A 72,089-nucleotide genomic window follows, 5' to 3' on the forward strand; every position below is an offset into this window, starting at 1 on the left:
GAATGAACAAATGAAAGAAAGAAAGAAAGAAAGAAAGAAAGAAAAGAAAGAAAGAAAAGAAAGAAAGAAAGAAAGAAGAGAAAAGAGAGAGAGAAGGAAGGAAGAAAGAAGAAAGAGAAAGAAAGAAAGAGAGAGAAAGGAAGGAAGGAAGAGAAAGAAAGAAGGGAAAAGAGAGAGAGAAGGAAGGAAGAAAGAAGAAAGAGAAAGAAAGAGAGAGAGAGAGAAAGGAAGGAAGAGAAAGAAAGAAAGAGAGAGAAAGAAAGAAAGAGACAAGGAGGGAGGGAAGGAGGGAGGGAGGCAGGCAGGGAGGGAGGAAAGAAGGAAGGAAGGCAGGCAGGCAGGCAGGCAGGCGGAACCAAATGCTGCATGTTCTCACTTATAAGTTGGAGCTAAAGATTGAGTACATAAGGACACAAAGAAGGAAACAATAAATATTGAGCTGGAAGGAGGGTGGGAGGAGAGTGAGGATTGAAAAATGATCAGGTACTATGCTGGTTACCCGGAGGATAAAATAAGCTGTGCACCAAACCCCTGTAACATGCAATTTACCTATATAACAAATCTGCGTGTGTACCCCTGAACATAAAAGAAAAGTTATTTAAAAAGAAAGGAAGAAAGCTGGGCCTTGTTTTCCTATATTCTCAGCTCCTGGCTAGAGTTCTTGCCACAGAATAAATCCAGGACCTACAACCATGATGTTGTTGCTCGAATGAGTTTTATTACTCCCTGGCTTTGGACTCCTACTTCCTATCAGATAAAACTAACTTGAGTATTAATGACAGCTGGAAACAAGCTTACTATACCTTTTGGACTTACCATATTAGACTGCTGACTAGTCTATAGGGACTCAGTGTGGTTAAAGTAAGGCCAAAAAAAAAAAAAAATAGACTTCAGCCTGGCAAATCCGCTAATCCTATTACCAGCTTCTTTTCCCTACCAGTCTCTGCCACTAAGGTCTCAGCATGCTTTTCAGTTACACTGCCTGAGTAATAACTAGAGCAGACAGGAAGCTTCAGGAAAGAAGTTATGGGCAGAATGTCAGTTTTTTGAGAAGGAATTGAGCAAAGTCGTAACGCTAGGACTGAGTAACTTGGCTTGTCACTAAGTTCATGACAGAAGAAACTACATCTGTCTTGTACACCAAATACTTCCAATGCCTAGAACAGATGTTAGCACCTATTAGGAGCCAATTTGTTCCTAATTTGCCTATTAGACAAATGAAGTACTAAGCAAGGATATGAGTACAAAAAAGACAGAAGCCTGGTTATGAAAACCAAGACTATGGATACACCAAATATTCCCTATCTGCCAACATCCTCTGATAAGAAAATCTGCCTATACCAATGAGTCTTGCCCCATATCAGCAGAATCAGGTCCATAATTTATGGGGCCCTGTGTAAAGTGAAAATGCAGCACCCCTTGTTCCAAAATTAAGAATTTCATTAGAGTGACAGCTGAACATTAAACTGAGTATGCAGATCTCTTCTGAGCCGAGGACCCTGGGCAACTGCACAGGTCACATGCCTGTGAAGCTGCCTGTCCAACAGCGCTGTTTACATAAGTAATCCCTGATCCCCAGACCCAGCTAACCCAAAAAATGTCAGTTTGATTCTCTGTGAAGAACTGGATCTAAGAGATAAAGAAACTTAGTTAGATAGGTGTGGGCACTGAGCTCTAAGCTGATGTGGCCTTAGGGCTGGTGGCCATTCTCAACCGTATACATGCAGTTTTATAAGCAGAAAAAGCCAATTATGAGAAAAGTTGGAGAATGTAGCAGCTTTGGGTGAGAAAATCAAGACCACAAGACCACAGAAGAATGAGAGGCAGAGAGAGAAGCTGTCTGATAAGTTCTTGGGAGACCCAATTGTGTAGACCATTTTCCCGTTCTCTTGAAGCCCAGCTGAACTTTTGGCAATCCTACTCATAATTTGATCTAATTGGAGTAGTGGTTATGGTGGGGGTTTTGCTGTTTTTGTTTTTGTTTATTTCTTTCAACCTAAAAATCCCCGAAAAAGCCAGGAAGACATAATAAGCCAACACTGTGGCATCCTAAAGATTTGGGTTGCAGTTTCTTAATCTCTTTTGCCTGTCTGCTGGTGGTAGAAACCTTAACAAGACTAGCAACAGAGGTAGCAGTCAAGGGGTCCAGGTAGAGGGAGGAAGAAGGCTATAGAGTCTCAGAGAAAAATGTTCAGTAGAAGCCCCTTAGCTGTTATGATATGGATTAATAGCTGGTCGAAATAGGGGATGAGGTAGGGAATCATAAAAACTAGGATATATGTTAAGTATTTTATAAATTTAAAACACTTAGTGGATATTTTCCCACCAAATTTTGTAATATAGGGCCAAAGCCTTATTTTACTAGTACATGAAATAGAGTTCAGAATAATTTTTCTTTCATCTTCCACCCATAACACAACATCGCTGACTTCCAGTTCTGATTTCTCTAAATTGTGTTAGGGATTTAAAGGTTCATGCAAATTTATTTTATGTGAGTGTAAATTTTTCCCAAATTTTTATATTTATTAATCTTTTATAATTGTCTAATTAGCAATTCATTTTGACAGCCACTTTTTAGTTACTTGTTGAGTCTTTTCAACCATGTAACTTACTTTTTAAAGAAATATTTTGTGTACAGTTAAAATTGTCAACTTTAAGTGGAAGACTCTATGAATGTTGACATATGCATACACCTATTTAACCACTATTCCAATCAAGGTGTAGAACATTTCCATCCCCCATCTAAATTTCTCTTGTACCCTTGCACAGTCAATCTCCTCTCCCATTACCCAGCCCTTGGAATCTACTGATTGGAACTAGTGCTTTCTATAACTCTAGTTTTGTCTTTTCTATAATTTTATATAAATAGAAGAATATCGAATATAGTCTTCTGGGTCCACTTTTTCACTTAGCGTAATGCTTTTGAGAGTATCTATGTTTTTGCATGTATCAGTAATTCATTCCTTTTTTATTAGAGTAATATTCTGGTGTATTAACTTAGAACAATTGTTTTATACACTCACTTGCTGATAGACGTTTAGATTGTTTTCAGTTTTTGGCTACTACAAACAAAGCTACTATGAACATTTATGGGTAAATCCTGGTATGGACTTCCATATTCTTAAAAGTAAAGTGACTAGGTTGTATGGTAGGTGTGCTTTTAACCTTTTAAGGAACTGCCAAAATCTTTTTCTAAGTTGGTTGTGCGATTTTGCATTCCCGCCAGCAATGAACCAGCGTTTCAGTTGCTCTACATCCTCATCAATTCTTGCCAATGATCCTTTCTATTTTAGCAATTCTAGTGAATGTGTGATGGTATCTCATGTGGTTTTAATCTGCAGTTCCTTGATGACTAATGTTATGTATCTGTTTATATATATCTTCTTTGACATCTGCATATACTCTTTGATCAAGTGTCCAAATCTTTTGACTTTTTTTGTTTGTTTTTGATGATGACAAGTTTAGTGTGTTATTAGAAAAATGGGTTTAAATGGAGAGTAGACCTCTGAGAAAGACCACTTTTCCTTACAAGAAAGATTATTTGATTTAGTGTCACAGTTCCAGCTGTGGTTCTGCCACATACAGACAAATTATGCAATCTCTTTCAGACACCATCTACAACATGGGGAAAATAATTATACTCTTCTCATTCAGTTATTTCAAGAATCAGACCAGACAGCTGATATACAACATCTAGCACTGACATTGAGGATGCATTCAGTAAACAATGGTGTTTGTAATTATGATTATATGGTATTAAGATTGCATATTGCTTTTTCTCTCTTTCTTCCCTTCCTCCCTATTTCTCTCTCCATTGTTGTTTTTGTTTATGTGTGTGCGTGTGTGTGTGTGTGCGCGTGTGTGTATATATATATATATATATTTTTTTTTTTTTTTGGAGAGATGGCATCTCTCTATGTTGCCCAGGCTGGTCTTGAACTCCCGGGCTCAAGCAAATCCTCCTCACCTCCATCTCCCAAAGTGCTGGGCTCAAAGGTGTGAGCCACCGTGCCCAGCCTCTGTTGTTTTGAATTGCAGAATACACAAGTCATACAAAACCTTGTCTCCAGACAGCTCTGACTAGTGGCCCCTGCTACTTTTCCTTAGCATATTGCAGCTGCAAACCCAAACTCCTACACAATTCTGTCTGGTGCAACTGGGATGAGAATTTCTCTCTCTGCCCTAGTCACAGACTAGCAAGTACAGCATGTGATTGGGTCAGAAGAGAAACCACGTGATAATTAGGCCCATTATCATTTTGAAGAATTTCTGGAAATTTTATAAGTTAAAATGGTGTTTGGAATATTTGCATTTGAAAGAACAATAGAATCTATACTTCATAGATTGTATTTACAAAAGCTAGTGACCCGTGACCTGAAAAAAAATTGCCAGCAGTTCAAAATTTTTTTCCTGGGGACCCAGCAAGGGCTGTAGGGTTAGGATCAAGGCTATACTTTTGGAGATTATTTCTATAGTTTCCTACTAGAGAACAAACCCTACCATATAGAGTATTGAATACTAGGAGGAGTCGTTTCTCTCCCTTTGCATGAGGTAAGAGGGAGGGAACAAAGTCTGAGTACTCTGTTTTAATTTTGGCTTCCAAAGCTGACTTTTCTTGAATAGTGTTCTCTTCTATATCTTACTCTATTTGTCAAATATTTTTCAGTGTTTTCCAGTGTTTGCCACTTTTTGGCTTTAAGGTAGTATATTGATTAAATGAGTAATTATATTTTTGGTTATGAGTTTGAAAAAATCAACTGTTTACTTTGGGATAATTTATACTTGTGCAAAAGTTGTAAGATGGTGCAGAGAGTACCCTTAGACCCTTCACCCAGTTTTAGTTTCCCTTACTGTTATACACTTACATTATGATAGTACATTTGTAAGAAATAGACCTAAGTATATTATGATTAACTAAGGTCAAGACATTATTTGAATGTCACCAGGTTTTCCATTAATTTGCCTTTTTTGTTCTAAAATCTCACCCAGGATACTTCATTGCATTTAGTTGTCATGGCTCCTTAGTCATCTCTGGTTTCTGACAGTTTCTTAGGCTTTAGTTGTTTTTCATAACCTTGAAAGTTCTAAGGACTACTAGTCAGGTATTTTGTATAATGTCCCTCAAATTGTGTTTGTCTGATGTTTTTATTTTGGTTGGGATGGGGTTATGGAGTTTTGAAATGAATAACACAGAGATGAAGTGCCTTTTTCATTGCATTATATTAGGGGGCATATGATATTCATGTGACATTACCCGTGATGTTAATCTTCATCACTTGGTTAAGGTAGTGTTTACAGGCTTTTCCATTGTAAAGTTACGTTTTCTCTTTCCATACTCTATTCCTTGGAGTGAATCACTAAGTCAAGCCCACACTCAGAAGGGAGGCAGGGGAAGAACTAAGCTACACCCCCTGGAGGAAGGGACCTACATATATTGTTTGTAATTCTGTAATAAAGATTTGTCTCTTTTCCTACATTATTTATTCAGTCATTGATTTATATCAGTATAGACACATGACTATTTATTTTATCCTTTGGGTTATATGCCTTTACTATATTTATTTTATTGGTCAAATTGTTCCAACTTTAGACATCACGTATTTCTTCAGTTTGACTCTTGTGTCCCTTATACAGGACCCTGCCCTTTTCTGGAGGGGTTAAGGAAGGAGCACTTCGCTACTTTCTGGCACTACAAGATGTTCCAAGCTCATCTTATATTTTCTGTGTCCCAGTACTAGAATCAGCCATTTCTCCAAGAAGCCCTGGTTCTTTGGAGAATAAGATTTAGAATCCAAGATTTGGGCACTGGGACTACTTAGTGTTACAGAAACATCATTACCTTTAAGACCTCTTAGCAAAGAGAGCTAGGTAATTATGTATACTAACTCACTGACCTTCAGAGATCTCTCATTATTTCTGTATCTATCCATTTGTATATATATTAAGCCAATACAGACTGATATCTCCAACAGTAATCCAGCACCACAGGGGTCATTCTAGCCTTCTCTTCTTTCTGATTTGTAACTTTCCTCTCCAATAGTGGGAAACCAGGTCTTACCATCTACCCTCCATTTACCAATTTGTTCAACGCTTTTGATTAATTTTTTAAAAATAGAGTTGTTTATCTCATTATTATTGTGTGTATGAGTTCTTTACTTATTCTCTATTATTGTGGATATTTCTTATATCAGGCATATATATTGCAGATATTTTCTCTCCGTTCATGTCTTGCCTTTTCATTTTCTTTTGAATATTAAAAGTTTTTCACATTGATGAAGTCCAATTTATTGGAGTTTTTTTCTTGTATAGTTCTGCTTTTTGTGTCCCATCTAAGAAATGTTAGCTTATCCCAAGGTCTCAAAGATTGTCTCCTACATTTTCATCTACATATTTTAGAGTTTTAGCTTTTACATTTAGTTCTGGTTAACTTTTGTCTACTAGATTTTCATAAAACAATAACACTTTTATTTTCATATGCTTTTGTTTATATAATATTCAAAGTACATTATTATAAGTACAACAACTTAAGGAAGCACAACTGAGTCTTAGTAAATACTAACTAGACTGGCACAGCAGACATGTAACATATACTAGAGAATAACCTCCCAGCCTTGGTCTTCAGCACTGTGGGCTTTATGGGTAAGTTTACCGAGGTAACGAAGAGTTTGGTTAATCTGATGTGTAGATGAACAGAAAGTGAGTTTTAAAAAAATCTACCAGATATAGAACAGTAAGCTGATAGATCAATTCTGTGCTTGCAAAACTAGCCCTAAATTATATCTTTCTTTTTGGCTGTCATAATTTCAGAGAAACTGATCAACTAGAAAAATGGTTTACAAACTGTTCTGCAGAGTTTTATGATTCCATTGCAGTTACCTGTAGGGCAATAATAACTCCCATAGGTTCTTAATTGGAACAGATCCCTGTTACAAAAGACAGATGAACAAGGAAAAGACAGAAGTTTATTAACATGCATATTTTATATATTTACATGGGAGACATCCAGAAAATAAGTAGTTCTCCTAGAGGTGGCTTTGACTTCCAGTTTAAATAGCATCTTCAAGAAAGGAAAGTAAATTTTTAGAGACATGGCAAGACAAAGGAAAAGGACTTTGAGTCTTTAGGTGCTAAAATTTGTGGAAAAGTAAAAAATTGACTGATAAATTCTAGTTAGTAAAACTGATAAATGTAGATTCCACTGGTACCTCTCTGGGATGACAAATTGTCTTCAGTGGTTAACAAAGTTTAAACCTTTGTTCTCTCTGGTAGAAGAGAGTTGGGGAAAGGATGGAGGGACTGGGGTGAGCCACAGGCCGAATATCTTTCTTTTGTCTTTGTAAATCTATGTCCTGCTTTTAGGCTTATAGAAGGAGGGCAGAGAGCTTTCCTGTATCCTCTTAATTGTCTTCAGCTCAACAATCCTTTATATTTTGGGGTGGCATATTCTGGTCTCCCATATTAGAATGCTCAAGTGAAATAAGTTGTTAGTTTTTTGTTTTGTTTTGTTTTCTATTTTGCATAGATTGCTTTTTCTTCAGAGGTTCTGTAGCTTATAAGAAAAGGAGTAAAGGTTAGAAATCATGATTGAACAGGTACTCATTCAGAGGAAATCAATCAGTTGTGGGTATGTTGGATAATATGTATGAAAGACAGTGTTTGTTGCCTAACCAGAAGCCATTTCCTCCTATTTCTTGCTAACCGTACCTTGATTTCATACCAGTAGCAATGTACTCAATACAGTAGAAACTAGCATAGCTGCTGCAGGTAGCCAGCTGCAGAGACCCAGTATTCAGCCCCCAACCTGCTTGATCCTACCTCAAGAAAATCTTCTGGTCTCAAGGCATTTCTCTAAGTTTTTACTTGTTGCTTCTTTGGCCTTTGTGGCAGCCAAGGAAGGTTGACAGGTAAATGAGTAAATAGTGACAAGGTATGTGACATTATAAGGAGGCTCTGATTCAATTTAGTTCCTTAAGACTGATTTATGAATAGCCTCACCAGGTTAACATTTAAACATTTCAAGGGAGAGCACTTTCTTCAGTTTCTTTAGAAGACAGTTCACTCGCCTTATCAGTTTTAAAGTCAAGATGTAGCATATTTGTTTTGTTCCCCTAAGCAAAATTCTTCTCTGTAAAGATGAGGTTAGAATGTGGTGTTATCTCACTTTCAAAATATTTTTAAGCTTGAGTGATGATGTGTTATTGAAGAAAAACCTTCTTATTTGATCTGGTTTAATTAAATCAGCAGTCTCATTCTATGGTTTAGATATGCATAATCTTAGCATATGATCATTTTGGCTTATTATTAATTTAGACTGTGTTGAGAACATCATTTTTGTTGTTAAAAGAACCTGCCTAATTTATTCCCTGAACTGATAAATTTAATTATCAGTTTCTTTAAATTTCCTTTGGAAGCATCCTTTCAAACATCAAATCATAAAAGCCAGTACTGGTATTCTGGCTAACCTAAAATGCAATGATCAGTAGGCACAAAATAAGAAACAGTTTAAAATGGTGTTCCAGATAAATTTGAGATATAAAAATGTAATAAAAAAAATGTAATCAAAGGAAATACCTGCCTCAGCTCCATCACTGGGAGGCATGGCTGGAAAAGGAATCACAATGACACCAAATAAGAAACATGAAAGTCATTTACTCCAAACCATAATTTCACAGAAGTGGAAATGGGCTCAGAAAGGCCGAGTGATTAACCTTAAATCACATGCCTTCTCTTTGGCAGGAGACTAAACTTAGGCATCCTAACTTCCAGTCCTATATTGTTTTTTCTTTAAATTACTTCTAGTGGAGCTGATAACATCTGTTATGGCCATCTTTATAATGAATGTCAATGACCAGCCTAATTGGTCAGTCATCATTATTAAGGTGAGGAAAATAATTATAGAGGTGAATACTTCCATCTCATTCACTTCTGATGAATGAACTTCAACCTTGTCACGACTGCTCTGGTTTTTAGGCTTGGTTGTGTTAGCGTAAGTCCATCAATCTTTCCAGTTTTCTCTTTCAATCCTAGGGGAAAAGAATTAATAGATATTAGCCTGGGCAACATGGCAAAATCCCGTCTTTAGAAAAAAAAATTAAAAATTAGCTGGGCGTTGTGGCATGCACCTGTAGTCCCAGCTACTTGGGAGGCTGAGGTGGAAGGACTGCTTGAGCCCAGGAGGTCAAGGTTGCAGTGAGTTGTGTTTGTGTTACTGCACTGCAGCCGGGGTGACAAAATGAGACTCTGTCTCAAAAAAAAAAAAAAAAGAATTAATAGATTTAATTTAACGGCCAGGCACGGGAGCTCACGCCTATAATCCCAGCACTTTGGGAGGCTGAGGCTGGTGGATCACAAGGTCAGGAGTTCGAGACCAGCCTGGCCAACATAGTGAAACCCCCTCTCTACTAAAAATACAAAAATTAGCCGGGCATACTGGCAGGTGCCTGTAATCCCAGCTACTTGGGAGGCTGAGGCAGGAAATCACTTGAATCCAGGAGGCAGAGGTTGCAATGAGCTGAGATCGTGCCATTGCACTCCAGCCTGGGCAGGAGAGTGAGACTCCATCTCAAAAAAAAAAAAAAAAGATTTAATTTTGTATGTAGAGTTGTGTAAATTTCAAGGGAAAATTTCTCTGTTACCCTCTGAAGGTTCACTGAAAATCAACTGACAAAAGGCAGATTAATAGGAGAAAAGGCATATAAAATTTTATTTTAACATGCATGGCATGGGGGATTCACAAGAAAATGATTATCCGATAACCCAATAGAGGACAGAAGGTTATTTACCCTTTTTCATAGAGGAGAGATCCATGGACCTGAGAGGCAGGAGGTGGAGCTGCACAGAAACAAAGTTTGTCTTATTATGCAAATAAAGTTATTCAAATAATCTCTTGGAGCTTCCTTTCAAAGAACAGATGAAAAGTCTTCAGCCAGGTGTGCTGGCAGTGAGCCCAGGAGTTTGAGCCTATAGAGTACTATGATGGTACTTATGAATAGTCACTGCACTCCAGACTAGGCGACATAGCAAGACCACTTCTCCAAAAAAAAAAAAAAAGTCTGTCTGGCGTGGAGACTCACAGTCTCTCTAGATGTTAATATTTCCTGGTTTTTTGATAAGATCCTTAAGGAGTCCGTTTAAGACGATTGCTTTTTTTTTTTTTTTTTTTTTTGGTGGAAAGAAGCTTTTTTGGTCTGATAAAGAAATTTCATAGAGAATCTCTCCATGCACAGGCAGAGGTGGGGCTGTGGGGGAACAAGACAAGGTTAGAGAGACCATGATTCCAACGCAGCTTCTAAGGTCTCTCAGTATGTCAAAGTGTCAGTCTTTGGGTGTATTGCTTTCTGAGTCCCAACATAAGTTAATCAAAGAATGAAGAAATCTCACATTTGTAAAGCACCTCGCAGATGATGAAGTACCTCAAATATATCACAACACTATGAGATATTATTCTTGCTTTGCAGATAAAAAAATTGTTAAACTGACTTGCAAAGCCAGACTAGAAACCAGTTCTCTGTCCAAATCTAGTGCTCTTTCCACATTTTACCTTTTGCAGATCACTTAAGAAATGATTACTCTTCCATTTGTGAATCCCGAATATGTGAGACAGGTCTCAGTTAATTTAGAAAGTTTATTTTGACAAGGTTGAGGACTCATGCCCATGACACAGCCTCAGGAGGTCTTGACGACATGTGCTCAAGGTGGTCAGAGAACAGTTTGATCTTACACATTTTAGGGAGACATGAGATATCAATCATGTAAGATGTAAGATATGTAAGATGAACATTGGTTAGGACAGGAAAGGCGGGACAACTCAAAGCAGAGGAAGGGGCATCCAGGTCATAGGTAGATAAGAAACAAATGGTTGCATTCTTCTGGCTTTCTGATTAGCCTCTCCAAAGGAGGCAATCAGATATGCATTTATCTCAGTGAGCAGAGAGGTGACGTTGAATAGGATGGGAGGCAGGTTTGCCCTAAGCAGTTCCCAAGTTGACTTTCCCCTTTAGCTCAATGATTTGGGGGCCCCAGTGTTTGTTTTCTTTTCACACACTATAATGGACATAATTAACTGATGTCCAGAAGGAAAGTGTGTGAAGGCCAAATGCTTTTCTCATCTACTGTTGTTCCAATACTTGAAAAAAAAAACAAAAACCTAAGCTAGGAAGGTTTGAACATTTATAGATGGATATATTAATTCACAACAAACATACACTGAGCACCTACTATGCACCACACATTGTTAGGTATGAGGAGACAAGCCTATTGCTGGGAGTGATTTATAAACACTAATGTACAGTGTTATTATTTTAAGAGAAAACTTACAAATTAGTTAAAGCCTATAAATCCTTGGATATTATTAGACCAAGGCCTAAATGAAAGATTCAAAAATGCTTAGTTAAAAGGAATTTTCCCAATCACCTACTTCAATAACCACCTTTTCAAGACAAGGAAATCTGGAAGGAAAATGTTAACTGACTAGCCAAACATCACTTCAAGCATCTGTTAGTGTCTGATAAAAGCCAGATAATTCTTTTAGAAAAGGTTAAACTGTTAGGACACAGTGAGAGGTCTTGAGACTTTTGGAGGGACGTAAGAATTCAAGACCCTGTCAATGATTTGACTTGCCTACAGAAAGTAAACGTAAAACACAAAAGGAACGTTAGCTGTTTTTCAATAACATGGCAACTTTGTTGTCCCCCTCTCCCACCCTCGCCTCTCTGCACACACTCTCTCTTGCCATTGCAGAAAGATGACTAATGGTTTATATACAAGAGATAGCAGTTAATATAAGGCACACGATGTTATACAATAATTAGGCAAAATTAGAGTATTTACATTTCAACTACCTTGGGTTTTTTTTTTTTACAAAAGTAAAAAATAGTGATGAGTTGATACAGCCCCCTGGTAAAGCTCAAGTTGTCACGTTCAACTGTTATGCAGGATACTTTGAGGTGGGAATTTTAAAAGGTGTTATTTTCACAGGACATTAGCATAATAAACACACATTACCTTCAGTCAATGAGCATCACCTTATGCATAATTAATGGAATGTAGATATGTGAGATGTGATCAGTAAGTGAATGTTTTGCTATCAGTCTTTATTCATATCAAAAAGTTTCCTCATAATTCAAAACAATTTCAACTATCTGTCATTAACTTCTAGCATAAGAAATGGAGTAATCCATTAATGAGCATTGTTTGTCAAATGGCAGTCCATATTCTTTTAAATCAGTGGAACACTATCTGGCATAGAACCCCAGGGTATATGATACTGTTAGCAATTTGGTATCCATTCACCTTAGTGAATGGCAAAAAACAAAGGCATGCAAACAGATATAAAATACTGGCCAACTCAACTGTTCTTTAAAAAAACCTGTCTCAAAATATCCTGCAAAGTGTATACAGATGATAAAAAGAGAATGAGACAAAGAAGAATGATAAAAAGAGAATGAGACAAAAGACAGATACAGAAGGATCTGTGATGATGTCAACTTCACTCAGTTGCAGCACTAAATTGGCCACTGCTTACTTAGTTTGTCTACTCTGGGCAGTACAGGCCTGACTGAAAATGTTAATTGCATCCACCAAATTTGAGTATTTCACCTGTAAAATTTTTGAGGATTATTTTGCATAAGCACCAGTTTAAAACAATAAAATCTTCTCTGTGAAGATTTAACTAACATAAGTATACATAGCATTATAAGTCATAAGTATATATAGCATTATACATAAGTATACGTAGCATTATAAGTCAAGTATTAGGAATAAGTATTCATGGTAAATTGCAAGTGACATAGAAATAACAATCCTACTTCGATGGGTATTAATAAAAAATAAATCTGAGTAATGCGGATGGACTCTTCTTGTTAAAGTATAATTTTCAAAAAGCAAAACCATGACTCTCAAGCAAATATAAAATTATGGGAGAACCAGTAAGATGTTATGATAGGTTGAAAGAGCAGTTAAGCAGCTGGATTATTGATAGGACATTTAACAAACAAACATTAGGATAAGATTGTTGGGTTAGATATAAACTGGTAACGACCAGTAGGCCATAAATCTCTATAGTCATCTGTTCCGCAGAAATTACCACCATCTCTACCTGACAAAGTCTCTCAGTTAATGAGTGACTTACTAAGTCTGAGCCTATAATTACAGAATTACAGTAGCACTGAGAAGAACAATCCTTGGGTGGCCTTTTCTACTGTTTCATACTGAAAGTCATGCTGTCACCATTTTGTTTTGTTTTTATTTTTGCCTCATTTCCAAGTTTTGGGTAATTTTTCTGATGGGTCTTTTCATTAATTAGCTTCTACAGAATCATAATCTAAGTGGGTCCAAACCATTCCATAGATCAAAACTAATACTCAAATTGGACAAGAATTCTCATTCTCTCTGCCTGCCTTATTTCATAGTCATTAAAAGTATAACTTTCAAACCAAGCTACATGGATTTCATAAAACATACTTTCTATTGCCCTAGGTTTTCTGTTCTTATTTAATTTTGCACAAATGTGGATTTGCCCTAAGGAAATATTGGAGAGGTTCCCATTATATAAAAATATTCTTCATTACAGCTTCCTGAAAAATGTCTGACAGTGTTTTCTTTAATTGTGTTTAGGATAACCCTATAACTCTCACTAGCTTTAGATAGTGCAGAGAAAAAACCATCTTTCAGACTAACATCTAACAGAAAGACTTTCTTCCATTACTCAAAACTCATCTCCTCTGTGGTTATTTCTTGCCTTTCACTTTTACATGTTCCTATCTCTATCTATTTCCTTGCCTTTCTCTATATACAACCTGATAAAATTTGACCACTTTTTTAGAATTTTGATGGTTACTATTTTGTAGCCTCTGTATTTGTCCATTCTCACACTGCTATAAAAATATTACCTGAGACTAGATAATTTATAAACAAAAGAGGTTTAATTGGCTCACAGTTCTGCATGGCTGGGAGACCTCAGTGGAAACTTACAATCATGGCAGAAGGCGAAGGGGAAGCAAGGCACATCTTACATGGTGGCAAGAGAGAGAGCAAAGAGGTGCCACACTTCAAAACTGTCTGCTCTCATGAGAACTGACTCAGTATTATGAGAACAGCCATGGGTTTCCCCCGTGAAAGTGCCTATCTTTGTGCCCTAAGGAAGTTTATGCTAGCATTGATGTTGGCATTCACCTGCAGGTCAATTCTTGGGCCTTCCTGTTGCTTACTCAGATGCCAGTAGTGGCAGCAGTGGCCTGGGCAGGTGGGCATGTTCATGGGAAACCACCTCCATGATCCAATCACCTCCCACCAGGTCAACTTGTGGGGATTACAATTAGAGATGAGATTTCAGTGGGGACACAGAGCTAAACCATATCAACCTCTTACATATAAATCATTTAAAAATGGAAGACAAGGAGGGGCTTCAAGATGGCTGACTAGAAGCATTGCATGCCTACCTCCTCCACTTAGAAGAATCAAAATAGTGTATAAATAAGTGTATTTTGAATATTTTACTCAAGAGAGAACACTGGAATTCAACAAAGAAGTGACAGGAAACACCAACATCAAGGAAGAGGAAGCAAAAGAGGAAGCCAACTTGTCTGGGATTAGCTGGGAGATTGGAATGACTTCCCAACATGGAGAGAGTGTGAGAGACTTCCAGTGACCCACAGACCCACCATAGAATCATACAATCCTCATCACAAGAGAGCCCGTTGACACTCCCAAGCCCTGAAACTAACACAGAGAGCTGCGAGGAGACCATGGGATGGAACAGCTACAGGGAGGGAGCTTGTGCTGGGTCCCACACCCTTTCTGAGACCTAAGCAGCTACAGGGCTAGAGCAAGGTGCCACTTTCAAACCTAGCCTTTGGAAGACTTCACATTGTCCTGGGGTCTGGTGGCACTGGGTCTGAGTTATTAGGGAAACTCAGGCTGTCACTGCTGTGACTAGGGTGTGTGCTGAGAGTTCCCCTGCATCCAGGACTGAGAAGCATGCTAGGAGTGAGCTGCAGCTGGGGCTGGGAAGTGAATACTGCCAGGACTGAGACTGGGATGTGAACAGAGAACAGGTTGCCACTGGGACTGAGTTGCAAGCTGCATGGGGGCTCCTGCAACCAGGGCTGGGACATGAGCTAGGTGTAGGCTGTGGCCATCAAAGCTGGGTAGCAAGCCTATGGGGACTGGGACATGAGAGGGACAAGCATTCCCTAGCCAGCAGGCAAGGCCATAGTTACTGAGGAATGCCCCAACTGAGGCCCTGCCACTGAAGGCTGTTACAGACCTTCAACTTAGCACTCCACCTGGGGCCTGAGAATAGTTCTGTTCCTGCTGACCATGGGTAGTGCTTGCTCTCACCATTAGGTAACTTGAGCACAAGCCTACCCAGCAAGGCTTTATCCCTACCGCTCTGAGAGAGATGGCATAGCCCAGAGTCCTGGGGATGGCCCAACCCAATTCACCACACTGAGTACCTGAGTGCTCCAGGGTCTTGAATTTGGGCCTAAATTCCTGGCCAGTACCACCTCAGCTGGCACCTCCCCACAAGCACCACCTGTGTGCCTAGAGACTGGCCCACCTAGCTCATCACAGCCACTTCCAACATCAGCACACACTGCTTGGGACCTAGAGATTTGTCCCACCACTGCTACTGCCATCACCCATCTCTCATACCAGTTTCCCAGGGGTCTGAGAACATGCCCATCTGCCCAGACCACTGTTGCTACTGCTGGCATCTGACTAAGCCACAAGAAGGCCCAAGAATTGGTCTGCTGGTAACTGCCAACACCAGTTCTAGCATAAACTGCTGTAAGGCATAAGCATAGGCACTCTTAGCCCACCCCTGCCACCACTAGGGTCTGAAGACTGGCCTACCTGGCATCTCAGTCCCAGCTCAACTTCACCACAAACTCCACTAAAAACCACCCTAACCTACCAAGGAAATCACAGATACTGCTAACACTTTTTATACCTAAAAAAATCATACAGAGACCACATTACTCCACACACCCAGAATCAAAGCCAAAGTGCCCTATCCAGCCAACACTACAGATACATCTATAGGAAAAAAGGTTTTCCCCTATAAAATTAATGTAAAAATAGGAAGAAGTGACTATTATACCAGATGTGCAGATGTCAACGTAAGGACAAAGGAAACATGAAAAATCAAAGAAATGTGGCTCCCAAAGGAACACAATAATTCTCCAGTAATATATCTTAATTTTTAAAAAGGTCAAAATCCCAGATATACTTTGCAACTCTGATGTGCTAAAAAAAAAAAAAAATCAAAATCCCAGATGAAGGATTCAAAATATTGATTTTAAAGAAACTTAGTGAGATACAAGAGAATTCTGAAAAACAATACAAAGAAATCAGAAAAATAATTCAGAATATGAATCAGAAATTTACCAAAGAGATACATTAAAAAAAAAAAAAGATACTAAATAGAAATTCTGGAACTGAAGAATTCATTGTAGAAAATAAAAAATACATGTAAAAGTTTCAACAATAAACTAGATCAAGCAGAATAAAAATTCTCAGAATTTGAAGACAAGTCTTTTGAAACAATTCAGCAGGTAAAAATAAAGAAAACAGATTAAAAAGGAATGAGCAAAGCCTTCGTGACATTTGGGACAACATGAAGTGACAGAATATTTAAACTATTGGCATTCCCAAGGGTGAAGAAAATGTGAAAAGATTAGAAAACTTACATAACAAAATAATAGATGAAAATTTCCTAAGTCTAGCAAGAGATTTAAACATTCATGTAAAGGAGGCTTAGTGAACCTCAGGCAGATACAATGCCAAAAGGTCTTCTCCATAGTACCTTATAGTCAAGCTGTCTAAAGTCAAAGATAGGGAGTGACTCCTAAAAATAAGAAGAGAAAAACATCTAGTAACCTATAATGGAAACCTCATCAAACTATGTGAATCACTCCACAGAAACCTTACAGGCCAGAAGAGAATGAGATGATATAATCAAAGTGAATTTTTTAAAAACTATCGCCAAGAATACTATATACAACCAATTTATCCTTTAAAAATGAAGGAGAAATAAAATCTTTCCAGAGAAGCAAATGCTGAGGAAATTATTACCACTAGACTTGTCCTACAATAAATGTTCAAGGGAATGCTGAACCTGGAAGTGAAAGAATGACATTTAACATCATGAAAACACATGAAAGCATAAAACTCACTGGTAAAGCAATTACACAAAGGAAGAAGAGAAAAGAATCATGGTACTACTCAGAAATCCACCAAAACACAATGACAAACAATAAAAGAAAAAGTAAAGAACAAAGAATATATAAATCAACCAGAAAAAATTAACAATATGATAGGAACAAAACCTCACATATCAATAATCTTGAATATAAACATATTAAATTATCCACTTAAGAGATACAGAACGGCCAAATGGATTTTAAAAATATTATTCAACTATACACTGCTTGCAGGAAACTCATCTTACCAATAAAAACATGTATAGACTGAAAGTAGATGGATAGAAAAAGATTCTATGCAAACAGAAACCAAAAGTGAGCAGAAGTAGCTACACTTACATCAGATAAAACAGACTTTCAGTCAAAAGCAGCAAAAAATATACGAAATACAAAGAATGTCATTATATAATGATAAAAGGATCAATGCAGAAAGAGGATATAACACTTCTAAATATATATGCACCTAACACTTGTGCACCCACATTCATAAAGCAAGTATTACTAGGTATAAAGAGAGATAGACTACAAAACAATAATAGTGGGGGACTTTAACACCCACTCTCAGCAGTAGACAAATCACATAGACAGAAAATAAAAAAAGAAACACTGGATTTAAACTGCACTTTAGACCAAATGGATCTAACAGACATTTACAGAACATTCTATCCAACAGCTGCAGAATATACATTTTTTTCATCATCATATGAACATTCTTCAGGAGAGACCATATGTTAGGACACAAAAGGAACCTTAACAGGTTTTTTTAAAATTGAAGTCATATTAAGTGTCTTCTAAGACCATAATGGAGTAAAACTAGGAATCAATACCAAGAGAACTTTGGAAACTATACAAATACATGGAAATTAAACAATATGTTCCTGTATGACCATAGGGTCAATTAAAAAATTTAAATAAAACCAAAAAATTTCTGAAAACAAATGAAAATAGAAATACAACATACCAAAACTGTAAGATACGACAAAAGCAGTTCTAAGAGAGAAGTTTATAGCAACAACTGCCTACATCAAAAAGGTAGAAAGATTACAAATTAGGCTAGGCGCGGTGGCTCATGCCTGTAATCCCAGCACTTTGGGAGGCTGAGGCAGTGGATCACTTGAGGTCAGGAGTTTAAGACTAGTCTGGCTAACATTGCAAAACCCCATCTCTACTAAAAATACAAAAATTAGCCAGGCATGGCACCACGCACCTGCAATCCCAGGTTCTCCAGAGGCTGAGGCACGAGAATTGCTTGAACCCAGGAGGCGGAGGTTGTAGTACAGTGATCCAAGATTGTGTCACTGCACTCTACTCTAGGCAACAGAGTGAGACTCTGTCTCACACACACACACACACATACACACACGAAAGATTACAAATTAACAATAAAACAATTCACCTCAAGGAACTAGAAAAGCAAGAACAAACCAATCCCCAAATTAGCATAAGAAAAGAAATAATAAAGATCAAGGTAGGAATGAATGAAATGGAGACTAAAAAAAATACAAAGGATCAATGAAATGTGAAGTTGATTTTTCAAAAAGATAAAAAAAAATCGATAAATTGCTAGCTGTACTAACCAAGAAAAGAGGAAAGAAGACCCAAATAAAATCAGAAATGAAAAAGGAGACATTACAAATGATACCACAGAAATACAAAAGATCATCAGAGACTTATGAAAAACTATACACTGACAAACTGGAAAACATAGAGGAAATGGATAAATTCCTGGAAACATATGACCTGTCAAGATTGAATTAAGAAGAAATAGAAAACCTGAACAGACTAAAAATGAGTAGTGAGATTGAATCAGTAATTTCAAAAATCTCCCAACAAAGAAAAGCCCTGTACCAGATGGATTTAGAGTCAAATTACACCAAATGTACAACAAATTAATACCAATCCTTATGAAACTATTACAAAATATCAAAAAGGATGGAATTTTTTCTAATTCATTTGACAAGGCCAGCATCACCTGATACCAAAACCAGACAAGAACACAACAAAAAAACAAGATTCCTGATTAACATAGCCACAAAATTCCTGAAAAAGCATTTAATAAAATTCAACATTTCTTCATGATAAAAACTCTCAAAAAACCAAGCATAGAAGGAACATACCTAAAATAATAAAGACCATATATGACAAATCTGTAACTAACATCATACTGAATAGGGGAAAAGTCAAAAGTCTTCTCTAAGAACATAAACAAAACAAAGATGTCCGCTTTCACCACTCTTATTCAACATAGTACTGGAAGTCTTAGCTAGAGCAATCAATATCTAGAGTCCTAGCTAGAGCAATCAGGCAAGAGAATGAAATAAAAGGCACTCAAACTGGAAAAGAGAAAGTCCAATTGTCCCTGTTTGCTGATGATATAATCTTATATTTTGAAAAACCTGAAGACTCAACCCACAGTAACGGATAAAAAGAAAACTAATCTCCTGAAAAACATAGATAAAAACTTACAAAAGCAGCCAGGGTACTCATTGGAACAGAGAACCATGAAGATGAAACAGAGAGATAAGAAAGTTGTGACAAAGACCTTTCATGGTGCTTTGTTGTTCCAGTAGATAAAAATGATGTTAGGTACAGAGAACTGCCTGAAACACACGCTGACCTCAAGAGAATTTGCAAGACAGAAGTTGAGACTGAAAGTTTTTGCTCCCATTCAGGAAATGATGACTTTTGTGCAGTTTGCTAATGATGAATGTGATTATGGGATGGGGTTTGAGTTGAGAATGGACCTCTTTTGCTATGGCTCACATTATTTTCCTCAAGTTACTGGTCAGCTTTTACCTCTTGCATATAGTCTGTTGAAGAGGAATCTGTTTGTAGAAATTATTAAGGATCATTTGGCAAACAGAAGTAAAGAGAACATAGACCAACTTGCTGCATGAGTAAGGTGGCTTTGGTGTACAATATTTTAAAGGGTTAGTATTAAACTTGTGGTTTTTGTTTTGTTTTTAAGGAATGTAAAAAATAAACATTTACTAAAAATGTTAAAAAAAAAAAGACTCAACCCGAAAACTCTAAGATTTAATAAATGAATTCAGATAAATTGTGGAACACAAAATAATATGCAAAAATCAATAGCATTTTATTCACGAGTAATGATCTAGCTGAGAAAGAAATCTCATTTACAATAGCTACAAAAACAAAACAAACAAACAAACAAAAAACACCAAACCTAGGTATAAAGTTAACCAAGGAGGTGAACAATCTCTACAAGGAGAACTACAAAATACTAATGAAAGAAATTGAAGATGACAAAAACAAGTGGAAAAACATCCCATGCTCATGGAACAGAAGAATTAATATCATTAATATGACCATATTGCCCAAAGCAATCTACAGATTCAATACAATCCCTATCAAAATACCAATGCATTCTTCACAGAATTAGAAAAAACAATCCTAAAATTTGTATGGAACCAAAATAGAGCCCAAATAGCCAAAGCAATCCTGAGCAAAAAACAATGAAGATGGAGGTATCGCATTACCTCACTTCAAAATATATTACAAAGCTATATACTAACCCAAACAGCATGATATTGGTATAAACATAGACACAATGACCAATGGAACAGCAAAGAGAATCCAGAAATCGTCACATATTTGCAGCCAATTGCTCTTCAACAAAGCCTAGAAGAACTTAAGTTAAGGAGAGGATACCATGTTCCATAAATGGTGCTGGGAAAATTGGATAACCACTTTCAGAAAAAGGAACTGGATCCCTATTTTCCATTGTAAGCAAAAACCAACCAAAAATGGATTAGTGTTAAACATAGGACCCACACTATAAAAATAGTAGAAGGAAACCTAGGAAAAACTCTCCTGGGCATTTGTCTAGGCAAATAATTTGTGACTAAGACTTTAAAAGCACAGGCAACAACAACAAAAATAGACAAATGGGACTTAATTAAACTAAAAGTCTTTTGCAAAACCACAATGAGATAGCATCTTAATCCAGACTGCGGAATGGTTATTATTAAAGAGTCAAGAAATAATGAATGTTGGTGAGGATGCAGAGAAAAGAAAACTCTTATACACTGTTGGTGGGAATGTAAAATAGTACAGCCACTGTGGAAAACAGCATGGAGATATCTCCAAAACTGAAAATAGAATCAACATTCGATCAAGCAATCTCACTACTAGGTATTTACTCAAAAGCAAATAAATCAATCTATCAAAGGGATACCTGCACTCACATGTTTATTGCAACACTATTCACAATAGCAAAGATATACAATCAACCTAAGTGTTAATCAGTGGATGAATGGATAAAGAAAATGTGGTATACAACGGAATACTCTTCAGCCATAAAATAGAATGAAATGTCATTTGCAGCAACATGATGGAACTGGAGGTCATTTTCGTAAGTGAAATAAGTCTGGTTCAAAAAGACAAATATTGCATGTTATCACTTTATGCAGGAGATAGGGAATGGAAAGATAGGTAACCGAGACTGGGAAGCATAATTCCGAGAAGTGGGGAGGTTGAAGAGAGGTGCGCTAAAGAGCACAAACATATAGTCAGCGGAATAAACTTCAGGTCTTAAAGGAGGGTGACTATAGTTAATAGAAATGTGTTGTATCTGAATAATGTACACCCTAAACACCCTGACTTGATCATGACATATTATACACATTAACAAAATTTCACATGTACCCCATAAATTTGTACAAATAAAAGTAATTTTAAAAAATAATTTTAGCTGGGTGCAGTGGCTCACCACTGTAATCCCAAAACTTTGGGAGGCCCAGGCGGGTGGATCACGAGGTCAGGAGATCCAGACTATCCTGGCTAACGCAGTGAAACCCCATCTCTACTAAAAATACAAAAAATATCGGCCGTGAGCAGTGGCTCATGCCTGTAATCCCAGCACTTTGGGAGGCTGAGGTGGGCGATCACGAGGTCAGGAGATCGAGACCATCCTGGCTAACACAAGTGAAACCCCATCTCTACTAAAAATATTAAAAAATTAGCCAGGCGTAGTGGCGGGTGCCTGTAGTCCCAGCTACTCGGGAGACTGAGGCAGGAGAACGGCGTGAACCGTGAGGCGGAGCTTGCAGTGAGCCGAGATTGGGCCACTGCAGTCCAGCCTGGGCCACAGAGCAAGACTCCGTCTCCCCCCACCCCCCCCCCAAAAAAAAATCAGCTGGGCATCGTGGCGCACGCCCATAGTCAGAGGTTGCAGAGAGCCAAGATTGCACCACTGCACTCCAGCCTGGGCAACAGAGCAAGATTCCATTTCAAAAATAATGATAATAATAATTTTAATGGCTTAAAAAGTAGAACCAACCTAAATCGCCACCAGCTGATGAACAGATAAATAAAAGGTGGTATATCCATACTAATACATGCTACAACACGGATGAACTTTGGAAAATTATTCTAAATGAAAGAAGCCAGTCACAAATGACTAAAGTGTATATATAACTCGATATATATGAAATAGGCTAATCTATAACAACATGTTTAGTGGTTGCCTAGAAATGCGGAATAGTGGGAGGCCAAAGAGTATGGAGTTTCTTTTCAAGTTGATAAAAATGTCTAAAATTGATTGTAGTGATGATTTCACATCTCTGTGAATATATTAAAAACCAATGAATCATTTTTAAAAAGGAAGATGAGGAATATTATTAAGTGAAACTATAAGCTTAATCTGAAATCCTTCCTCAGCCCCCAAATAAAAGACTAGTGCCATTTTTAAAATGAGTTCAGAGAATTATCTTGTTCAGTAAATTTGTGTCTAAATTTCTGGTTATTCCTTTTTGTTATTTTTCCTAGAAATGGAATTACTGCTTCAAAAGGTATGAACTCTGGATTCAGACTCCATGTCATTCTCCCATCTCAGATCTCTTACCAGCTTTGTGACCTGAGTAATGAAGCCCTTGGTTTTCTCATTTGTAACGTGGGCATCATATTATAGAGCTGTTGAATAATATATAAAAAAATTTTAGCCCAGGCCTGTGACTCAATAAATGGTAGAAACCAAGAGCACCATTCACTCCCTACTTCACCATGCATTCCATTTCAATGTCATCTCTTGACAGGAGTCTTCTTTGCCTATCCCCTTTAACTGAGATATTCCCTACCAGAGTTCCCTGTTTGTTTCTTTTACAGAACTTTTACAATTTGTAATTATTTATTTATCTTATCTTTCTTGCCTGTAAAACTAGAAACTCCAGGAAGCTAGAGTAATGTATACCTTATTCACCATTGTATATCCAGAACCCAGCCCAGTGCCTGGCACACAGTAGACATTTAGTAAATATTTGATAATGAATGGATCTAAGCCCTACACAGGACTGCAATCATTGAACATCACAGAAGAGAGCCTCTCATATAAATTATGTGGAAATCCTTTTTCTCCTCCAGCTTTTGCTACTGTCAGGGAATTGAGAAGATAATTTCTGGATGCACAAACACTGTTAATGTTCTTTATGTCATGTGCCAAAAGTATATTATAAGATATTTCTAAGTACTGTGTAATTAGTGAATATTAAAATGTACAAATGTCCACCTTTTATTACATTCCTAAGTATAAATGTAACTAAATTTGAATAACTTATGAGCATTCTTAAATGCGAGAGATTTATAAATGTGATCACTCCTTCATTACTTACTATGCTTTTGATAGATTACTAAATATACAAATTATAGGTGTCCATCACCTTCATTTTTCATCCAGCATTTAGATCTCCTTCTCTTCATTTAATTAACACAACCCACACCTTCAGCTAACTCAAAGAAAATGCATTAAAATAGAAAATCCATATGTGTTCATTTGAAATGCACACTATAGTAAATAATCTGGGTGTGGTGCTGACAGAGCTTAGTTTTGCAAAACATATATTTAGTCAAATGATATCTACAGAATTACTTTATGAGTCCACAAATCTGATAGCATTTGCCCTCACTATCCTTATTCAATCTTCTGGGAATTCCAGCTCACTTTATCAAAATAAAACTAAATGGACATTTTGTCCTCATCATTTCTATCCTAATGAGAAATGTTCTTGTTATTTTTGCATCCTAATTATTTTAAGTAGTCAAACCCAGAGGCTCAAGATCAAGCTTAAGGTAAAAAAAAAAAAAAAAAAAAAAAGGAAAGTAGAGTCTGAAGGTAAAGTGGCTTAAATATATGTTTTTGATTTCTGGATTGAGGAGAAGCACTGGAGTAATGATGGGACTATTCAGAATGAACTCTGTCAAGGTTAAGTACATTTGAAAGAAAAATCACAGGGATTCAAACAGGTATAAAACTATATACCTCAATTTATCCTTTTACTTTCTAGACTACTGTTAAACTAAATGAAGAGGCTGTGTTTTATACTGTTGTTTCATTTGATTACTCTCTGTGTTCAACACATTTCCATTTTAAAAGTTAAAACAGAGAACCAAATAGAAAAAAGTAACACACATTGAAATGTGACATCATTTCAGGCATAACTTCTACCTTATCAATTACATATAAATTATAACACATAGGTGCTACAGAAAAAGCTTTAGGTGAGGATTTTTAGACTTAGAGGTATGCATTGATTAAATCTCAAGTCATTCTGTTGATAAAATATCAGAAAGACACAAAGCCTGTAAAGTAAGTATTAGTCACTATTTGGCTTTGACCTAAAATAACTGAACCTAGAGAAATATCAGCTAGCAGATACACAAGCAATACCCTCTAAAGTTCATTCAAAGTCATTTTGCTTCATCAGATTAATCTACATTATGAAACAAAAAGGCCTTGGTGTTTTCTGGAATCTGTAGATTGAAAGAAAAAGGGACCCAGATTCTAGGCTGTAGAATTACAATTACGATGCTCTGTTATTGACAAGAAATTGTAACCTCATCCCTCCAGGCCTCAGTTTTTTAATCTGTAAATTGAAGGAATTAAATTAGATCATACTAAGTATCCTGTGAGCTCTAATGTCCTAGACATCAATGTTCCTTATGAACATCATAATGTTAAGAGCATTCCACCTACCTTAATACTTAATACATAAAGCCTTTGATGAAGATTCTCCTTCTCATCAAACACTATACTTTTAAAATGGGTTTCTATTAGCTGGAAATTGAGAGCACAAAACACAGACTTTTGTCTTCTTCAAAATTTTGTCTAGGTATGGCCACTGCCTTTTCTTTGTCCTTATACGTTGCAGTAGCATAGTGGCTTTGGAATCAGGTAGACCAAAGCTGAAGTGTCAGCTTTACCAGCAACTAGCTTATGACCATCTTAAGTCAGTTGATCTCTTTGAAATGAAGTTTCTTCATTAGTAAAGTAAGCATGTGAATAATACCTATTTCATAAGGTTTTGTAAGGATTAAACAAGATGACACATAAAAAGGATTTGGATTTGAGGATCAACCGTGTGTGTGTGTGTGTGTATACAACCGTGTGTGTGTGTGTGTGTGTGTATACACATACACATATATATATGTAAAGCCTTTGGTGTGCTGCCTGCCACATGGTAAGTGTTCAATTATTATTGACTGTCTCTTCCTATCTTAATGTGTGCTATGGATTTGTGTGGTTGGAGGGGCTTTGGGCTTACACTTGAAGGTGAGCAGAGATTGGCGCAATAGAGCAGGTTAAAGAGAATGGGTTTGGAGGGGCAAATGTAAAATGTCAAATTTAAGCTTCAAAAAGAAAATTTGTATAACAGTGATTTTAAAGTCTATTTATAAAGTTAAATTAAGCAATACTAAGGGAACTCTTATCTTATTTCCATTTAGCAAATTGGTGACCAAATGCATGTCTGCAATTAAGAATTTCCAAACTAAGCTCAGTAATCCCAAATTTGGATTCTCTCATTAAAAACTACCTTCTACAAATTAAAGAAAATATCCAAAAATGTTACTTAATAGCTCTGAGTGGTAAGAGTGTAGGTAACATTTACCTGCTCCTTTATATATACTTCGTATATTTTCCAAGTTTTTGTTTTCTAAAATAATAATATTCCTTTATAATAAAAAATTAGTCATTATGGAGAAAAAAGATGTGACTCTTTCATGGATATGTTTTTAGAAAGTAGATTCTCCAGTAGCTATTTAGTATTTGCACTTTTTTTCCTGTTAATAGTATTTATTTGGCCCTCCTCTGTGTCTGCAGCATCAAAGTTGCTGCCTCAAAGACTGTGAAATTCTAAGATGATTTCAATACATCAAACACTCCCACTGGATTACAGTAGAAAGATCCAAGTTCAGGGTGAAGGGGAGAAGCAGTCAAGGAAACCAAGATTTTAAAAAATTTTATATACATCTACTTTATTATGCAGACACATACATTTATACAAACATACACATAAATATATACATAAACTTACTTACACATACAAATAAACACTGCTCCCACATCATCACTTTCTGTTGCTTTTTATACTGGATGAGGTTTGATTATTGCTAATGATACCCAGCTGTGCAATTCCTTGAGCTCTATACCCAGGTTTTTCTTTCTAAGATCTAATTTTTCTTGCCATTTAAATAGTTTTCCAAAATGAGGGCATTCTGACAGACCCTGATCTAGCATACAGTTGGCAAATACCCAATGAATACATATTTTTTTTTGCTTAGCCAGATAATTCAGATACCACAGATGTGGCCTCTGTCTAAATGACCTTAAATGGATCCCAGGGCCTAGAGGCTGAAGGCATGCTAAGAGACCAAATTAGAAGTCACAGTTAATGGGAAAGTGCATTAACCCCCAACTTATTCATCGAGGAATAGGCATATGTTCAGAATTATTCGTGGCTTTTAGGGAGGGCCAGCTTTATATATTTATTTCCTTTCAGAATTAGAGAAGAAATTAGAAACCATGTAGTCCTACCACATCCTTTTCACATATGAAAAAACAGAGCCAGAGATGCTAAGTATTTCACAGAGAGCCACCATGCCTCCTAATACCTTGAATCTAATGTGAGTCTTTGGCTGTAAGCAATAGAATCTTCCCTGGCTAACCTAAGCAAAAATAATCACCCTGGAAGACTATGGGGTGCTCAGAGAAGTAAAGCAAAGCCTGGAGTACCAAGATCAGAAAAAACAAAAACCAGTTAGCTTTGTTAGTCTCGGGAATAGGAACTGAAAGAGAGCCATCATTGAAAAGAGGTGCCAACTGTTGTTTTACCCTTACCTCTGCATCATTACATTAAAGAGTTAAAGAAACAGGAAGAAACAATCAGATTGACCTGCCCTGAGTCATTCGTCCACACCCTGGCCACTGGAGGCAGGTGCTTTATTCACGGTCTCACCAAGTTTTCACTTAATAGGGGAAGTAATTCCACAAAAGGTAATTGGAATACTATTATACTATTACTCAAAAAGGAAGAATGGATTTTTAAAATACTGTGTCTACTATACTTATCCAGTGTTCATTTTACCACATCAAATTGTCTTGTTGAGGTAGAGAAAGTCATGTGTTCATAAACACCTTCCTCGTATTGCTTACAGATTTATAAATTTCTAAAATTAACAATTTACATATTCTAACTTTGTCCTCTGTCACTTGTTGACAAGCAAATACTCCTGAAGTAGGTAATACATTTATAAATTAGGCATTTGAGAACTCTGTGTGTGCAACGTGATGGGAAAGGGCAGTGAAAGGAGAAGTCAAGGATACCAATGCCAGACATTGTCTTCATGCTTGTGTCTAGTCTTGACCTGGTATAAGGCTCATAAAAGTTTGCATTTTTGTTCTACTCCCTTTCAGCTAAATCCTCGATTTTGCAGGAATGAACTAAGTAGCTGAAGATTAGTTATTTTCAACAAGGGCCCTTAGTCAGGTGAGCTGCTATTTCTTCATGAGATTGTGAAAAAGACATAGAAAATACATAGAAAAGGACGTAGAAAAATTCAGAGGAAAAGAAAATCCCTTCCAGTGCCCTTCCTTTTCCTCAGATATCCCCCTTGGAATAGGAGAAATAAAAATTGAATAATATTTTCCAATTTACCAGGAATAAGCCTTGCTTTCCAAAATTTCTGCACAGGGCCAAAACTGCATAGCAATACTAATGTTCAGGACAGAAATTTTGCAGGTGGGGTGGAGCAAGATGGCAAACTAGAAGCCTATACTGTTTGTCCCCCCTGAAGGAACATCAAATTTTAACAAATATCTGCATATAGAAAAGAAGAGTCACAAGAACCAAAAACCAGGTGAGCAATCACAGTACCTGGTTGTAACTTAATCTTGCTGAAAGAGGCATTGAGGAAGGGAGGACAGACAGTCTTGACTCACTGATGCCACCTCTTCCCCAGTATACAGCAGCAGCCATGTGGCACAGGGACAGAATCTGTGCATTTGGAGGAGGGAGAGTGCAGTGACTACAGGGCTTTACACTGAACTCAGTGCTGTTGTGTCACAGCAGGAAATAAAGCCATGTTGGGCTTAGTCAGCACCACTCCATCCACAGAGGGAGCATATGGACCAGGGCTAGCCTAAGGGGAATTACCCATCCCACAGTCAGAGCTTGAGTTTCTCAGCAAGCCTTGCCACTGTGGGCCAAAGTGCTCTGAGTTCCTAGGTAAACCTGAAAGGCAGTCTAGGACACAAGGACTGCCATTTCTAAGCAAGTCCTCATGCTGGGCTGGGCTCAGAACCAGTGGACTAGGGTGACATGTGACCTAGGGAAACACCAGCTTGGGGAGTTGAAGAAGTGCTTGTGCCAGCGTCCCCACCCCAATCCCAGCCAGCAGCAACAAAAGTGCTGGCAGCAACAAAAGTGACTCCTTCTTTCTGCTTAAGGAAGGGAGAGTTAAGAGTAAAGAGGACTTTATCTTGCAACTTGGATATCAACTCAGCCACAGGAGCATAGAGCACTGGTCAGAGTCATAACACTCCCCACTCCAGGCCCTGGCTCATGGAAGATATTTCTAGACACATCCTGGGCCAGAAGGAAACCCACCGGCATGAATGGAAGGACACCATCCTGGCAGGATTCGTCATGTGCTGACTAAAGAGCCCCTGGGCCCTGAATAACTGGCAGTAATAACCAGATCGTACACCATGGGCCTTGGGATCTGAAATATACTGCCTTCAGGTGTCTCCAAGCACATTCCCAGCTGTGGTAGTTACAGTGAAAGATTCCTTCTGCTTGAGAGAAGCACAGCGAAAAGTAAAGGGGACTTTGTCTTGCACTTCAGGTACCAGCTCAGCCACTGGGGTAGAATAATAAGTAAGCTCTTGGGGTCCCCAAGTCCAGGTCTATGCTCTTGAACAGCATTTCTGGACCTGCCCTGGGCCAGAGGGGAGCCCATTCCCCTGAAATGGGAATCCCTGGCTTGGCAGCATTCACTACAGCCTGACTGATGAGCCCTTGGGTTTAAGTGAATGTCAGTGGTGGCTTGGAAGAACCCGCTGTGTGCAGGTGATGGTGGTGGCCACAGGGAGAGGCTCCTGTACTTGTGCAAAGGGGAAGCAAGAATGTGAAAGACTTTGTATTGCGGTTTGAGTGCTAGCTTAACCACAGTAGATCAGAACATCAAGGAAATTTCTAAAGCTTTTGACTCTGGTCCCTGGCTCCCAAACAGCATCTCTGGACCCGCCCAGAGCCTAGGGAAACTTATACCCTGAAGGGATGGATATAAAACTGGCTGGTTTCACCACCTGCTGATTGTAGAGCCCTAGGGCCTTGAGTAAACATAGGGGGTATCATATCACCCCTGGTTAAAATGACTTTTATCCAAAAGACAGACAATAACAAATACTGGAGATGTACAGAGAAGGGAACTCTGTACACAGTTGGTGGAAATGTAAATTAGTACAACCCATATGGAGAACAGTTTGGAGGTTCCTCATAAAACCAAAAATAGAGCTACCATGTGATCCAGCCATCCCACTGCTGGGTATATACCCCAAAGAAAGGAAATCAGCATATCAGAGAGATATCTGCACTCCCATATGTGTTGCAGCCCTTTTCACAATAGCCAAGATTTTGAAGCAACCTAAATGACCATCATCAGATGAATGCATAAAGAAAATGTGGTACATATACACAAGAGAGTACTATTTGGCCATAAGAAAGAATGAGATCTAGTCATTTGCAACAACATGGATGGAATTGGAGGTGATTATGTTAAGTGAAATAAGCCAGGCACAGAAAGACAAACATACGTACTCACTTATTTGTGGGATCTGAAAGTCAAAACACTTGAACTCATGGAGATAGAGAGTAGAAGGATGGTTACTAGAAGCTGGGAAGGGTAGTGGGTGTGGGACGGGGAGTGGGGATGGCTAATGAGTACAAAGAAATGAATGAATAAGACTTAGTATTTGATAGCACAACAGAGTGACTATAGTCAATAATAATTTAATTGTTCATTTTAAAATAACTACATTAGTATATCTGGATTGTTTGTAACATAAAGGATAAGTGCTGGAGGGGATGGATACCCCATTTTCCATGATGTGATTATTATGCATTGCATGCCTGTATCAAAATATCTCATGTACCCCATAAATAGATATACCTACTATGTACCTACACAAATTAAAAATCAGAAACTCTTTTTAAAAAGGAATTGTGTAGATTCAGTTTTCCCTTGTCATATAATTCTAAAGTAATTGGAAATAGGTTTTCTGTTTTCTTCTCCTGTCTTTCAAAATTCATGTTTAAAATATAATTTCCAGAAGGAGGAAAGAACTAACATTGTTTGAATACCACACATTAACTCTACACAATAGGTATTTTTATTGCCATTTTCTTTAGAGATATAAAAACAAAGTCTTAAATTGATTAAGTAACTTGTCGATTTTTAAATTGCAGAATAAGTCCTGCTCCAGAATTAATACGTGTGTTTAATCATAACATTTACATACTTTTTCCATAATGTTATTATCCTACTCATCACACCCACAAGAAAAACCTACAGTGCAGAAGATGAAAACTGAAAGATATTTTTTATCATTTAATACTGAAAATATATAGCATGGGGTTCTATTTTAATCTGTCAACCAACTATCATAAAAGATCTGTAGGTGGATTTGCATGTGTAATATTTAGTTAATCCACTATATTTGGGGGGAAGGTGACTATATCATTGGGGGAGAGTGACACATCTGTTTTGTTTGCTCCTATATCACCAGTGCCTAGTATGGAACCTGGTACATAGAAAGAGCTCAATAAATACTCATTGAGTGGATGTTCTTGGATGCTTCAGTTCACTCACTATCTCATAGATTACTAAACTTTTATACTGTTTTCTAATCTACAAATTTTCTTCTTTAATCAGTTTGCTAATTGATTCAGCTTTTGATACGCAAGAATAAAATCTAATAATTCATGATGCCATTTTAGAATTTATTTTGTTGTGGCTGGGCACAGTGGCTCACGCCTGTAATCCCAACACTTTGGGAGGCTGAGAGGGGTGGATCACCTGAGGTCAGGAGTTCAAGACCACCAACATGCTGAAACCCTGTCTCTACTAAAAATACAAAAATTAGCTGGGCATGGTGGTGCGTGCCTGTAATCCCAGCTACTTGGGAGGCTGAGGCAGGAGAATCGTTGGAACCCAGAATGCAGAGGTTGCAGTGAGCCAAGATCACACCACTGCACTCCAGCCTGGGTGACAAAGAAAGACTCCATCTCAAAACAATGAAAATAAAAATAAATAAAATAGAAGTTATTTTGTTATTTTTGTTGTATGCTGCCAGACTGATGGTGCTAGAAAAGAGAACACACTTTGAGAACCATTCTTATAGTGGACACTGTTGGGTTCTCACCCAGATCCTCTATTCCAGGGAATTGTCCTCAGCTGACAGAAGTTGCCTGGCCTGCTAGGTTTATACCCCTTTCCTTACAGCCTACCTCTCACAACCCCTTCCAGGACACCCCACAGCAAATAACTGACTGAAATGTATGTACCAAAAGCCAGTCCTTTCAGCTCAATGTAAGATTAATTCTGTGGTACAATTTCTGTGTCAGAACTTCCTTGTGGAATCAGACTGAATCTAGTCTGAAGCTGAGACCACATTGATGCTTAGCTTTCCCCTCTGTCCTATCCTGCTTCCCTATCTTCCTGTGTGACTCTCCTTTCCTGAAATAACTTTCTAAATAAAACATTTGAACAAGAATTCTGCTTTCAGGCTCTGATTCTAGGGAATCCAGTGCAACAATATAGGAAGACGCAGAGTAATGCAAATTAACATTCTTAATATAAAGTTTGATACAAGTAGTAAGAACCCAAGCCAAAAACTGACATTCTGTTAAAAAAATTTATCCTTATTTTCAATTACAATATCTACTTCTTTATAATAACTTTTCATCAAAACCTAAAATAGGCTGGGCATGGTGTCTCATCCTGTAATCCCAGCACTTTGGGGCATGGTGCCTCATTTCCTGTAATCCCAGCACTTTAGGAGGTCAAGGCTGGAGGATGGCTTGTGCTCAGGAGTTTGAGACCGGCCTGGGCAACATAGCAAGACTTCGTCTCTACTAAAAATAAAAACAAAAAAAATGAAAATCCTAGAACAACAGAATAACAGTTCCTGAAAGTTAATGTGAATTAATTTTCTTTTTTTACATTATACCCTCTGGGGTTTTTACTTTCAATAGTCTTTGGGGTATAGGTGGTTTTTGGTTACATGGGTAAGTTCTTTAGTGGTGATTTCTGAGATTTTAGTCCACCTGTCACCCAAGCAGTGAACACTGTACCCAATTTGTAGTCTTTCATCTCTCACCCCACTTACCTTCCCCCACACGAGTCCCCAAAGTCCATTATATCACTCTTAGGCCTTTATGTCCTAATGTGAGTTAATTTTCAATAAATAATTTAATCTATGTGTAAAATAATATAAAATCCACTGCTGAAATGAAAAAGGAGTTATACATATGTGTAAAGAGTTTTAGTCAACAAACACTGACAGTCACAAACTCTGAATTACCAGTCATTTATCAAATATTTAAGAGATTTAAAATATTTGAAACTACTAAAGTAGGTCCCTTATATGCAAATATAAACACAATATATTATTTAATATAAAGGAGCCTAGAATCTTGCTAGATGAAATAGACATCTAAACAGATAAATGATTCCTAAACTAACTACTAATACTCTTTAGTTATAAAATAAATAATGATAATTATAGAAAAACTTAAAAATTATCAAAATTCTACTGTTCAGAAATTAATACTAAATTAATTTAACATTCTTTATATATTTATAAATATATATATTTATATACATATAAATATATATCCTTTTAGTTCTTTTCCTATGTTAAATATGTAGAAACACATTTTAATAAAAAGTAAGATTATGTACATGCTATTTTATAATCTGCTTTTAAAAAATTACAGTATATTATCAGTATATCCTCCTGTAATTAAATATTCTTCTATAACATCAATTTCAAGGATGCACAGTATTGCATTATACGGGTGTATCATATTTTGTTTATATAATTGATTAATTATTATTGTATGCTGATTTTTTGCAGTATTACTTTCTTATTAGTGTTGCTACAGGTAACCTGTGAAACTAAATCCATGTGAATATAAATGATTATTTACTTGGGATAGATTTGTAAAGTGGAATTGCTGAATCAAAGCAGTGAGTGCTTCTAAGGCTTTTGTTATTTATCATCAAATTGTCTTTATGATTGTGCCCATTTCACCAAACTTTAGCCAGTAACGAATGACTGCAATAAAAAGGATATACATGGCTGGGCGTGGTGGCTCACACCTGTAATCCTAGCACTTTAGGAGGCTGAAATGGGTGGATTGCCTGAGCTGAGGAGTTCCAGACCAGCCTGGGCAACGTGGCAAAACCCCGTCTCTACTAAACATACAGAAAATTAGCCGGGCATGGTTGTCTGCCCCTGTAATCTCAGCTACTTCAGAGGCTGAGGCACGAGAATCGCTTGAACCCGGGAAGTGGAGGTTGCAGTGAGCCGAGATCGTGCCATTGCACTCCAGCCTGGGTGACAGAGAGAGACTCTGTCTCAAAAAAAAAAAAGTATATACACATATACATATATGAATATATATATAAGTATATACACATATACATATATGAATATATATATAAGTATATACACATATACATATTTAAGTATATATAAAGGTTATATTTTATACATATATAAAATTCTTATAAAAATTACAAGATTTTTGTCCAATTTGATAAGTGAAATGGTACAATATTTAAGTTGTTTTTCTCTGCATACTAGAGATGGAATCTCCATCTTGTCACCCATGCTGGAGTGCAGAGGCACAATCTCAGCTCACTGCAACCTCTGCCTCCTGGGTTCAAGCAATTCTTCTGCCTCAACCTCCTGAGTAGCTAGGATTAAAGGCACCCACCACCATGCCTGGTTAATTTTTGTACTTTTAGTAGAGACAGGGTTTTGCCATGTTGGCCAGGCGGGTCTCGAACTCCTGACCTCAGGTGATCCACCCGCCTCGGCCTCCCAAATTGCTGGGATTACAGGCATGAGCCACTGCACCTGGCCATTTTTTTTTTTTTTTTTACTTTTAACAGATAATTTATTATACAATTTAGTTTTTAAATTGAAATATTAATAACAATATTTCAGGCAATAAAAATATAAAATAAATGATTTTCATTAGAAATATTTCCAAAAAGATTGATTTGTTATCTTATGACCCTCTTTATGAACTAGGTACTACTATTGTCTCCCATTTTCTAAATGAAGAAACTAAGGCTTAGAGAGGCTAAGTCACCTAAGATAAAAAAATAGGAGTGCCAGATTCTAACCCCAGGCTATCTAAATCCAGATTCTGAGTTGTTCACCTCTACCATACATTCCCACCTTTAAATGCAAACTTGCAAATTGTCAATATGAAATTACAATTTTTTTAAAATGACATATTGGGGAACACCAAACAGATGCCTGGACCCAACCTATCTTTCCAGCCTTCATTCCTGTCATTTCCCCAGAAGTCTTCTCCTATATCATCCTTCAAGGCTCAATCTTTAACATAAACCCCTCTGTTAAATCTCCTCGATCTTCTTTGTTTCAATTAATATGTTTCACTTCTTATCTTATTACAGTTTTAGTTTGAACTAATAGATTTAATTAATTATAAAGGTTTTTGATTTATTAAAAAAATTGAACAGAAAGATCAGAGAATTTACATGTACTCTCTCTGCCTTTTGGGCACTCCCCTGATTTTTGAAGGCAGAAATAGGCCCTGCCTTTGCTGTGTGCTAATAATAACATACACACAACTCAGTATTATATTTAATCCACATGGCAGTTATAGTTCACAGTAAACTGCAAGTTTCTTGAAAACGGGTATGTTTTACTGATCTCTGTTTCCCAAAGACCTAGCACAGCTTCCACCATACACTATGTGTATAATTGCAGAATAGAAAAGTTACCAGGCACTTGTGAAGTCGGATTTGTTATCTTATGACCCTGTTTGTGAACTAGGTACTATTATTGTCTCCCATTTTCTGAATGAAGAAACTAAGGCTTAGAGAGGCTAAGTCACGGAAGATAAAAAATGGGAGAGCCAGTTTCTATCCCAGGCTGTCTAAATCCAGATTTTGAGTTGTTAATCTCTACCATACATTCCCACCTTTAAATGCAAACTTGCAAATAGTTTAAAACTTGTTTCTTCATCCATTAACTGGAGTTATATCAAAGAACCTACATACCTCATAGGGTGTTTGGGAAAATTGACATAATTCTCTATTTTACAAGCTATTTTGATAATTATTAGTACTGTTTTCAGTTGGGAAGTCTTCATCAAGCCTCCAATTTAGTATAGTTTAGCCACTATACTACACATAAGGAATGGAAAAATAAAAGAAATAAGAACCTTACGAGAATGAACTTACCAAAGTACAAACACAAGTAATATGTAAGTGCTGTTATACAGGTAGCTATTAATATATCAACAATGTGAGATGGAAGAATTAAGTCCACATGTGACATTCAGAGAGAGTTTCACAGGGAGGAAATGCTAGCTTGAAAGTGTCCCTATGTTGCTAGACAAGAGCTTCTGTCCTTTTTTCCAAACATTTTCTTGCCATTTAAAATATTTTTATAGATTTAGGGGGTACAAATACAGTTTTGTATATGCATATATTACATGGTGCTAAAGTCTGGGTTTATAGTGTAACCATCACCTGAATAGTGTACTTTTTACTAAACAGATAATTTCTCATCCCTTACTCCCCTCCCACCTCTCACCTTTTGGATTCTTCAAAGTCTCTATGTCCATGTGTACACATTGATTAGTTCCCACTTACAAGAACATGAGGTATTCGACTTTCTGTTTCTGAGTTATTTCAGTTACGATAATGGCCTCAAGTTTTATCCATGTTGCTGCAAAAGACATGATTTCATTCTTGTTATGGCTGAGTAGTATTCCATTGTGTGTGTGTGTGTGTGTGTTCATATCACATTTTCTTTATCCAGTCATCGATTGTTGGACATAAGTTTATTCTGTAACTTTGCTACTGTGAATAGTGCTGCAATAAACATACAAATACAGGCGTCTTTTTAATATAACTGCTTCTTTTCCTTTGGGTAGATACCCAGTAGTGAGATTCCTAGCTCGAATGTCAGTTCTGTTTTTAGTTATTTGAGAAACCTTCACACTGCTTTCTATAGAGGTTGTACTAATTTACAATCACACCAAAGTGTTTAAGAATTCCCTTTTCTCTGCATTCTCACCAACATCTTTTGCTTTTTTGACTTTTGAATAATAGCTACTCTAGCCAGGATGGTGACTCATTCCTATAATCCTAGAACTTTGGGAGGCTGAGGCAAGAGGACTGCTTGAGCCCAGGAGTTCAAGACCCACCTGGACAACATACGGAGATGCTGTCTGTACACAATTTAAAAATTAGCCAGGCATCATGGCATACATGTATGGTCCCAGCTGGGGGAGGGGGAATTGCTTGGGCCTGGGAGGTCGAGGCTACAGTGACCCATGATCATGTCGCTGCACTCCAGCCTTGGAGATAGAGCAAGACCTTGTCTCAATAATAATAATAATAGCTACTCTGACTGGTATAAGATATTACATCATTGTGGTTTTAATTTGCATTTCTCTAATAATTAATGATGTTAAGCTTTTTTTTTCATGTTTGTTGGCCATGTGTATATCCCCTTTTGAAACATGCCTGTTCACGTCCTTTGCCCATTTTTGAATGGGTTTGTTTGCTTTTTACTTGTTTGAGATCCTTGTAGATTCTGGATATTAATCCTTTGTTGGATACATAGCTTGCAAATATTTTCTCCCATTCTGTAGGTTATCATTTACCTGTTGATTACTTCTTTTGTGGTACAGAAACCTTTTAGTTTAATTGTCTCATTTGTATATTTCATTGCTGTTGTTGCATTTGCTTTTGAGGTCTTAGTCATAAATTATTCGCCTATGACAATGTCTAGAAGATTTTCCCTAGGTTTTCTTCTAGGATTTTCATAGTTTTAGGTATTACATTTAAGTCTCTAATCCATCTTCAGTTAATTTACAGACTTTAAATCAACAATAGTTAAAAAAGAAAAAAAAAGTCTTTTTTATTTATATATATATATATTTTTTTAATTATACTTTAAGTTCTAGGGTACACGTGCACAATGTTTGTTACATATGTATACATGTGCCGTGTTGGTTTGCTGCACCCATTAACCCGTCATTTATACTAGGTATTTCTCCTAATGCTATCCCTCCTCCATTCCCCCACCCCATGACAGGCCCTGGTGTGTGATGTTCACCGCCCTATGTCCAAGTGTTCTCATTGTTCAATTCCCACTTATGAGTGAGAACATGCAGTGTTTGTTTTTCTGTTCTTGTGATAGTTTGCTCAGAATGATAGTTTCCAGTTTCATCCATGTCCCTACGAAGGACATGAACTCATCCAAAAAAAGTCTTTATATAATGATAAAGAGATCAATTTAACAAAAAGATCTAGCAATCCTAAATATATATGCACCCAACACCACAGCACCCAAATTCATAAAGTAAATACTAGTAGACCTAAGGAAATTGATAGACAGCAACACAATAATAGTGAGGGACTATATACTGACAGCACTAGGCATACCATTGAGGCAGAAAATCAAAAAAGAAACTCTGGACTTAAATCAGACCCTAGACCAAATGAACCTAATAGACATTTATGGAACATTCTGCCCAACAATTGCAGAAAACATATTCTTTTCATCAATGCATGGGCCATTCTCCAAAACAGAACATACATTAGGCCACAAAATAACTCAATACATTTTAAAGAATCAAAATCATATCAAGTATCTTCTGGGCCAACAGTGTAATAACACGAGAATAATACCCAGAGGAACTCTCAAAACTATACAAATACATGGAAATCAAATAACCTGATTCTGAATGATATTTAGGTTGATAACAAAATTAAAGTGGATAGTAGGCCAGGCACGGTGGCTCACACCTGTAATCCCAGCATTCTGGAAGGCCAAGCTGGGTGGATCACGAGGTCAGGAGTTCAAGACCAGCCTGACCAAGATGGAAACCCCATTTCTACTAAAAATACAAAAATTAGCCAGGCCCAGTGGCAGGTGCCTGTAATCCCAGCTACTTGGGAGGCCGAGGCAGGAGAATCTCTTGAACCTGGGCAGCAGAGGTTGCAGTGAGCCAAGATCATGCCATTGCACTCTAGTCTGGGCGACAGAGTGAGACTCCGTCTCAAGAAAAAAAAAAGTTCAAAGTAAAAAAGTTTTTGAAACAAACGAGAATAGAGACAAAACATACCAAAACCTCTGATACAGCAGAAGTGATACTCAGAGGTAAGTTCATGGCATTAAAGGCCTACATCAAAAAGAAAGATTACAAATTAACAGCCTAACATTGCACCTCAAGAAAACAGCAAAACAAGAAAAACCAAAGGTAGCAGAAGAAAATAAATAACAGAACAGAACTAAGTGAAATTGAGACTAAAAGCAATATAAAGCATTCATAAAACAAGAAGCTGATTTTTTGAAAAGATAAACAAAATTGATAGACCACTAGCTAGAAGGACCAAGAAAAAACATCAGATTCAAATAAACACAAACAGAAATGAAAAAGAAGTTACTACTGATACCACAGAAATACAAAAGATCATCAAAGAAAACAATGAGCATACTATGAGCATGCACAAACCAGAAAACCTAGAGAAAATGAATAAATTCCTGGAAAAAAATCTCTTAATACTGAACCAAGAAGAAATAGAAATCCTGAACAGACCAATAACTAGTAATGAGATTGGATGAGAAATAAAAAAAATCTCCCTACAAAGAAAAGCCCAGGACCACAGGGATTCATAACCAAATTCTACCAGAATTACAAAGACAAACTGGTACTAATCCTACCAAAACTGTTTCCAAAAATCAAGGAGGAAGGAATTCTCCCTAATTCATTCTACAAAGCCAGCATCATCCTGATACCAAAGCCAGACAAGGACACAACGGAAAAGGAAAACTATGAGTCAATATCCCCGATGAACATAGATGTGAAAATCCTCAGCAAAATACTAGCAAACTAAATCCAAAAGCACATCGAAAAGATAATACACCATGATCAAGTGGGTTTTATTCGAAAGATGCAAGGATGGTTCAACATATGCAAACTCATAAATGTGATTCGCCACATCAACAGAATTAAAAACAAAAATCCTATGGTCATCTCAATAGGTGCTGAAAAGCTATTTGGCAAAACTCAGCATTCTTTCATGATAAAAACCCTCAACAAACTAAGCATAGAGGGAACATACATCAAAGAATAAAAGCCATATATGACAAAACCACAGCAAATATCATACTGAATGGGAAAAAGTTGAAAGCAGTTCCCCCAAGAACTGGAACAAAACAAAAATGCCCACTTTCACCACTCTTATTCATCAGAGTACTGGAAGGCCTGGCTAAAGTAATCTGGCAAAAGAAATAAATAAAAAGTATCCAAATTAGAAAAGTGGAAGTAAAATTATCTCTGTTCACTGATGATATGATCTTATACCTAGAAAACCCTAAACACTCCTCGAAAAGACTCCTAGATTTGATAAATTACTTCAGTAAAGTTTTAGGATACAAAATCAATGTACAAATATCAGTAGCATTTCTGTATACCAAAAACAAGCTGAGAACCATATCAAGAACTGAATCCCATGTACAATAGCTACAAAAAATTTAAATGCCTAAAAATAAATTTAACCAAGGAGGTGAAAGATCTCTACAAGGAGAACTACAAAACACTGATGAAAGAAATCGTAGATGACACAAACAAGTGGGAAAACATCTCATGCTCATGAATTAGCAGAATTAATATTGTTAAAATGAGCATACCATTTAAAGCAATCTACATTTATTTAATGTAGATTTATTCAATGCAGTTCCTATCAAATTACCAATGTGATTTTTCACAGAATTAGGAAAAATAATTCTAAAGTTATGTGGAATAAAAAAGGAGCCCAAATAGCCAAAGCGATTCTAAACAGAAAGAATAAAGCTGGAGACATCACATACTGGTATAAAAATAGATCAATGGATCAGAATAGAGAACCAAGAAACAAAGCCACATACCTACAACCAGTGGATCTTTGACAAAGTCAAGAAAAATATACATGGGAAAAGACACCTTATTCAACAAATGGTGCTGGGAAAATTGGATAGCTGATATGGTTTGGCTCTGTGTCCCTGCCCAGCGAGTTGTCAGAGCACTGGCACCAGAAAGGGGTTGACTTGCAAGTTGGTAAAAATAATTTATCGACAACAGTTTAAGTTTGAAAAAGCGAAGTTTATTAGAATGGAAGAACGCTGCAAAAGGATGCAGTTGGGTGCCTCGCTGAGATGACGGAGTGATCCCTTAGGGGTATTTATGGACCTTAAGGTGGGAGCTTAGGGTTGTAAAATGAGTTTCAGCATGGCATTCCAGAGATACATAGTTTTAGTTACTTATAGAAGTTGAAAGCGTCCTGGAACCAGATGTAACCAGGTGGCCCTTGTTCCCTTCTAAATTCCTCAGATAAGGAGTTTTTGTCTCTGGGGTCTGTTCAATTGTCACCAGGTGATTTTTGCTCTCCTCATTTTCCCCCTGACAAATATTTTGGTCCAACAAGAGGGGCATCAAGTGGGGTCTAATAAGAGGGGCATCAAGTCTGTATAGCTACTTCCTGCTGAAAGGTGCAATGAAGGGATAGGTTGTGTTTTTCTCTTTCTTGCTCTCTGTCATGAAGGGAATGAAGGGCCACGAAAAACTCGTTAATGGGGGTGGGGGGCAGAGACCAGATTTCTATCACAAGGCCCCATGTAAATGGAAGTTGCTGTTGCAGGTTGGAATTGAGATTACATAGCCATCTGTAGGTGGAATTTTTGTAATCTGTAAGATAGAAACATAATGAGAGTATTAAAAAGGTAGGGACTGAATATTAGAAGAATGATAAGGAGCAAAGATCCAAAGAATGGGAGAAGCCAAGCGGTTTTTGGAAACCGATCAGTGAAAGTTTTGGTCCAGTCTTGGTTACTCTGGCAAAGTGTGTATAGCTATTTGGCTTGTTTGAAAATTTCTTGGGCATCAGTTTCCACTCCTCCAGACACATTAATGTAGGTGCAACAGGTTTTGTTGATGGCAGCACAGACTCCTCCTCATTCAACTAGGAGGTAATCCAAAGCTCATCTATCAAAAACCATTCCTGCTAGTGAGTCTAAAGACTTTTCTATTGCTTATATACTTGTGCCAGTTTTTGTTAAGTCTGTTTCAAAGGAAGCAGTAAGTTCTTGTAGTGTGACTTCATGGTAAGTAAAACCTCCCCCAAGGAGCAAGAGTTGCGATAGTTCCCACAACTCTGGCCAGAATAAGTCCTAGGGCCCTTTTTTTTTTTTTTTTTTTTTTTTTGTAGAATGGAATTCTGAATTGGAAGTTACGTTCAAGACAGTGATTTGGGTAACAGCTGCTGTTCTCAGAGTACAATCACCGTAATGAAGAGAATTAGTAAGGTGGGATAGGGCCAAAGCTTAAAAAGGCTTTAAATAATTATTGGTGGTGCCATAAAGCCATAAGAGTCCAGGAGGGGCAGGTAATGTAGTTTGAGGTTTTTTTGGACTAAGAGAGCCATTGCTGTTAGGCACAGGGGCTATCCCTTCGAAACCAAGTCTAAAGTTTTTGAGAAATATGCTATAAGCCAGATGCAGCAAGTCAAGCCTATAATCCCGGCTACTTGGGAAGCTGAGGCAGGAGAATCACTTGAACCCAGGAGGCAGAGGTTGTGGTGAGCTGAGATCATGCCACCGCACTCCAGCCTGGGCAACAGAGCGAGATTCCGTCTCAAAAAAAAAAAAAAAAAAAAAAAGATCTTATCTTACACATGACAACTCCAGTAACTAAACAACAGCTTTGGTCCTTTCGGGGTATGGCTGGGTCTGGCAGAATATGGATTCCTTCCTTTGGATTAATAGTGAAATCTTTGTATGAAGCCCTCAAGGGAACTAAGGAACAACCTTTATCCTGGACTAATGATATGAAGGTTGCTCTAAATACTTTAAAACGGGCCTTAATCTTGGCCCTGGCCTTAGCTCTACCAGATCTAACTAAGCCTTTAGCTGGTCACAAGCACACACCACCATGCCCAGCTAATTTTTGTATTTTTTTTTTTAGTAGAGACGGGGTTTCACTATGTTGGCAAGGCTGGTCTCAAACTCCTGACCTCGTGATCCACCCACCTCGGCCTCCCAAAGTGCTGGGAAGATAAGATCTTTATGAGTGTTAGAGATTCTATTTGTATGGGGGAATTAAGATAAGACCCCAAAATTGAAGCCTTTGTGTGGATACTTGTACCTTAGAAGGAGATACTTTGTACCCACAATCAGAAAGATTGTTTAGTACTAACACGGTATTTTGATCTGAAACTGTTAGGACTACAGATTAGCAAGTCATCCACATACTGGAGTAGACTGCTATCTGGGAGAAGCTGCAGGGTGGACACAGGTCTTTAGCTAGGGCCTGTCCAAAAAGGTGGGGGCTATCTCTGAATCCCTGAAGCGAAACTGTCTGAGTTAACTGCTGAGTTATTTGAGTATCTGGGTCTTGCCATTCAAAAGCAAATAAAAATTGTCTATCCAGGTGTATAGGAACGCAGAAAAAGGCATTCTTAAGATCAAGTACAGTAAGCCTCCATTTGTTCAAAAAGGGGGTAAGGATTTGGGACAATAGGATTAATAGGAATAACAGCTTCATTAATGATTCTATGGTCCTGTACTAGTTGGTAGGAGTCATCTTGTTTCTTTACAGCTAAAATGGGAGTGTTGCAAAGCGAGTTACAGGGGCACAATAATTCATAGCTGAAAAGTTTTGTTATTAGGGGCTTTAACCCTTTTCATGCTTCTGGTTTCAAGGGATGTTAGGGGGCTCTGGGAAACTTACTGGGATTTTTAAGCTGAATGATGATGGCAGCAGCTGATAATTGAATGGCCAGGAATAGAAGTATTCCAAACTTCAAATGGCACTTGTTTTAGAATGCGAGGTTCCATAGACTGTAGTGGCTCTTTCAGTGAAGTATGAGTTAAACGGCTAGAAATTGAGGTCTTAACTGTAAATTAACTTGTAATTCTGTGAGTAAATCATGAGCCAGTATTGGAACAGGGCAGTTTGGCAGGATTAAAAAGGAGTGTGTAAAGGAATAGCCTTCCATTTTACAAGGGAGTGGTGGTGTGAAACAGCCTCATTGAGGTTTTCCATCAATACCTGCAAGAAAAATGGAGGACTGGCACATTGGGCTGTAATAAATGTTTAAAGTTGAATAACTGGCCCCAGTATCTATATGGAGCATTATTTCTTGTTCAGCCACAATCAAATTTACCCAAGGTTTGTTCATAGAGATGGAAAAGATAGGGGCCTGGATGGCCTCAAGGCCCCATCACTCATCTAGAGGACGACTTTCAGAGGCTTGATTATAATCCAGGAATAAAGTTAGAGGTGCTGGTCCTTGCCCCTTCTCTTTCCCTTGCCCTTTCCTGTCCTGCAGGACCCTTGGGAGGTTGGTGAGGTTGTGGCTGTGACAGCCCAGAAGGAAGAAGTGGCCTTCCTCATGAGAAGAGAGAGGACACTTGCTCTTCCAAGGACCCTCTCGTTTGTAATGAGGACAGAGTCCTGGAAGTGGCTTGTAACCTGGAGGTTTGGAACACTCTCTACTCCAGTGTCGTGGATTTCTGCAGCAATGACAGCTCTCCACTCTGTTAGTATTATGGGGATGAGCCTTGGGGTTATTAGATAAAGAAAAAGAATGTCTCAAGGCTGTTGCCATGTAATTAGCTTGGTGATGGCATTTTTCTTCCTCCAATTCAGCTTTTTTATTTTTTATGTTTTCTCCTGGTTATTGAAAACCTCAATGGCTGTATTTAATAAAATAGGAAAGGGAGTTCGTGGGCCTTGTTCTAATTTTTGGAGTTTTTGTCTGATGTCTGTGTAAGCCTGACTTATAAAATGTACAGCGAGAATGGATTAGCCTTTGGGGCTTTTGGGGTCTAAATTTATATATTTATGCACGGCCTCCACCAGTCTAGCTTGGAAAAGGGTGAGGTTCTCAGATGGCTCCTGGGTGACCATTTATAATTTAGAAAATTTAACAGGTTGTAGTACAGCCTTTTTCATTCCTTCCAATAAGCAAGTTATCATATAATCTCATCTGGCCCTGCCTCTGTTTGGGCCGACATCAGCAGCCTCATACTGCCAATTGGTTTCTGTGTCAGGGACAGCTTTTTCCCAGCTTTATTGTCATTAGGATTGTGAGCATGAGCTGCATGTGCCCAAGCTCAAGCTGAAGACCATATGTGTGATATTTCTTCATGGGAACAATAAGTAGTTAATACCACCAATATGTCTGGCCAGGTTAAATCAAAGGCAATAATTAAAGCCCAAAATTCTCAAATGAACTTAGAGGGATTCTGGCTAAATGAATCCAGCGTGGATTGAATTTGTGAAAGATCAGACACTGGAAAAGGGACAGGAACTCGAATTGTTCCCAAATCTCCATTTGCCACCTCATGGAGAGGCAAAATATTTTGGGGATTTTCTGAGGACTCTTTGCACTAGTGGAATAAGTCACTCCTGTGCAAGTATGTGAGGAGGATAAATGTATTTGGATATGGAAGGGGTTGACTGGGGGATGGAGCAGATGGAGAGCGTGTAGGTGAAGTGGGAGCAGGCTGAAGATGTGATAGGCAAAAGGAAGGATCATCTAAGACATCAGAATCAAAGAGAGAGGAAATTCCTTGGAATCATATGTGACTATTTTTATGTAATTTGGGGTTTTGGGATAAAGCTAAAAAGAACTGAACATATGAGACCTCTGAATACAAAAGAAAATTATACACTTCTTTTGGGAGTTTGTGAGTTAAAATGGGACCAATTTTTAAGAATGCAACCCAAAGGTGAGAAGGAATGAAATGAAGAATGAATTGAACCCGTGTTGGGTTTTGATAAGGGACTACAAGATCGCTGAGGCATGCCTGAGAGATTGGGACCTTCCTTTTCCCTTTGACACGCTCTATTCAGGGGTATCCCACCACAGACAGAGGGCCTTCCCTTGCCTGGATGACCAGACCAGGCGTGCCCTTGCTTGAGTGGTCAGCTCAAACTTAATGTGATGGAGAACTCACCTGTGACTTGGGATCTGGTGCCTATGACAGAGTTGAATCCAAAAGTGGGTCTGCAACCAGTGGAGTGCATCCGCGCAGAGGTGAGATCACTGCTGCCCGTTTCCAAGGCACAGTTTACAGAGTGTTAAGTGAAAGTGGACTTGCTACCCTAACAGGCAATAGCAAATTCGCTCTTTTGTCTTCGCCTTCAGGTAACATGAGGGAGTGCCCTTGGCCAGAAACCCTCAATTGCCAAAGAGTACTCAAACTAGTTCACTGGCAGTCTGAAAATAGAAAAGAACCCTAAGGACAACGAAAGACAGGTATCCCTTCTCTAGGGCTTCAGAATCCCACGAAGAGTATCCTCGGCTAGGGACCATCAATTCCCAAAAGTAAAGAACCAGACCATCGAGGGAAGCAGGGAGGAAAAAGCAGGGAAAAAAGAATGGAGAAATCCCAGTAAAGTCCACATAGCGGGTCACCAAGATGTTGGATGATGTGTCAGAGCCCTGGCACTGGGAAGTGGTTGACTCACAGGTTGGTAAAAAGAATTTACCAACAACAGTATAGGTTTGAAAAAGGAAAGTTCATTAGAAAGAAAGAACGCTCCAAAAGGGTACAGCGGGGTGCCTCAGCAAGAGGACTAAGGACACCGTGGTGGATTTTCCTGAGGGGTATTTATGACGTTAAGGAGGGAACTTAGGATTGTAAAATGAGTTTTGGCATGGCATTCCAGAGATGTATAGAAATTTTAGTTACTCATAAAAGTTGAAAGAGGCCTGGAATTAGATGCAGCCAGGTGGTCTTTGTTCCTTTCTGAATTGCTCAGATAAGAAGTTTTTGTCTCCAGGACCTCTTCAATGGTCACCAGGTGATTTTCACTCTCCTCAGTCCCCACACAAATCTCATCTCGAATCGTAATCCCCACTGTATCAAGGGAGGGACTTGGTGGGAGGTGACTGGATCATGGGGGTGGTTCCCCCATGTAGTACTTGTGATGGTGAGGGAGTTTTCATGAGATCTGATGATTTTAAAAGTGGCAGTTTCCCCTGCACACTCTGTCTCTCCTGCTGCCTTGTGAAGAAAGTGTTTGCGTCCCTTCTACTTTCTGCCATGATTTTAAGTTTCCAGAGGCCTCCCTTCCTCTTTTATCTATAAATTGTTTATAAATTATAAGTTTATAATTTATAAATTATAGTACCTTAATATAATTTTTATATAATTTGTATATTATAAATTATATTAAATTTATATAAAGCTAACATATTTTCTGTGGATACATATATACATATATATTTATATATAATATATTTATATATTATATAATACAGCATTTATGTATAATATATAATATGCATATAATTTATATAATTTTAATTTATCAATTATAAATTATAGTATCTTAATAGCAATGTGAAAACAGATTAATACAATAGCCATATGTAGAAGAACAAATCTGGATCCATATTTCTCAGCATATACAAAAATTAAAAGTTCTTGTCCTTGACTTGGAAAACTCTGGATATAAATCTGACCTCTGTCACCTTACTATCTATATGATCTTGAGTAAGTTACTTGACCTCTGTGAATCAGGATACCTATGTCATAGGCCTAGTGTGCGAATTAAATAATGTAATACACGTAAGGTACTGAGAATAGTAAGCACTCAGTAACTACAAACAAAAATAGTAGTAAGAGGGGAATGGTAAATAGAAGTTTGCTAAGAATGGAGGGAGGAAAGTTTGAATGCAAACGTCCTAAGGCAAAAGTGCATGGTATCTTCAGGGAACAACAAGGAAAACAGAAGACCTGAGCAGAGATTTAATGGGGAAGAATAGTGGAGAGGAAGTTGGTAGGCTGATACAAAGGATATCACACTAAAGTTTTTGATTTTTTTTTTTTTTTTGAGATGAAGTCTTGCTCTGTCACCCAAGCTGGAGTGCAGTAGCATGATCTCAGCTCACTGCAACCTCTGCCTCCCGGTTCAAGCAATTCTCCTGTCTCAGCCTCCCGAGTAGCTGGGCCTACAGGCGCATGTCACCACACCCGGCTAATTTTTGTATTTTTAGTAGAGACAGGGTTTCACCATATTGGTCAGGCTGATCTCGAACTCCTGACTTCAGGTGTTCACCCACCTCGGCCTCCCAAAGTGCTGAGATTACAGGTGTAAGCCACTGCGCCTGGCCAAGATTTAGATTTTATTCTATAGTTTATGGGCAGTCTGAAAAATTATGAATGCAATGGAATACTCTAATGGTAATATGAAAAATTTATTTTGTTTTATTTTCTCAGGGAAATAGTGATATTTTCCTTTACATGTTTACTTTAAAAGATTTGCTGCTTCTCTAAGAGTGATTTTTATCATTCCTTGGAAGCTAACATATTTTCTGTGGATACATCTGTTTGTTAATAGAGGCAATGAAAAAATTGGATTTGAGAGTTTTACATGAAACCTTAAAAAATATTTATTCCTTGTATAGAATTATATCTGTTTTCATGTGCAGCCAAGGTCATATGGTATGGATTCAGTGGCAATTGTGAGCTCTTATATTTATAGCACAAGTAATAGGATAACAAGGACAGAAGTAAGAAGTAATAGCCTAAATGGACAACCTATAAAGATTACATTTTTGGATACAGCTTTACCTTGACCATATTTCTGTTCCATAATGGGTTAAATCCAAATTTACAAAATAACTATGGTATAACAGAATGGAGTGACTGGTGACACAGTCAGTCTAACTGCATGCTCTACAATCAGTCATGAAAATAACGAGTATGGACACACAGGCCGTGCTTTGATTCTCTGGGCTGCCAACTAACACAGCCATGGCATATGGGCAATTGTGGCATTCAAGTCTATATAATTTAATTGTCTTGATTACATATAATAGAAAACAGAATATAATAATGCTAAATAACAATACCCTAAACTAATCAGGGCACATCTCTGAAAATCACTTCACTGCTATACAAACTGTTCCCTATCTTAAAAATTACAAGATATCCCAAATTATCGTGCAGTATTCATCATCAAACTGCTATTTGATAATTGTTATTACATCAAAGACCAGAGACAAAGATCAAAGAATAAGAACTACAGCTGTCTCAGCCTACACATTGAAGCCCATCCCAATTCTCACTAACCTTCCATGTTGCCTTTACACCACAGTGATAAATGTCTCAGGCATCTAGATATGGATTTTAACTCTGAAGGAAAGCAAAAGTTTTCTTGTGGACCCCATTTATTTTGCAATAAAGGTTGTGTTATTTGTAGGTCTTAGTAGTCCTAATATCTATAAAGTTCTATAGGAAATAAAAGGTTAAAAAGAGACTTTAAAGAGACCTTGATCCCAACCCTTTCTGGCAATCATTCACTCTGGGTTCTGCCATCACAAAGGACCCTATCTAAGAGTCCAGCCAGTCTGATCAAATAGGTCTCCTTTGAAGATTTGATACATCTGCACATGCAATTCCTTCCTTACCACAATCCTCACTCTTCAGCATAGATATTTACTTGGCAAAGTCCCTGTTATTGATCAAGAGCCAGTTCAAGTGTCTCCTCTATTTTCTAAGAGACAATTTAAAACCCTCATAGGAGACCTCTACTTTTGCACTTATCAGACCATGTCATAATAATTTGCTTAAAATATTTTTCTCATTTATCAGGCTATAAACATTTATTTTTATAATCTCAACTCCCATTAAAATGTCTGGTGCAAGGTGGGTGCTTAATAAATATTTTTCTGTTTATTTATGTTATGTCTTCTTTCAAAAAGAATTGAGTATGGAATACAAAGATGCATTTAGTGGAATGAGATTTTTTTAAAAAAAAAGAAAGCAAAGAAAAAATGTTTAACAGATTGACTAAAGATCTAAAAAAAGTAATTTCTGTTCAGGAATTTAGGAGTGGTATGTTTTTCCCAATTTTAGAATCAATAGGGGAGAAAATAAGAATTAAAAAAAAAAAAACAAAAAAAAAAACCTTCCTTAAAACTTTAAGCCTGCACACTTTATGTGAAATATAAAAAGGTCATTTAAACTTTAAATCACTGGAAGAAATAAAGTTAATTTATTTTGATTATTGTAAATGTTTGCTCTGTGCTGAAGTCACCAGTCTCCATTTTTACCATTCACATCTAAGCTTCAACATTTTAATTAAATAGTTAAGCAGTTGAATCATATGTCTAATAACATCAAAAACTATCTTCTATACCCATTAACAAACTCACTGGTCAATACAAAGGCAGCCCTGCTCAGAATAGGAAGGTAGGCAGTTTGTCGTGGTGTTCACCTTCCTTCCACATTAGGGACTCTTCCAGGGCATAGGTTAAACACAAATAATTTTCTAAGAGACAACTTAAAACAAGAGAACAACCATTAAAAGCAAATAACGAAGAAGGAAATGAAGAAAAAAAAAAACATAACATACCTATATTAGAAAAACCAGTCTGAGAGAGGCTACCACAATTGAAAACAGAACAAAACACTAAACTTCCTAGCAATAAAAGAAAAAACATAGGCAGAGTGGGGCGAGTGAATCATATAAGATAATTAAAGAAAGTACAAGATCATCAAAATAAACACTTTCAGAGTTCTGAAAATTATTTACCTTTTCATAATATTGATGGTATTTTCCATAGAAGTGATAAAACCTTCAGACGTGCTCTTCCTTTGGCAATTTCTTATATCAGTTTAGTTCCTCATTTCAGTTTCACACACCCTCTGTACTCTCTCAACAATCCATATCTTTTTATACACCATTTCCTCTGAGTTTAATGCTCTTCCTTGTTCATCTTTGCCTGGATTGCTCCTTACTGATCCTAAGGTGTCAGTCGCTGCAGGAAACCTTTTGTCATTCGTCTCCCTCCCTGGTTCCTGGTTGTTCACAGGGGTGTTAAGGCCTCTCTCTCTCTCTCTCACACACACACACACACACACACACACACACAGGCATAATCTAAGTATCCCTTATTATGCTGTCATAGCATCTTGGGCATACATCTATCCTAACATTTGCAGATGCTATGTAAAAAAGTAGTTTATGGGCCGGTCGTGGTGGCTGATACCTGTATTTCAGCACTTTGGGAGGCTGAGGCAGGGGGATCACTTGAGGTCAGGAGTTTGAGATCAGCCTGGCCAACATGGTGAAACACCATGTCTACTAAAAATACAAAAATTAGCCAGGCGTGATGGCATGTGCCTGTAATTCCAGCTACAGGGGAGGCTGAGGCAGGAGAATTGCTTGAACCTGGGAGGAGGAGGTTGCAGTGAGCCAAGGTTGTGCCTCTGCACTCCAGCCTGGGTGACGGAGTGAGATTCTGTCTCAAAAAAAAGAAAGAGAGAAAAGAAGTAGTTTATGAATGAACAGGGGAAATTTGACTATTGTTTGTGGCATTTAGTCCCTGTCATGCTCTTCCTAGTAGCCCTTAGTTTCTTTATCTTTACAATGAAGGATTGGGCTTGGGGTCTTTAAAGATCCCTTCCAGTTTAATTATTATATGATGATGATGTTTATTGTTTTGTTTAAAGAATTTAAGATGACTGAAGTAGCAGTAAGGAAACTGCAGAAATAATAACAGGAAGACAAAAGCAGTCACAAAAAAAGCATCAACCATGACCTAAGTCATCTATGGCCAGAAGAGTCAAACAAACAAACAAACAAAAAACCATTGACCTATTAGGAAGATTTTGTCATATTCCAGGATTAAGTGAAATCATTATACAAAGTGCCTAGCACAGAGCTTGCTAGTTTCTTATTCCCTGCATGGTAGGATTGACTAAAAGATAAAGAAGTGGTCTAGGGATCATATAAAAGGCATAAAAAAATCCCTACTAAGCAGGAACAAAGATATTAGGAAAAGTAAAGATTAAAAACACAAAAATTATTATTATTAATATTTGTACAGCACTCTTCAATCTAAGTACTTTAATATAAATTAATGCCCTTTTGTTTTAATCATGAACTATAGGTATCTTTTCATTATTATTTCCTTTAATTGTAATATTTTCTAAAGCATATTCTATTGACTTGTCAAAAGATAAACCAATAGATCATAGTTTTTACTAATAACTTCTATTAATATTATAGCATTGGGAATTAATGAATATGCTATGCTAGGCAACTTTCAGCATGAGGGTTAGTAATAGGAAGTCAAAGGAAACAGCAAGATGTTACTCGTTTCTACTTTGCTGAAAACATAAAAATAGTTCAACTCTTTTGGAGCTTTAATTTAACCTAATTGTTATCTAATTGTATAGTAGCAAAGTTTCTCATTTAGCTACTATCTTCTTTTACTAAAATGAGCATTCAGATGAAAAAGCTTACACTATCTTTTCAGCTTGGATTTTTTGCTTTGTCTTATATTTAATATTTATATTAAATAAATATTTGCAGCAGGCATAAATTTTTTAAGTACATGAAAATAGCACAAATAACTTAAATCCCATTATCAAGTCTATTCCAGTTGATGAAAGCAGATGGCAAAAATGGGAAATTTGAGGTCTTAAAATACAGTTTTAAACAGTTAAGATATTGCCAGTTGGGTTGTACAAATGGAAAAATATTTGTTTAGGTTTAAATTGTTCTTTTTTCCCTTGAGATTTTATTTAGTGATATCATAATTATTAATCCATTTCACATTTCTAGTCTTGAAACTTAATTTCTAGAAATTTTATTAAAGTACATGTACATTAGATTGGAAGAAATAGCAAATTGACTGTAGTTTTAAAAGCAATTTACTAGCAGAAAATACTCAGCAGAGAAAACATCTAAATCTAGCAAAGACACCGTGTTAATTCATTTTGTGTTGCTATAAAATAATACATGAGACTGGGCAACATATACAGAAAAAATATTTATTTGGCTCACAGTTCTACAGGCTGTACACCAAGCGTGGCACCAGCATCTGCTTCTTGTGAGGGACTCAGGAAGCTTACAATCATGGCAGAAGGTGAAGGGGAAGCAGGCATGTCACACACTCAGAGAGCGAGCAAGAGAGAGGGGGAGGTGACATACTCTTTTTAAACAACCAGATATCACGTGAACTCAGAGTGAGAACTCACTCATTACCTCAAGGAGGGCACCAAGCGATTTATGATGAATCTGCCTGCATGACCCAAACACTTCCCACCAGGCTCCACCTTCAACTAAATCACGTTTCAATGTGAGATTTGGAGGAGACACACAAAACCATATCAGAGATATTAAACAGAGCACAAATATGATAACCTTTAATGTTGTGCATTATAATCTGATTTAAAATGTGAAAGTATAGGGCAATAAGCTTTAAAAAATATGTAACCAGAATTTCACATTATTTTTTTAACCTCCTCATTCCCTAAATCATAGCAGTTATCTTATCCAAAGATAAAATCATTCTGTAGAATGCAAACATTATATGGCTTCTTCCTCTCTTCATGTTTTTAGCCCAGAACATAGAAAAAAATTAAATTCTATCCAAGGTAAAGACAGGGGCATTGTGTATCTTGAGAAGAAACACTTGAGTACCTCTGGGCTCACAGTGGCCACTGGGATGAGGAGTTACTCATCTGATCAGTCAGAATCTGACTTTTATGGAGCTACTTTTGCTAGAATATGGTAAAGTCACATTAAAGGTCAATGTTCATGCATAGCATGTCCTCTTGGCCTCTATTTTACTTCCTGGATTTGTATTATCAGTATAATAAGAAAGCCAAAGCTTGGTCCTTTTACCCACATGTGGAAGGAGGTTGTCTCTTTCTTCTCTGTTCTCTTTTCAATGTAGTAGTACAATATATTTTAAAATCTTGCTTGTATCCAAAATTTAAATTTTGAATCTTTATTTTCTAAATTAAGGCAGCTATTTATGAACAAGATAACATTTTAAAAATCATCAGTGTTAAAATATGCTGAAACATTTTGCTTTATCATTTATACAGAGTAAATCTCTGTATAATAATTGAGCATTATACAGCAACAGCTGTACTAAGAGAGAAATTCATAGCAGTGTGAAAGGAAAATGAATCTTGGGATGCCCCAAAACACTAAGCCAAAGCAAAAGTCAAGCTGGGACCTGCTTAGGGTAAACCTATCTCCCATTCTATTCCTAAAAAAGATAGCTACTAAGATTAGAAAGCTACATACCTCCCTCACAAGAAATTTCCTTGTGGACAAAGAACAGACAAAATTCAAAGTCATTCCTCTGCTCACTGAGATAAATGCATATCTATTGCCTTCTTTGGAAAGGCTAATCACAAACTGAAAAGAATGCAACCATTTGTCTCTTATCTACCTATGATCTGGAAGCTCCCTTCTCTCCTTCCCACTTCAAGTTGTCCCACCTTTCAAGATGGAGCCAATGTATATCTTACATATATTGATTGATGTCTCATGTCTTCCTATAATGTATAAAACCAAGCTGTGCCTTGATCATCTTGGGCACATTTCAGGGCCTCCTGAGGTTGTGTCATGGGCAAGTGTCTTTAGCTTTGGCAAAATAAACTCCCTAAATTGACTGAGACCTGTCTCAGATATTTGGGGTTCACATTTGGTAACCACGAAGGGATTCTGAGTGGAAGTGCCCCTTACCTTTGATAAATTCCCTATGGGTGCTTGGTACCAGCTTGAGCTATTTTTATGACTCTAAACAACAGGACAATTTGCTGAGGTCTGGGAGCATCCCCTCCAGAGAATCCCTGATCTCCCCAAATTTGGTTGAGGTCTAACTTAATTTTGCTTTACAACTCCTATCTTTTGGAATTGTACTTGCTTCCAACAAGGAAGGCAAGTTTTCCTGTTTCCATGATGATGGAAGGCAGGTAATTCCGTTCCGGAGATTGAGCTCGCTTCCAACAGGGAAGGTGAGTTTGAGTTTCTTCATGCTTTTAGGATGGTAGAGAGTAGTCTTCAGCCTGAGAGCAATCCCTACGTAAGTAGTTGAATTGGGGATTGTCCTGGCTAAAGTTAAGATTAACAACCATCTGGTCTTAATTTCTCCTTACCACCAGAGTGCTCATAATCTTATTGTGGGAGATCCATTTTGTTGTTTGTTCCTGTCTTACTCCTGTCAAATTTGACCAACTCTACCTGACTTGGTCAAATCTGAATGATAATTCCAAATTACGGGTAACAAGGAAGGCCTTTCTGAATTCGCTAAAATTCCTTGCAGGTGCAAACGAGGAAAAAGAAAACAAAACCATCCAACCAAACAAACAAACAAAAAAAACATGTGCTTTGTTTCTGTGTTTGTTTCAGGTCTAAGAAAATTTTTCTTTCATTTACTTTTCTTCCACCCTGTACCTCCTTCCCCTTCACCATCTTCAGTACTGAGAAAAATTTAGAGAGAAGGCTTCTATTGACTCAAACCCTTTAAAGAACTCAGAACAAAGATCCCACTCACCCCTTTTGGGGTATTCTGTTTTCTTTGTGGAGTTTTAAGAGTCATGGGTAGATTCTTCTTAGGTCTAAAACTCTGCTTTCCCGTATTGTATTACCTGACCTCTTTAGTTTTGGGGGTACCAGAGATTATCTTGTACTGTGATAGGATTTAGCCTTGGTGTGTGTAATGGAGAACAAAAGGTATGAAGTTAGAGGAGGCTGAGGAAATTTACAGGAAATGGTCTTGGCTGTTTTTTGTTTTCTTTTCCTCTCCTAGGAAGTCATTGTTTAGGGATCCAACTTCTAGTTCAGGGACACATTCTTAAGGGGCTTCTCCATTGCTTTTTCTCCCAAAATTAATCTCGACTTGGCTTGTCTGTGTGCATTTGCTAATGAACTGAACTGTTGTTTTCATAGGTAAATAAGAGACTGAATTTCCTCAACTCTGAAGAAAAGGGGCATTCTGTCCCTCCCAGCCGAAATACACCCCTGGATGACCTGGGGGCCTCATGGGAATGTCTGGGGAGTTGACCCCTTGCGATGTGCAGTGGCCCTACAGGAACTCCCAACAAAATTAGTTTTTAAAAGGCTTATCTAGGAAGCTCTTATGGGAGCTGGTCACTCAGCACTTTGAGCCCTCCTGGAGGTACTTAGACCTCCAGAGAGAGAAACGGTGACAAGTAAGAGGGCAGCAACAACTCAGTAACACAGGGTGGAGTCCTGCCTGCAACCAACACACACTCTGACCCTCTCTACAAAAACCCTAGACCACAGCTCAGTTCCTTCTTTTAAGAAAAAACAAAAAGCAAAACAAAAATAGAAAAGCGGGAAACAAATAACAGTGAGAAGCAAACAAGGAGAGTGACCCACATTTTGGACACTCCATTGGTTTTATAGCATCTCTACTTGCTAAAGTTTGTGTAAAATGGAAATATTATGGTCTTTGTGAACATCTACATCAAGGAAAAAGAGCCCTAAGGTTGACTTGCAAACTATAGTGTTCCTAAGTTATCTTTTTTCCTATTTTCTTTTCTGCCTGCTTTAAAGCTGCTGTTACTTTTCTACTATGATAAAATCCACAGTTTGCATCCAGACATTTCTTTTTGTTACTGTTTTTGTAAACAAAACATGTACTGAACTAAGAGAAGACTGAAGTAATCTTTTTTTACTTTTTTGCTTACAACATTGCTGATCAACCAGCATAGCACACGTTTACCTATGTAGCAAACCCGCACATCCTGCACATGTGTTCCAGAACTTAAAGTAAAATAAAATAAAATAACAAAAAAACACACAAAAAAATGTTGCTAATCATTTGTTTTGTTTTTCAGAGTGAAGAAAACTATTTTGAGCTATTTACAGCTTGTAGCAATTGAAGAAAGTATACTCCTGTGAACAAAATTTGGAGCATATTTCTTTCTCTCTACCTGATGTCTCCAGGATTTGGAACTATTTGTGAGTATTCTTAATTTACAGGAATATAGTTATTTGCATAAGTACAATAAGAATGTGTTGCAACTGGACACTGTTAGAGAAACTGGTTATTTTACCAAGACTTTGACTGGAATGGTGTGCTTTCCTTAAGGAATCAAACTTGACTTATAGATCCAATAAAAGCCTGTTGGGAAAACTGGCCTCATACCTTGTCTACTCAGTCCCTGTACAGGGTTTCTCTTCTGTGGTAAGCAAAGAATATCACTTTCTGAGAGGCCTAGGAGTCTCAAGTTAGCCTGGGACCTCAAGAGGAAAGGAATTTACCCAATTCAATAGGTATTTGATGGTACAGAGCCATGACTGGTATCAGTTTTTAAAAAGACTTTCTGAGATTCCTTCTATAGAACAAAGTTCTCTCAAAGTCAATTTAAAAGCCCATGTGAAAAATAATTATTCTTGCTGCACTTTATACAAATAATCAGGCCAAGTATAATAAAGCAAATCAGTCCCACCATTTGTCTTTAGTAAAACTGAGGGACAAGAGAAAGAGAAATTATGGATCACAAACTATAGTACATCTGTTGTTAGATTCTAGTCTTGCCTAATGCTTTTCAATTTTTATTATTTTCTTCAGCTTAGACTGAATTCTAATTTTTCCGGGCTACAAGTCTCCAAAATAATCTTTTCAATTTTTTTCTTCTTTCTTTTTCTTTTTCCCCCTTTTTTCCTGATTTAAAAATCACTAAAAGCTAAGCTATGCTTTCTTAAAGCCCTGCAAATTGAAGCTAGATAACTTAAACTTCAGAAGAAAATAATAGTAGCCTATTTACACACATAAGCCACTTTCATACCTGCCTACTGATGTACGGGCTTCAGAGTAATATGGCCTATATAGATTTTCCAGGATTGTTCTTTTTTTATTTGTTGTGTTTTTCTCCCTTCCTTACCTTAATTTCTCTTTGTAGGATGTGAGACTTCACAACCTGTTAAAAATGAATTTTCCTAACAACATGGGACCTACCCATCTAGAAAGAAACTGTTTTAACCATGAGAGATCAGATAAAATCTGAGACCAGAGACTCATTTTATTCTAAAACTCTTTCTCTGAAAGATTTTAAAAAGAAAAGGTGGAAGTGTGACAGGATAATAAATCTTGGGATCCCCCAAATCACTAAGTCAAAGGGAAAACTCAAGCTGGGAACTGCTTAGGGCAAACCTGCCTCCCATTCTATTCCTAAAAAAGATAGCTATTAAGATTAAAAAGCTACATACCTCCCTCACAAGGAATTTCCTTGTGCACAAAGGACAGACAAAATTCAAAGTCATCCCTCTGCTGAGATAAATGCATATCTGATTCCCTCCTTTGAAAAGGCCAGTCAGAAACTCAAAAGAATGCAACCATTTGTCTCTTACCTACCTATAACCTGGAAGCCCCCTCCCCACTTTGAGTTGTCTCACCTTTCCAGACAGAACCAATGTACATCTTACATATATTGATTGATGTCTCATATCTCCCTAAAGTGTATAAAACCAGGCTGTGCCCCAACTACCTTGGGCACATGTCATCACGGCCTGCTGAGGCTGTGTCAAGGTGTGCATCCTTAACTTTGGCAAATAAACTTCCTGAATTGACTGAGACCTGTCTCAGATATTTGGGGTCCACAGCAGTAAATGCATACATTGAAGAAATAGGGAGATTTCAAGTGAACAACCCAGTAAGGCACCTCAAGGAACTAGAAAAGCAAGAACAAACCAAACACAACATTGGTAGAAGGAAAGAAATAATAACGATTAGAACAGAAATAAATGAAATTGAGACAAAAATACAAAAGATCAATGAAATAAAAAGTTGGGCTTTTTTGAGAAAATAAAGAAAATTGACAAACTTTTAACCAGACTAAGAAAAAAGGAGAGAAAACCCAAATAAATATTAGAGATGAAAAAGGGAACATTATAACTGGTACCACAGAAATAAAAAGTATCATCAGAGACTACTATGAACAACTATACACCAACACATTGGAAAACCTAGAAGAACTAGATAAATTCACAGACACATGCAACCTAACAAGATAAAATTATGAAGAAATAGAAAACCTAAACAGATCAATAACAAGTAATGAGATTGAAGCAATAATAAAAAACATCTCCCATCAAAGAAAAGCCTGATGGATTCACTGCTGAATTCCACAAATATTTAAAGAACTAATACCAATTCTGCTCAAACTATTCTGAAAAGTGGAAGAAGACAGAATACTTTTAAATTCATCCAATGAGGGCAACAATACCCTGATAACAAAACCAGACAAAGAAACAACAACAAAAGAAAACTACAGGCCAATATTGCTCATTAACATATATGTAAAAATCTTCAACACAATACTTGCAAACCAAATTCAAAAATATCTTCAAAAGATTATTCATCATGATCAAGTGGAATTTATCCTAGGGATGCAATAAATGCAAATCAATAAATATGATACATCATATCAACAGAATAAAGGATAAAAGCCATAAAACAAATTTGTCATAGAAAGAACATACCTCAACACAACAAAGGCCATATATTACAAATCCACAGTGAATATTATGTTAAAAAAAATCAGAAGCCTTTCCACTAAAATCTGGAATCAGACAAGGGTGCCAACATGCACCACTTCTATTCAATATCATACTAGAAGTCCTAACCAGAGCAATTAGGCAAGAGAAAGAAATAAAAGGTATCCAAATTGGAGAGGAAGAAGCCAACTTATCCTTGTTTGCAGACAATATGATTTTATATTTTAAAAAACCTAAATACTCCACCAAAGAACACTTAGAGCTGATTAACAAATTCCATAACGTTGCAGGATACAAAATTAACATACAAAAATCAGTAGCATTTATAAACACTAACAGTGATCAATCTGAAAAAGAAATCAAGAAAGTAATCTAATTTACAATAGGTACCAAAAAAATTACTAGTAATAAATTTAACCAAAGAAATGAAAGACTTCTACAAGGAAAACCATAAAACACTGATGAAAGAAACTGAAAAGACACCAAAAAATAGAAAGATATCCCATGCTCATAGATTGGAAGAATTAATATTATTAAAATGTTTATACTACCCAAAGAAATCTACAGATTCAATGCAATCCCTATCAAAATGCCAAAAACATTCTACACAGAAATAAAATACAAAATCCTAAAATTTGTATGGAACCTCAAAAGATGCCGAATAGCTAAAGCAATCCTGACCAAAAAGAATACAGCTGGAGGAATCATACTACCTGATTTCAAATTATAGTACAATGCTATAGTAACCAGTACAGCATGGTATTGGCATGAAAACAAACACATAGACCAATGAAACAGAACAGATAACCCAGAAATAAATTCAAGCACTTGACACCCAACTCATTTTCGACAAAGGAACCAAGAACATACATCTGGAAAAGGACAATTTCTTTAATAAGTTGTGCTAGGAAAACTGGATATTCATATGCAGAAGGGTGTAATTAGATTCTTATCTTTCACCATATACAAAAATCAACTCAAAATGGATTAAAGGCTTAAATGTAAGACTTGAAATGATAGAACTACTAAAAGAAAACATTGGAGAAACACTACAGTACATTGGTCTGAGGAAAGAGTTTTGGATAAGATCAAAAGCACAAGCAACAAAAACAAAAATAGACAAATGAGATTACATCAAGCTAAAAATCTTCTGGACAGCAAAGGAAACAATCCACAAAGTGAAGAGACAACCCATACAATGGAAGAAAATATTTGTAAGCTATCCATCCAACAAGAGATTAATAACCAGAATATACAAGGAACTTGACCAACTTAATAGTAAAAGAAAAAAAAAAAAAACCATGATCTTGTTTTTTTGATGGCCGTGTAGTATTCCATGGTGTATATGTACCGCATTTTCTTTATCTAGCCTATCTTTGATTCCATGTCTTTGCTATTGTGAATAGTACTGCAATGAACATATGCATGCATGTGTCTTTATGATATAATTATTTATATTCCACCAAGTATATACACAGTAAAGGGATTGCTGGGTTGAATGGTAGTTCTGTTTTTAGCTCTTTGAGGAATTGCTGCACTGCTTTCCACGATGGTTGAACTAATTTAGACTCCCACCAACAGTGTATAAACATTCTTTTTTCTCTGCAACCTTGCCAGCATCTGTTGTTTACATGGATGGAGCTTGAGGCCATTATCCTTAGCAAACTAATGCAGGAACAGAAAACCAAATACTGCATGTTCTCAATTATAAGTGGGAGCTAAATGATGAGAACACATGAATCCAAAGAGGGGAACAACAGACATTGGGGCCTATCAGATGGTGGATGGTGGGAGGAGTAGGAAGAATAACTAATGAGTACTAGGCTTAATATCTGAGCAACAAAATAATCATTGCAACAAACCTCTGTGACACAGGTTTACCTATATAACAAACTGGTACTTGTACCCCTGATCTTAAAATAAAAGTCATTATAGGAAAAAAGGAAAAAGAAAATCCAACTTAAAAATGAGCAAAAGACCTAAGTAGACATTTCTTAAAAGGAGACATACAAACGGCCAATAGGTGTGTGAAACAATGTTCAACATCACCAGTCATCAGGGAAATGCAAATCAAAACCATAATGAGATATCATCTTACCCCAGTTAGAATGGCTACTATCCAAGACAAAAAATAACAAATGCTGGCAAGGATAAAGAAAGGAAAATCCTTATACAGCATTGGTGGGAATGTAGTGTACATAGTACAGCCACTATAAAGAAAAGTATGAAGGTACTGAAAAAGGCTAAAAATAGAACTACCATATGATCCAGCAATCCCACTGTTGAGTACATATTCAAAAGAAGGAAATTAATGTATCAAAGAGAGATTTGCACTCCCATGTTTACTGCAGTATTATTCACAATAGCCAAGATGAGGAATCAACCTAAGTGTCCATCAGTGGGTGAACGGATAAAGAAAATGTGGTATATATACACAATGGAATATTATTCAGCTATAAAAATCAATGAAATCATGTTATTTGCAGCAATATGGGTGGAATTGGAAGTCATTATGTTAAATATAATCAGTCAGCCACAGAAAGACAAATATTGCATGTTCTCATGCCTTTGTGGGAGCTAAAAGCCTTTGGGAGGCTGAGGCAGGAGAATTGCTTGAACCCGGGAGGCTGAAGTTGCAGTGAGCTGAATCTCCAGGGGCCTGGGTGACAGAGTGATTCTCCATCTCAAAAAATAAAATTAAAAGTAAATTATAATATTACAGTAGCAAAATTATAGTTAATAATTTATTGTACATTTCAAAATAGCTAGAATAAAAGAATTATAATGTGTTAACACAAAGAAAAAAAAAGTGTTTTAGGTGATTGATATCCCAATACTCTGATTTGATCATTACACATTGCATACAGGTATCAAAATATCATATTTTTGGGGATAATAAGCATTTTTATTATATATCAACATAAAATAAATTTTAAAATAAAAGCATTATTTATTATATTAGAAGACACATTATTCACTATTCCTTTAAGTTTACTAAGCTATTGGAAAAAGTAGATTTGTAATTTTTTCCAGAAATTTAATGTTATTTCTTGTGCCATAAAAATTGCTATGTGATACTAAATTCCAGAAAACAGTAAAATCTCACTTCAGTTGTAAACAAATATTTATTGCATTTTGAAAAATAAAAGGTAGTTAGCTAAAAATAATGCTATTATTATCATAAGTTCTCATTTTGATAACTACAAAAAATAGAAAGGTGACTTATATTTTTTAGTTTGTGCCACTTTCTCATTATGAGTTCCTTGAAATCAGAAATTATATATTTCTCATTTTTATCTCTAGTGCCAATCACATATTGTTTTCTGGATAGATGGAATGGGTGGATGGGGTGGGTGGATGAATAAGATAGAAGGAATGGATGGATAGGTTGGTGGAATAAATGAACAGATAGATAAAACAGATGTGAGGTTGTATGGAATAAATAGGATGGATGGATGGAATAAGTGGATGAAATTGATAAATGAATGGATGGAATGAATGAATAACTGAAGAATTCAGAAGCTCCAGGGTTAGGTGAGTTATGGTACATGGATGTTGCAATGTAAGTGTCCATTAATTCACACAGTTACTACTCATCTCTAGATGCCAAATATGTAATGCATACTGAGGCTTAAGTGATGGAGGGGACACAGGTAGATAAATAAAAATAACAATAAGATGTAATCAGTATTAGGATGGGGTACGCATCAGGTCTTATAGAAGCATAGAACACTAGAGAGAGCTTTTAAAAAGACATAGTAATTAATCTGAATCTTGGTGAAGATGATTTTGAATAGTATGGCCTAACACAATGCATGAGGAAGGCACATATGCACTATATTAGCTGATTGGGAATAGTCGACTAGGTGGACAAAAGTGGAAAGGGAATTCCAGGAAGATGAAGCAGTATGCGTCAAGGTACAGAGATATAAAACTCCATAGGATGGTCAAGAAACTACAAGTAATTTGGTATGCCTGAATTTATAGCAAAAGGACCCACTGAGTTATTTATTTTGATGCTATAGTTTCATTCATCTCCTAGGGTTTAATACAATGTATTTCTAATTCCTGTCAGACAGCTAGATTTATTACTTATCTTTTATTCCTCACCTCTAATTTTACAAAAATAAACCAAACCTTAAAGAAGATGAATAATTTTCATATACTCACATGTCTAATAATTGAATTGGGACTCAAATCCAGGCCTGTCTGATTTCAAAACTCTTGATGACAACGCTAATATTACTACTTAAATTCAGAAGCTCAGATAATTTCGTAAAAAGATTTACTTGAAAGGGATGGGGGTAACAAGAACTTGGTTTGGACTAGGGCAAGGACTTTAAAAAGTTGGATTATTAGGAATAATTTATACTCGAATTTGGAAAAAATATATAACATTACATTATAAACAGATTACTAATATAAAATCAATACCAAAGAATTCTATACAAGCTTTTCTACTTCTTTTTTATGTCAGCAGAACTAATAATGAAGAAGAGGCTCAGTTACAGTGGAAAGAAATATGTTGATATTTGGAAATAAATGTTTCTTATTTTTAAAATGTTTATCATTTTTAAGTAAACAGTGCTATGGTTAAAATTCTGTACTTCTATCAATGTAGGTTTTTGTTTTTATTGTTACCAGTATTTCCTTGACATCCATTAGAATTTACCAAGTTTTAAAAAAATTCTAGCCATAGTTAAGCCAGAATGTGAAAGGCAAAAAAACGTATTTCAGTGGACCAGTATACAATGGAGGTAGAGGAAATTAGATTGATTACTTACCCTTCCCAAAAGGGAAGTAAGCTATAGTTAAAAGAGTCAGAAAAATAAACTATAGTCTTATCTTTAATCTCCAAGAATATGGGATGGAAAAGGCAGCAGCAAGATTGTGTCTCCTTCTGCTAATAAAAGAGGTTTGAAAGGGAGAGAATGTAAAGGGGTAAAAATCTGCCTACAAATAAACAGTTACTAGATACATTGTCTACCGCAGATATAAATAGCTTTCTTATACATTACCAATAACATGTTCCATAATTTTTAAAAAAACTTTGGTCTATAGGTCTTTCTCTAGGGAGTGGCTGTAATTCTAGCCCTGTCCTGATGGGACTCCAGAGGAGGTAGTTATAGACGGTTACGTCGTGCATTTCACAGGATAGTTCTTTATCCTGGTTGACAGTCTAATGCCTAAGTGTCTAAACTGACCAGGTGTCCCTCTCACAGGAAATTTGTTTAGACTGTGGCCCTTATGTGACCGGAGTCCATTTTTCCTACCTAGATAGCCATTCTCTAGGAGGGCCCTAACCTTTAGAAGAGCCTTCTGCCCTGTCTAGGACAGAAGCTAGATTCAGATGTGTTGGTCAGGTAAGACACAAAGGAGGCAGTGCAACAAAACACATAAATAACAGAAACAGTTTTATTACTTACAGATCCATAAGAGAAGAGGGCAGCATGCTTCACAAAGCCTGTTGGAAAGGGGGAATCATCCAGGACACGTATACTCAACCAGAAGGTAAAGAACAAGAGAAAGAGAGAGACGAGCTATGGGACAAGCCTTTATTGGGGCCCAGGACATTATGCAAGCAGGTTTCCCAAGGGGAATTCTAATGGGTTGATTTGAAGCAAGAAAGCATGAGTTCTGTGGGGGCACTCTGTGACTGAGAGGTGGTCACCGTGGTATATTTGTGCAGTCCGTGCAAACTGTAGGGGTCAGCGAGGCAGGTCAAGTAGGTTGTATCTGCATGTTTCACAGGGAGGTGGTCACCAGGAGGCAGTTGTACAAGACAGATATCTGGATTGACCACACAGAGAAAGTAGGAGGAGGTGAGAAACTGAAAACTGGGTCAAGGGTAAGTAAGCCCTGCTTCTGCTGTGAGAAAATCCAACCTATATTCAAATGGATGCTTAGGAATTATAGAAATTCACTACACATGTTTTTATAATACTACAAAGACTATTCACAGTAGCAATAAGAACCATAAAATATTGAGGAGTAAATGAAACAGGAAATGTACAAAATCTATTTTAAAAAGCAGAACTTAAACACATAAAATATCCAACTAAATGAAGACATGATGTTCCTGGATAGGAAGACACAATATTGTAAAGCAAAGCAATTCTGATTCAAATCTCCTCAGTATTAAAAAAAAAAAAAAATCTTAATTAGCTTATTCCAAAAATTACAGAAAAGATTTATAAGCATTAAGTTTTAAAAAGAATAATAATAGAATAATAGGGAAGATAATTTATACTAGAAATCAAAACATACTATGAAATCAAAACAAACTAGAATAAAACAGTAAGGTATTAATTAGCCTAGGACTAAACAAATACACTAAGGAAAAGAATAGAGTTTAGGGGGACAATTCTGAAGTACATTTCTACAATCCTACAAGATTCCTTAGAGGTTCCTCAGCAAAATTGAGCCTCAGTTGTCTACAGTAGCAATCCATTTGTTTTGTTACCACACACTTTACTGGCCTTTTTCATTTTCCCATCTCACTTTCTTCACTCCTCTTGTGCTTCCTAGGATCACCTCCCAATCAGCATACCTATACTTAAGTCATTTTCTTAGACTCTTCTTTGGTAAGAACCCAAACTAAGATAAGAAATACTTATGTTTTTGTTCTACATGCTCCCAAATAATATTAATTTTTTTGTAATGACAACATATGCATGTAGGACTTATGTCATCCAAAAAATTTAATTAAGAAGTATTAGGCTTAACAAATTAAACCTTTAATTTTAGAGTATTGTTTTGGGATTTTATGTTTTGTTTCACTAAGGGAGGACCTCATAAATAGTAATCAATGTCTACATACTCTTCCATATATCTCAAAATTTAGATTGAGAGTCCTACAAACACTTCCAGCTCATTTTGCTCTTAGCCTTTCACATTTAGAGGCTAATAATGTGAAATCACAGAAGAACATTCCCAAAATGAAAATGTTAAAGATTCATAATTCTATAAAAACATGCCATTTATAAATCTGCTATCCCTCAAGAAAAAGTACTTAATGAGATTTATCTGTCCAACATCTAAAAATGTTTGAAGGTTCATGTTGTGTAGTATACTACCATAACTAAAGGATATTTGGAAACATTATCTCTGAAGAACACATAAATGTTAATCATCAGGAATATGGGGAAGTGTGCAGAGCTGGATATGCAGTCCAGTGAATAACAGAATAATCTCAACAATTGAGTTCAGAAAATGCCATTTTATTTCTACTCTAAACTGAGACCTGTTTTTTAAACAGGAAGCAGGAAGTTGAGTGCCTAGGCTAAAAGGCAACACAAGCTTAGAATAGAAAGAGGGTGATCTAAAAGGGATATGACGCCATGAAGAAAAACTGGAGTTAAAAATAAAATGCTCAAGATATTGCATGGGCAACAAAGAAAGCCCTTGGAGAAACTAGTATCATTCATATTCAAGTGTCATTGCTTGGATAAACCACACAAAGCCCAGTGGGCCAGCAAATGGGTAACTTTACCATAGCTGATTATGATAGGGTAGTAGAAAAGGGACACTGATTAAATGATGTACAACATAACAATAGGATGGTGGGATTGTGAGTATGACATAGGAAGACCTTTAAGTAAATACTCATCAGAAACTTACTTCTATTCATCAAACTCCATAGGAGCAAAAAGGGAGGGTACCTAAAACGAGATATAGCAGGCATTCTTTTTAACTAAAGAAGGAAAATTCAACCTGGATCTGTTTAGCAGCAAAAAAAGAATAAGTGTAGCCAGTAGCAAAATAAATAGATCAATAAATAAATGTAGTCAGATAATGAACAATTTAGAGATCATGGTAGCCAATGTCTTCCTATCCTTCCAAATCTTAACAGGGAGGAGCTTATGTTGCTCATCGAATGGCAACAGGGAGGAGGCACTAATTAAAACCTGAGCTACATAGTATGCTAAAACTACATATGATTCCTTCAGTAATGTGGGTTCTGCTACTCTCAATTATATCTTCATAACATTCCAAAGCAAAATTTCCCTTTTGACTACTAATGGCAGGTATTTGAAATACCAGTAATCAATAGATAAACAGTAGTCAAGATTTTGGTACTCAAAATGCCAGATACCCATACTTGGTGAGTAGCACAGAATGTAGAAGTTCCTAAGCTGGGAATTTAGAGTTTGTGTTAAAAGAAAGCAAGAGTTTGGAAATAGTGAGAAAGGACTATGAATCTATCTGTGCAGGTTCCATGGTATCATAATATGCCTATTAGTTCAGAATAATAGGTGAAGAATCCTTTCTCCATCAAAGAGTAGAAACAATCTTCAATTCTGCTGATATATATTCTTGAAGTGAAATAATTTTTTAAATGAGTGAAAGCTTAGTGTAATGTATTCTGGCATCTTTCAAGAGACCTCTTGAAGAAGCATTCAGTCAGCAACTTCAAGTTCAGAGCAAAATGACATAAAGCCCCAAAGAAAGATTTTTGGAGCTTAGCTAGTTTCATAATGATCTATTGCTGCATAACAAACTTAGTGGCCTAAAATGACAAACATTTTATTTGCTCATAATTCTATGGGTCAGAAACCTGAGCTGGTTTCATGGAATGGTTTGTCTGCTGACCTCACATTGGGTCACTTATGCAGATGCTGTCATCTGGAGGTCACTTGGGACACATGGTCCAAGATAGCCTTACTCAAAAGTCTGCTGAGTGGTGACAGCTTTGGCTGGCCTTCTGTCTCCATGTGATCTCCTCATCCTCAAGGAGACTGACTGGGGCATCTTCATGTGGTGATGGCAACATTCCAATAGGATAAGAGCAAAAGTTTCAAAGGTTTCCTGATGCCTAGGCTTAGAAGTCCCAAAATATTACTTCCATTGCATTCTATTGGTAAGGCAGGTTAGAAGGCCAGCCCAGTTTTAAGGGTGCAGAGAAAGGATTTCACCACTTGATGAAAGAAGTAGCAAAATCACAGTTGCAAAGAAATGTATACAGATGAGAGAAATCATTGTAGCAGTCTTTGTAAATGATATACCACAGCTAAGGAGATGCTTTCTCCTTTAGGAGCAGGAACAGAAGCAGAAAAGACCACAAGAGGCCTCCACACAAGAAGCTAGCCCATATATTGATAGCGGAATCTTAGAAACAAACTGAACCACTGAGTGTTTAAATATTAGAAGAGTTAGGGGAAATACTTCCCAGGACAAACTGAAACTCTTCATTCAGTGAAATATTGTCAATTCTGAAACAATACAGGGCTATAAAATAGATCATCCCTATTTAATAATCAGATAATTTCCAAAATATTTACCTTGTTTATCTGAAATTATTTTCTGCCAGATCTTCAGATGGCTGACTTCATATTGACAATCAGCTCAAATTTTGCCTCCTCAGGGAAACCTTCCCTAACCACCCTAATTAAAGTTAACCTCAACCATCTTACCATCACGTTTTCTTCACAGCCATATTACTATTGGAAATTACTTCAATATTTGTCTACTTGTCTGTGATCTTTTTCCCTCACTAGAAGATAATCTCCATGATATTTGGGATTCTATTCACATGTTAAGCATAGTAATATTGGCTAGTGATTAGTGTTTGAAAAGGTAGCAAGGTGAGGACAAGATTTTGATAATTACTTCTCCACTAATGACCCAAGTTTAGCTCATGTCTTAACTTCTGCAATAAAGCACAAAGTAGATGATACTATCTCATCATCCCTAGGTTGAGATTACCAAGCTTTTCTTGTATAAACATGCCTTCTTGGAACTTCCCATTAAGTTACAGATTCCAGTATTTGGAATGCATCTAATTCATCTCAATTTTTTTTTTCATTTCTAAAACTGAAAAAAATGCCTCATTTATTATGTAAGTTAAATGAGATTCCATTTGTAAAATGAGTAGTACAGTACATGGTATAGTGAAGGTACTCAATAAATGGTGCTTACACTATTATTCTCCACTGTTCAATTGTGAATTATTATTAGGCTTACACATATCTCAAACTCAATCAATATTCCATTAATTTTTGCTTTAAGTTACCAACTCCAGTCTCCTCTTTCTGAAGGATTCTGTGACTCCTCAGAAGGTCCTAGAAAACATCCTATCATTGATGTTTACAATTTTCCCATGTCTAATGCAGAAGTACAACACTACTGACATTCATAGAATCAGACTAACACATACAGAATCAGATAAGATGTTCTTTTCACATGTGGTCATACAGTATCAAATAAAATGTTCTTGCCTGCTGAGCAGTCTTTCTGATTTTCTTAGTCTTCAGACATTATAGTCATCATTTACCCCTTCTCCACAAAACCTAGGCCTCCGTCATCTAAGCTTATGTTGCTCATCGAATGGCAATCTCCCCACTTTCTTTATTCCTTACAATTCCATGTTTCGGCAATAGGTAACTTCTCTTACTACTGGTGCCTTTTATGCTATCCATGCCTCAGATATTTTGTCATCTCACTTTTATTAATGTTAAATGTTTTCCTTCTTTTTTTTTTTTTTTTAGATGGAGTTTCACTCTTGTTACCCAGGCTGGAGTGCAATGGCACAATCTCGGCCTACCACAACCTCTGCCTCCCGGGTTCAGTAGCTGGGATTACAGGCAAGCGCCACCACGCCCAGCTAAGTTTGTATTTTTAGTAGAGACGGGGTTTTTCCATGTTGGTCAGGCTGGTCGCGAACTCCCAACCTCAGGTGATCTGACTGCCTCGGCTTCCCAAAGTGCTGGGATTACAGGCATGAGCCACCACACCCAGCTACTGTAATGATTTCTAATCACATTTTATAGACACAGCATGAAACATTTTTCATTAAGTTAAATTTGCATTAATATAATGGCTTCTTGAATCTGGAATCTGGACAGGCATCTTGAATCTGGAAAGCCTGCTGTGTTTGTCCTGGGAGAGTATTTTCCTTGGATACAGGAGCATCGTTTTCTGGAAATCACAGGCTCCTTTTTATCCTTCTATTAAAATACTTCCTGTGTATTCTTGTTGATATTTTAGATCCCATCTCACAGATGAGGCCAGCATGTCATATGTACTTGTCATCTTCTTCATAATTGATTGGTCACTTCAGCATCCCTAGAGCACTATCTTGGACTCACTGGGTCATTTTGCTATGTTCTCATCTTCTAAGTTGCTTTTACTTTTTAAGCTATCCTCAAACAGTTTCTTTTTCTTCTTTATTTCATCTCTGTGAAGAGGCAATTAATAAATAATTAGGTTTGGTTATATACTAACTGACATAACTAGTTGACATAAGCAGCTAGTGGCAAATTTAGTGTTATAAACCGTTTTCTTGATTCTCCATACAGACTCAACAAACCATCCTCAGGAAAAGATATAGAACCTTGTTGGCTTTTTCAGAGGAAAGCTTCATTAACTTAAGAAAAGTGAGGTATAGCAGTTACCAAAGCAAATTCTGATTTTTTTTTTTCTCTTAGTAAAGAGAATAGTAAATCTGATATACGGATTTTTAGGAATATGTAATGACACTGTACCATGATGGTCAATAAAAGATCCCTACCAATGACATCACAGTTTAAATCAAATATTGAAGAAATTATGTGACTTTGGTGTCTTAATGAAAATCATGGTCTGGTTTGGAAACCTGAGGTGTTTTATAAACTACAACATTCATATAAAAGAGTTTTGGAAGCTCAAGAGTATGAAAACTATATGACCTGCCTCATTCATTTTGGTAAAATACAGGGGTAAGGGGCAGTGTTTAAGTTTTCTTCCAGCTCAGATACAGTATTATTTTGTCTAATGGCATATTCTTTAAAAAAAAGAAAAAAAAATAAAATAAAAAAATTTTTCATTATGAGGCCTGAAAAAGAAAAAGACTTGAAATTGGCTACAAATGTACAAATGTATGTGAGGGGTGCAAAAAAACATTTCTAAAGCAGGCCCATTTGTTCTGTTGAGCACTTTACTGGGTTTTGATAGGCCACGATGTTCCTCAAGCTGAATTTAGGTATAGGGGACATAGAGAACTAAATTATTCTGCTACTAAAGAATAAGAGAAACTGAGATTTTGCTTCTTAGAGAAGAGGACAGAAACTGAGAAGAATAAGAAAAGTACAGGAGGCTGACCTCAAGTTGAGTTTTTATTTTACTGTGATATGAAATGAATCCCTGCATACTACCAGCCTTCAGCAAAAATTTCTACATATATATGCTGTGAGTGTGAATTTTTTTTTTTTTTTTTTGAGACAGAGTTTCTCTCTTGTTGCCTAGGCTGGGGTGCAATGGCATGATCTCAGCTCACTGAAACTTCTGCCTCCCGGGTTCAAGCAATTCTCCTGACTCAGCCTCCTGAGTAGCTGGGATTACAGGCATGCGCCACCATGTCCAGCTAATTTTGTATTTTTTTTAAATAGATATGGGGTTTCTCCATATTGATCAGGCTGGTCTTGAACTCCCGACCTCAGGTGATCCGCCTACCTTGACCCCCAAAGTGCTGGGATTACAGACATGAGTCACCATGCCCTACCAAATGTTTTTAACGGCCTTATTAAGGAAAAAGTCCGAAATCCAGAACTGAGTTAACATGCTATGAAACGTAAGCGACATGAACAGAGTGTTGTATGATCTGTAAACTAGACTGAGTAAATTGAAAAAAAAAAAGAGCCCAGAGTAAGAAATGACTATGGGATCACAACCGCCCAGGTGATCTGACTGCCTTTAACAAAAATTTTGTAAGTCTACAATCCACAGGATAATGTTGGATTAAGTCAGTCTCACCCATATCTAAGGTGGCCTCAAAGAACTAAGGTAATATGTGAATTATACAAGTTATGTTTGAGTGGTTTCACTAAAGAAAAAAATATTACATTTGCTTATAATATGGAATACTACTCTGAAATTAAGTTCCAAAAATAAGATTCCTATACACAAGAAAGTATTAATATATGATGAATCCATCTTCCTTTTCTTTTTATCCCTTTAGATAAATAACTGTTGACAAATCTTTTTTAAAAAAGTATGCTCAAGA

At 37.0% G+C, this 72,089-nt stretch overlaps 1 long non-coding RNA gene and 1 pseudogene across 1 annotated transcript; one reads left to right on the plus strand and one right to left on the minus strand.

Annotated features, from left to right (window-relative positions):
• Window positions 1–4,444: 4,444 nt before the first annotated feature.
• Window positions 4,445–4,581, plus strand: LOC116269101 (annotated as a pseudogene).
• A 4,048-nt stretch (window positions 4,582–8,629) lies between these two features.
• On the minus strand, window positions 8,630–50,885 carry LOC108581019. Its single transcript, XR_002515702.2, has 2 exons — window positions 50,372–50,885; window positions 8,630–9,023 (listed from the first exon to the last, which is right to left on the minus strand). It is a non-coding gene; the product is annotated as an uncharacterized LOC108581019 (long non-coding RNA).
• Window positions 50,886–72,089: the final 21,204 nt, after the last annotated feature.

Source organism: Papio anubis, chromosome 9 (assembly GCF_008728515.1).
Source record: "Papio anubis isolate 15944 chromosome 9, Panubis1.0, whole genome shotgun sequence".
In the NCBI taxonomy this organism is placed as follows: Eukaryota; Metazoa; Chordata; class Mammalia; order Primates; family Cercopithecidae; genus Papio; species Papio anubis.